The following is a 71,088-nucleotide window of genomic DNA, read 5'->3' on the forward strand; positions in this document are numbered from 1 at the left end:
AACCTGCGTGGGAATCGACGAGAAGCGACTCAATGAATCTTGCTAAATTCCATGGTGCTTATTAGAAATGCAGTTTCTGTTCACCTCAATGTAAAAGGCAGTTTTTGAACATAGTAACTGAAAGCAAAAGCTAATTATCTCACCCCACCCCCACTCCGGGAGAGGTGCTAACTGCACTTGATTGCTTTTTGTTCTCGATGTGAAGAGCTCTCACGCCTGAGTCACCTTCACGCCTCTTGTTGCTGAGTGACTCCAAAAGAAGGAGTTTCACCAGAGCTGCAACTGCCTCACTTTCCCAGTCGCTCTCCCCGTTGACATTTTCCTGCTCATCAGTGATTTAAAGAAAAGCAAAAGGATGCGATGTTATTCTGCAGCCTCTTTGTCGATTCCTCCGTTTAAATTCCAACATGGCTTAGATCTCGGGGCGCACCTTAATACTAGCTTTGAAAGCACAGGTCCAGAGCTTCCTCTGAGAGTGCAATTTCTTTCATTGCTGTTGCTGATTGAATGAGCCGCTAACGTGCGAACTGCTCCAAAACATGATTCAGGACCTCTGGTGCCAATTCTCGCACTTTGAATAACGACAGACAGCTTCCAAATGAGGCCTTTCAGATACGACTTTGGGGTACATTTGGCAGACAGAATAGTTCAGGAATCCGTGGTGCACTGTGACACCAGCGCATCACCTTCTTCCCTGTCTTTGAACCGGGCCGCCTCAGCAAGGAATGCAAATGCAGTATTGCTCTTCGTGGAAGGATCGGTAACTACACTCTCCAACTGAATGGCACATGATCAGAAGCAGTTTGTAGAATATCTTTACAATGCTCTGCACAGTAATCAAATGGAAATGCATTGCATTTCACTACGAGAGCAGATTTGTTCAAGCAAATTCGAAGGCAGGTTTGCAGATGGGAAAGCAAGCAGGAAAGCTCCGTTCTTGTCCATGTAAAAGGCTGCAGATGAAGAACAAAACAGTTTCGACCGCGGGAACCTATCTTGCGGAAGGTGAACGTGCTGATCACTATGCTACAGAAACAAGCCCACAGCCGCCCCTGCTGCAGCTCAGTGGTATCCGACACTGAAAGTTGAAGACATTCTACCTTTCACCTTTCTGTTTCCAAATGCTCGTTGTTTCATGGGAGTTGTTTAATTTTGGCTGTGTGGTATGCATGGACGAGATACACCGAAGTATCTGTTTTCACCCGGTGTAGCCCAATAACGTTGTGTTGCTTACACCAGCTTTAAAAGGATAGCTTTTTAGCCGAGATGGCCGTCGCAGTCTGTGGCACAATCTTTAGTCTGTTCGACTGCTCACTGGAAAGGTAGTATTGTGAAACACTGCAGAAACGAAGGACTTCCTTACTTTTGCTCCGACTGACCATACTCTGTGAAATTTTCCCAGATTCTCAGTTGAGGAGTTTTTGCAGCTGGAAATTATCTCAGAAAGCCTGTTAATTCGTAATGTATTGAACGAATCGCAAAACAGAAAACATTTGACACGCAACACAAACAAAACTGGCAAACCAAATGCATTTTCAGATACAGTGAGCATGAATGCTAAATGTGAGACACTCCGAGGGCATGAGCCATAAAGTAATCTCACAACTAACATCAGGGCAATTCCAAACTACTCTTTCAATGATACTTGAGCCTCAGTGCACCACCATATCACAGACAATGCTGAAAAGAGAGAAAGAAAGAACATAATAAGAATAGGCCACAAAAAGTGAATTTCACCAATCACAGTCTCGATTAGATTACCTTTCCCTTCCGGTGTCTCCGGGACGGAAACGAAGGAAATTGGAGAAATTCAATAACATATGACATCAAAATTCATCGGAACGATTTTCCCATTCGCCAGAAAGCCAAGTAACGATGAATCGACTCACCGCAGGACTTTGTTTCACAACAGCGATGAAATAGCAGTCTCCATTCGGTTCCAGTAAAATCTCAACATGCTTGGAACATAAAGCAACAGTAGAGCGGTTCTGCAATTTTCCACGCGGGAGGCGAACACGATCAAGACAGCATAGACAATTTGGCACTTTTCCACTACACATTTAATTCCCCGGGAAGCAAATCAAATTTTTTTGTGAACAGAAGTACAGCGGGAATGGAAACGGCATTTTAACAAGCTGTGTCGTTGCAACTGAACAGTAGAAATGGCAGTGGGGGATTCGAACCCACGCCCCTGTCGAGACTGGAGCCTTAATCCAGCGCCTTAGACCGCTCGGCCACACTACCAGCTGCGCTCCCGCCCCATTTTCTTGCATTTCCAATTGAGCTCCTGCATGACAACAGATGGAAAGTCACGTGAAATGGGTTCCATGATTCCTCTCCGACTCGCACGGCTGCTTGGATGTGCCGGCTACAATATCAATTTCGCAACAAATAATGATAGCTCATCAATCCGGATAAAAATCAATGGTAAGCTGAGGCTATCTTCTCAGACTCTTTTCAGCTACAAATGTATCTGTGAGTGCGTGAGCAAACATGTTCGCTTATGATTTGGTCAAATAACCATGAACTGCTTGACATTACTGCAATTTCGATTCTTACTTTGCTAAATGATTTCACCCATTGCTCGAAACAGGACAACTTTCACGTTTACACGGAACATGAAACACACCGGACTACAGGGAAAATGCACAAAGCTGAGCAGGCCGTGTTCCACATCATACCGTGCAGCATAGTTTCAGTCACTGTGTCTGTTTTGCAGAATAAGAGTCCCAAAGAATGTTCTCCAGCCTAAAAGCGGAGGTAGCATTACAATCCGAGAACGACAGATCACAGTGTGAGGATGCTCTGACCTCGGGGCCAGTTCGAGATGCCACTTTCCTTGCCTTTTACCTAAACCGTGCAATTGGCTGCAGGGATGTTCACACCTGGACATGAGCCACATCGATACAACTGAGTTGGAAACCTGCGTGGGAATCGACGAGAAGCGACTCAATAAATCTTGCTAAATTCCATGGTGCTTATTAGAAATGCAGTTTCTGTTCACCTCAATTTAAAAGGCAGTTTTTGAACATAGTAACTGAAATCAAAAGCTAATTATCTCACCCCACCCCCCACTCCGGGAGAGGTGCTAACTGCACTTGATTGCTTTTTGTTCTCGATGTGAAGAGCTCTCACGCCTGAGTCACCTTCACGCCTCTTGTTGCTGAGTGACTCCAAAAGAAGGAGTTTCACCAGAGCTGCAACTGCCTCACTTTCCCAGTCGCTCTCCCCGTTGACATTTTCCTGCTCATCAGTGATTTAAAGAAAAGCAAGAGGATGCGATGTTATTCTGCAGCCTCTTTGTCGATTCCTCCGTTTAAATTCCAACATGGCTTAGATCTCGGGGCGCACCTTAATACTAGCTTTGAAAGCACAGGTCCAGAGCTTCCTCTGAGAGTGCAATTTCTTTCATTGCTGTTGCTGATTGAATGAGCCGCTAACGTGCGAACTGCTCCAAAACATGATTCAGGACCTCTGGTGCCAATTCTCGCACTTTGAATAACGACAGACAGCTTCCAAATGAGGCCTTTCAGATACGACTTTGGGGTACATTTGGCAGACAGAATAGTTCAGGAATCCGTGGTGCACTGTGACACCAGCGCATCACCTTCTTCCCTGTCTTTGAACCGGGCCGCATCAGCAAGGAATGCAAATGCAGTATTGCTCTTCGTGGAAGGATCGGTAACTACACTCTCCAACTGAATGGCACATGATCAGAAGCAGTTTGTAGAATATCTTTACAATGCTCTGCACAGTAATCAAATGGAAATGCATTGCATTTCACTACGAGAGCAGATTTGTTCAAGCAAATTCGAAGGCAGGTTTGCAGATGGGAAAGCAAGCAGGAAAGCTCCGTTCTTGTCCATGTAAAAGGCTGCAGATGAAGAACAAAACAGTTTCGACCGCGGGAACCTATCTTGCGGAAGGTGAACGTGCTGATCACTATGCTACAGAAACAAGCCCACAGCCGCCCCTGCTGCAGCTCAGTGGTATCCGACACTGAAAGTTGAAGACATTCTACCTTTCACCTTTCTGTTTCCAAATGCTCGTTGTTTCATGGGAGTTGTTTAATTTTGGCTGTGTGGTATGCATGGACGAGATACACCGAAGTATCTGTTTTCACCCGGTGTAGCCCAATAACGTTGTGTTGCTTACACCAGCTTTAAAAGGATAGCTTTTTAGCCGAGATGGCCGTCGCAGTCTGTGGCACAATCTTTAGTCTGTTCGACTGCTCACTGGAAAGGTAGTATTGTGAAACACTGCAGAAACGAAGGACTTCCTTACTTTTGCTCCGACTGACCATACTCTGTGAAATTTTCCCAGATTCTCAGTTGAGGAGTTTTTGCAGCTGGAAATTATCTCAGAAAGCCTGTTAATTCGTAATGTATTGAACGAATCGCAAAACAGAAAACATTTGACACGCAACACAAACAAAACTGGCAAACCAAATGCATTTTCAGATACAGTGAGCATGAATGCTAAATGTGAGACACTCCGAGGGCATGAGCCATAAAGTAATCTCACAACTAACATCAGGGCAATTCCAAACTACTCTTTCAATGATACTTGAGCCTCAGTGCACCACCATATCACAGACAATGCTGAAAAGAGAGAAAGAAAGAACATAATAAGAATAGGCCACAAAAAGTGAATTTCACCAATCACAGTCTCGATTAGATTACCTTTCCCTTCCGGTGTCTCCGGGACGGAAACGAAGGAAATTGGAGAAATTCAATAACATATGACATCAAAATTCATCGGAACGATTTTCCCATTCGCCAGAAAGCCAAGTAACGATGAATCGACTCACCGCAGGACTTTGTTTCACAACAGCGATGAAATAGCAGTCTCCATTCGGTTCCAGTAAAATCTCAACATGCTTGGAACATAAAGCAACAGTAGAGCGGTTCTGCAATTTTCCACGCGGGAGGCGAACACGATCAAGACAGCATAGACAATTTGGCACTTTCCCACTACACATTTAATTCCCCGGGAAGCAAATCAAATTTTTTTGTGAACAGAAGTACAGCGGGAATGGAAACGGCATTTTAACAAGCTGTGTCGTTGCAACTGAACAGGAGAAATGGCAGTGGGGGGATTCGAACCCACGCCCCTGTCGAGACTGGAGCCTTAATCCAGCGCCTTAGACCGCTCGGCCACACTACCAGCTGCGCTCCTGCCCCATTTTCTTGCATTTCCAATTGAGCTCCTGCATGACAACAGATGGAAAGTCACGTGAAATGGGTTCCATGATTCCTCTCCGACTCGCACGGCTGCTTGGATGTGCCGGCTACAATATCAATTTCGCAACAAATAATGATAGCTCATCAATCCGGATAAAAATCAATGGTAAGCTGAGGCTATCTTCTCAGACTCTTTTCAGCTACAAATGTATCTGTGAGTGCGTGAGCAAACATGTTCGCTTATGATTTGGTCAAATAACCATGAACTGCTTGACATTACTGCAATTTCGATTCTTACTTTGCTAAATGATTTCACCCATTGCTCGAAACAGGACAACTTTCACGTTTACACGGAACATGAAACACACCGGACTACAGGGAAAATGCACAAAGCTGAGCAGGCCGTGTTCCACATCATACCGTGCAGCATAGTTTCAGTCACTGTGTCTGTTTTGCAGAATAAGAGTCCCAAAGAATGTTCTCCAGCCTAAAAGCGGAGGTAGCATTACAATCCGAGAACGACAGATCACAGTGTGAGGATGCTCTGACCTCGGGGCCAGTTCGAGATGCCACTTTCCTTGCCTTTTACCTAAACCGTGCAATTGGCTGCAGGGATGTTCACACCTGGACATGAGCCACATCGATACAACTGAGTTGGAAACCTGCGTGGGAATCGACGAGAAGCGACTCAATAAATCTTGCTAAATTCCATGGTGCTTATTAGAAATGCAGTTTCTGTTCACCTCAATTTAAAAGGCAGTTTTTGAACATAGTAACTGAAATCAAAAGCTAATTATCTCACCCCACCCCCCACTCCGGGAGAGGTGCTAACTGCACTTGATTGCTTTTTGTTCTCGATGTGAAGAGCTCTCACGCCTGAGTCACCTTCACGCCTCTTGTTGCTGAGTGACTCCAAAAGAAGGAGTTTCACCAGAGCTGCAACTGCCTCACTTTCCCAGTCGCTCTCCCCGTTGACATTTTCCTGCTCATCAGTGATTTAAAGAAAAGCAAAAGGATGCGATGTTATTCTGCAGCCTCTTTGTCGATTCCTCCGTTTAAATTCCAACATGGCTTAGATCTCGGGGCGCACCTTAATACTAGCTTTGAAAGCACAGGTCCAGAGCTTCCTCTGAGAGTGCAATTTCTTTCATTGCTGTTGCTGATTGAATGAGCCGCTAACGTGCGAACTGCTCCAAAACATGATTCAGGACCTCTGGTGCCAATTCTCGCACTTTGAATAACGACAGACAGCTTCCAAATGAGGCCTTTCAGATACGACTTTGGGGTACATTTGGCAGACAGAATAGTTCAGGAATCCGTGGTGCACTGTGACACCAGCGCATCACCTTCTTCCCTGTCTTTGAACCGGGCCGCCTCAGCAAGGAATGCAAATGCAGTATTGCTCTTCGTGGAAGGATCGGTAACTACACTCTCCAACTGAATGGCACATGATCAGAAGCAGTTTGTAGAATATCTTTACAATGCTCTGCACAGTAATCAAATGGAAATGCATTGCATTTCACTACGAGAGCAGATTTGTTCAAGCAAATTCGAAGGCAGGTTTGCAGATGGGAAAGCAAGCAGGAAAGCTCCGTTCTTGTCCATGTAAAAGGCTGCAGATGAAGAACAAAACAGTTTCGACCGCGGGAACCTATCTTGCGGAAGGTGAACGTGCTGATCACTATGCTACAGAAACAAGCCCACAGCCGCCCCTGCTGCAGCTCAGTGGTATCCGACACTGAAAGTTGAAGACATTCTACCTTTCACCTTTCTGTTTCCAAATGCTCGTTGTTTCATGGGAGTTGTTTAATTTTGGCTGTGTGGTATGCATGGACGAGATACACCGAAGTATCTGTTTTCACCCGGTGTAGCCCAATAACGTTGTGTTGCTTACACCAGCTTTAAAAGGATAGCTTTTTAGCCGAGATGGCCGTCGCAGTCTGTGGCACAATCTTTAGTCTGTTCGACTGCTCACTGGAAAGGTAGTATTGTGAAACACTGCAGAAACGAAGGACTTCCTTACTTTTGCTCCGACTGACCATACTCTGTGAAATTTTCCCAGATTCTCAGTTGAGGAGTTTTTGCAGCTGGAAATTATCTCAGAAAGCCTGTTAATTCGTAATGTATTGAACGAATCGCAAAACAGAAAACATTTGACACGCAACACAAACAAAACTGGCAAACCAAATGCATTTTCAGATACAGTGAGCATGAATGCTAAATGTGAGACACTCCGAGGGCATGAGCCATAAAGTAATCTCACAACTAACATCAGGGCAATTCCAAACTACTCTTTCAATGATACTTGAGCCTCAGTGCACCACCATATCACAGACAATGCTGAAAAGAGAGAAAGAAAGAACATAATAAGAATAGGCCACAAAAAGTGAATTTCACCAATCACAGTCTCGATTAGATTACCTTTCCCTTCCGGTGTCTCCGGGACGGAAACGAAGGAAATTGGAGAAATTCAATAACATATGACATCAAAATTCATCGGAACGATTTTCCCATTCGCCAGAAAGCCAAGTAACGATGAATCGACTCACCGCAGGACTTTGTTTCACAACAGCGATGAAATAGCAGTCTCCATTCGGTTCCAGTAAAATCTCAACATGCTTGGAACATAAAGCAACAGTAGAGCGGTTCTGCAATTTTCCACGCGGGAGGCGAACACGATCAAGACAGCATAGACAATTTGGCACTTTTCCACTACACATTTAATTCCCCGGGAAGCAAATCAAATTTTTTTGTGAACAGAAGTACAGCGGGAATGGAAACGGCATTTTAACAAGCTGTGTCGTTGCAACTGAACAGTAGAAATGGCAGTGGGGGGATTCGAACCCACGCCCCTGTCGAGACTGGAGCCTTAATCCAGCGCCTTAGACCGCTCGGCCACACTACCAGCTGCGCTCCCGCCCCATTTTCTTGCATTTCCAATTGAGCTCCTGCATGACAACAGATGGAAAGTCACGTGAAATGGGTTCCATGATTCCTCTCCGACTCGCACGGCTGCTTGGATGTGCCGGCTACAATATCAATTTCGCAACAAATAATGATAGCTCATCAATCCGGATAAAAATCAATGGTAAGCTGAGGCTATCTTCTCAGACTCTTTTCAGCTACAAATGTATCTGTGAGTGCGTGAGCAAACATGTTCGCTTATGATTTGGTCAAATAACCATGAACTGCTTGACATTACTGCAATTTCGATTCTTACTTTGCTAAATGATTTCACCCATTGCTCGAAACAGGACAACTTTCACGTTTACACGGAACATGAAACACACCGGACTACAGGGAAAATGCACAAAGCTGAGCAGGCCGTGTTCCACATCATACCGTGCAGCATAGTTTCAGTCACTGTGTCTGTTTTGCAGAATAAGAGTCCCAAAGAATGTTCTCCAGCCTAAAAGCGGAGGTAGCATTACAATCCGAGAACGACAGATCACAGTGTGAGGATGCTCTGACCTCGGGGCCAGTTCGAGATGCCACTTTCCTTGCCTTTTACCTAAACCGTGCAATTGGCTGCAGGGATGTTCACACCTGGACATGAGCCACATCGATACAACTGAGTTGGAAACCTGCGTGGGAATCGACGAGAAGCGACTCAATAAATCTTGCTAAATTCCATGGTGCTTATTAGAAATGCAGTTTCTGTTCACCTCAATTTAAAAGGCAGTTTTTGAACATAGTAACTGAAATCAAAAGCTAATTATCTCACCCCACCCCCCACTCCGGGAGAGGTGCTAACTGCACTTGATTGCTTTTTGTTCTCGATGTGAAGAGCTCTCACGCCTGAGTCACCTTCACGCCTCTTGTTGCTGAGTGACTCCAAAAGAAGGAGTTTCACCAGAGCTGCAACTGCCTCACTTTCCCAGTCGCTCTCCCCGTTGACATTTTCCTGCTCATCAGTGATTTAAAGAAAAGCAAAAGGATGCGATGTTATTCTGCAGCCTCTTTGTCGATTCCTCCGTTTAAATTCCAACATGGCTTAGATCTCGGGGCGCACCTTAATACTAGCTTTGAAAGCACAGGTCCAGAGCTTCCTCTGAGAGTGCAATTTCTTTCATTGCTGTTGCTGATTGAATGAGCCGCTAACGTGCGAACTGCTCCAAAACATGATTCAGGACCTCTGGTGCCAATTCTCGCACTTTGAATAACGACAGACAGCTTCCAAATGAGGCCTTTCAGATACGACTTTGGGGTACATTTGGCAGACAGAATAGTTCAGGAATCCGTGGTGCACTGTGACACCAGCGCATCACCTTCTTCCCTGTCTTTGAACCGGGCCGCCTCAGCAAGGAATGCAAATGCAGTATTGCTCTTCGTGGAAGGATCGGTAACTACACTCTCCAACTGAATGGCACATGATCAGAAGCAGTTTGTAGAATATCTTTACAATGCTCTGCACAGTAATCAAATGGAAATGCATTGCATTTCACTACGAGAGCAGATTTGTTCAAGCAAATTCGAAGGCAGGTTTGCAGATGGGAAAGCAAGCAGGAAAGCTCCGTTCTTGTCCATGTAAAAGGCTGCAGATGAAGAACAAAACAGTTTCGACCGCGGGAACCTATCTTGCGGAAGGTGAACGTGCTGATCACTATGCTACAGAAACAAGCCCACAGCCGCCCCTGCTGCAGCTCAGTGGTATCCGACACTGAAAGTTGAAGACATTCTACCTTTCACCTTTCTGTTTCCAAATGCTCGTTGTTTCATGGGAGTTGTTTAATTTTGGCTGTGTGGTATGCATGGACGAGATACACCGAAGTATCTGTTTTCACCCGGTGTAGCCCAATAACGTTGTGTTGCTTACACCAGCTTTAAAAGGATAGCTTTTTAGCCGAGATGGCCGTCGCAGTCTGTGGCACAATCTTTAGTCTGTTCGACTGCTCACTGGAAAGGTAGTATTGTGAAACACTGCAGAAACGAAGGACTTCCTTACTTTTGCTCCGACTGACCATACTCTGTGAAATTTTCCCAGATTCTCAGTTGAGGAGTTTTTGCAGCTGGAAATTATCTCAGAAAGCCTGTTAATTCGTAATGTATTGAACGAATCGCAAAACAGAAAACATTTGACACGCAACACAAACAAAACTGGCAAACCAAATGCATTTTCAGATACAGTGAGCATGAATGCTAAATGTGAGACACTCCGAGGGCATGAGCCATAAAGTAATCTCACAACTAACATCAGGGCAATTCCAAACTACTCTTTCAATGATACTTGAGCCTCAGTGCACCACCATATCACAGACAATGCTGAAAAGAGAGAAAGAAAGAACATAATAAGAATAGGCCACAAAAAGTGAATTTCACCAATCACAGTCTCGATTAGATTACCTTTCCCTTCCGGTGTCTCCGGGACGGAAACGAAGGAAATTGGAGAAATTCAATAACATATGACATCAAAATTCATCGGAACGATTTTCCCATTCGCCAGAAAGCCAAGTAACGATGAATCGACTCACCGCAGGACTTTGTTTCACAACAGCGATGAAATAGCAGTCTCCATTCGGTTCCAGTAAAATCTCAACATGCTTGGAACATAAAGCAACAGTAGAGCGGTTCTGCAATTTTCCACGCGGGAGGCGAACACGATCAAGACAGCATAGACAATTTGGCACTTTCCACTACACATTTAATTCCCCGGGAAGCAAATCAAATTTTTTTGTGAACAGAAGTACAGCGGGAATGGAAACGGCATTTTAACAAGCTGTGTCGTTGCAACTGAACAGTAGAAATGGCAGTGGGGGGATTCGAACCCACGCCCCTGTCGAGACTGGAGCCTTAATCCAGCGCCTTAGACCGCTCGGCCACACTACCAGCTGCGCTCCCGCCCCATTTTCTTGCATTTCCAATTGAGCTCCTGCATGACAACAGATGGAAAGTCACGTGAAATGGGTTCCATGATTCCTCTCCGACTCGCACGGCTGCTTGGATGTGCCGGCTACAATATCAATTTCGCAACAAATAATGATAGCTCATCAATCCGGATAAAAATCAATGGTAAGCTGAGGCTATCTTCTCAGACTCTTTTCAGCTACAAATGTATCTGTGAGTGCGTGAGCAAACATGTTCGCTTATGATTTGGTCAAATAACCATGAACTGCTTGACATTACTGCAATTTCGATTCTTACTTTGCTAAATGATTTCACCCATTGCTCGAAACAGGACAACTTTCACGTTTACACGGAACATGAAACACACCGGACTACAGGGAAAATGCACAAAGCTGAGCAGGCCGTGTTCCACATCATACCGTGCAGCATAGTTTCAGTCACTGTGTCTGTTTTGCAGAATAAGAGTCCCAAAGAATGTTCTCCAGCCTAAAAGCGGAGGTAGCATTACAATCCGAGAACGACAGATCACAGTGTGAGGATGCTCTGACCTCGGGGCCAGTTCGAGATGCCACTTTCCTTGCCTTTTACCTAAACCGTGCAATTGGCTGCAGGGATGTTCACACCTGGACATGAGCCACATCGATACAACTGAGTTGGAAACCTGCGTGGGAATCGACGAGAAGCGACTCAATAAATCTTGCTAAATTCCATGGTGCTTATTAGAAATGCAGTTTCTGTTCACCTCAATTTAAAAGGCAGTTTTTGAACATAGTAACTGAAATCAAAAGCTAATTATCTCACCCCACCCCCCACTCCGGGAGAGGTGCTAACTGCACTTGATTGCTTTTTGTTCTCGATGTGAAGAGCTCTCACGCCTGAGTCACCTTCACGCCTCTTGTTGCTGAGTGACTCCAAAAGAAGGAGTTTCACCAGAGCTGCAACTGCCTCACTTTCCCAGTCGCTCTCCCCGTTGACATTTTCCTGCTCATCAGTGATTTAAAGAAAAGCAAAAGGATGCGATGTTATTCTGCAGCCTCTTTGTCGATTCCTCCGTTTAAATTCCAACATGGCTTAGATCTCGGGGCGCACCTTAATACTAGCTTTGAAAGCACAGGTCCAGAGCTTCCTCTGAGAGTGCAATTTCTTTCATTGCTGTTGCTGATTGAATGAGCCGCTAACGTGCGAACTGCTCCAAAACATGATTCAGGACCTCTGGTGCCAATTCTCGCACTTTGAATAACGACAGACAGCTTCCAAATGAGGCCTTTCAGATACGACTTTGGGGTACATTTGGCAGACAGAATAGTTCAGGAATCCGTGGTGCACTGTGACACCAGCGCATCACCTTCTTCCCTGTCTTTGAACCGGGCCGCCTCAGCAAGGAATGCAAATGCAGTATTGCTCTTCGTGGAAGGATCGGTAACTACACTCTCCAACTGAATGGCACATGATCAGAAGCAGTTTGTAGAATATCTTTACAATGCTCTGCACAGTAATCAAATGGAAATGCATTGCATTTCACTACGAGAGCAGATTTGTTCAAGCAAATTCGAAGGCAGGTTTGCAGATGGGAAAGCAAGCAGGAAAGCTCCGTTCTTGTCCATGTAAAAGGCTGCAGATGAAGAACAAAACAGTTTCGACCGCGGGAACCTATCTTGCGGAAGGTGAACGTGCTGATCACTATGCTACAGAAACAAGCCCACAGCCGCCCCTGCTGCAGCTCAGTGGTATCCGACACTGAAAGTTGAAGACATTCTACCTTTCACCTTTCTGTTTCCAAATGCTCGTTGTTTCATGGGAGTTGTTTAATTTTGGCTGTGTGGTATGCATGGACGAGATACACCGAAGTATCTGTTTTCACCCGGTGTAGCCCAATAACGTTGTGTTGCTTACACCAGCTTTAAAAGGATAGCTTTTTAGCCGAGATGGCCGTCGCAGTCTGTGGCACAATCTTTAGTCTGTTCGACTGCTCACTGGAAAGGTAGTATTGTGAAACACTGCAGAAACGAAGGACTTCCTTACTTTTGCTCCGACTGACCATACTCTGTGAAATTTTCCCAGATTCTCAGTTGAGGAGTTTTTGCAGCTGGAAATTATCTCAGAAAGCCTGTTAATTCGTAATGTATTGAACGAATCGCAAAACAGAAAACATTTGACACGCAACACAAACAAAACTGGCAAACCAAATGCATTTTCAGATACAGTGAGCATGAATGCTAAATGTGAGACACTCCGAGGGCATGAGCCATAAAGTAATCTCACAACTAACATCAGGGCAATTCCAAACTACTCTTTCAATGATACTTGAGCCTCAGTGCACCACCATATCACAGACAATGCTGAAAAGAGAGAAAGAAAGAACATAATAAGAATAGGCCACAAAAAGTGAATTTCACCAATCACAGTCTCGATTAGATTACCTTTCCCTTCCGGTGTCTCCGGGACGGAAACGAAGGAAATTGGAGAAATTCAATAACATATGACATCAAAATTCATCGGAACGATTTTCCCATTCGCCAGAAAGCCAAGTAACGATGAATCGACTCACCGCAGGACTTTGTTTCACAACAGCGATGAAATAGCAGTCTCCATTCGGTTCCAGTAAAATCTCAACATGCTTGGAACATAAAGCAACAGTAGAGCGGTTCTGCAATTTTCCACGCGGGAGGCGAACACGATCAAGACAGCATAGACAATTTGGCACTTTCCCACTACACATTTAATTCCCCGGGAAGCAAATCAAATTTTTTTGTGAACAGAAGTACAGCGGGAATGGAAACGGCATTTTAACAAGCTGTGTCGTTGCAACTGAACAGTAGAAATGGCAGTGGGGGGATTCGAACCCACGCCCCTGTCGAGACTGGAGCCTTAATCCAGCGCCTTAGACCGCTCGGCCACACTACCAGCTGCGCTCCCGCCCCATTTTCTTGCATTTCCAATTGAGCTCCTGCATGACAACAGATGGAAAGTCACGTGAAATGGGTTCCATGATTCCTCTCCGACTCGCACGGCTGCTTGGATGTGCCGGCTACAATATCAATTTCGCAACAAATAATGATAGCTCATCAATCCGGATAAAAATCAATGGTAAGCTGAGGCTATCTTCTCAGACTCTTTTCAGCTACAAATGTATCTGTGAGTGCGTGAGCAAACATGTTCGCTTATGATTTGGTCAAATAACCATGAACTGCTTGACATTACTGCAATTTCGATTCTTACTTTGCTAAATGATTTCACCCATTGCTCGAAACAGGACAACTTTCACGTTTACACGGAACATGAAACACACCGGACTACAGGGAAAATGCACAAAGCTGAGCAGGCCGTGTTCCACATCATACCGTGCAGCATAGTTTCAGTCACTGTGTCTGTTTTGCAGAATAAGAGTCCCAAAGAATGTTCTCCAGCCTAAAAGCGGAGGTAGCATTACAATCCGAGAACGACAGATCACAGTGTGAGGATGCTCTGACCTCGGGGCCAGTTCGAGATGCCACTTTCCTTGCCTTTTACCTAAACCGTGCAATTGGCTGCAGGGATGTTCACACCTGGACATGAGCCACATCGATACAACTGAGTTGGAAACCTGCGTGGGAATCGACGAGAAGCGACTCAATAAATCTTGCTAAATTCCATGGTGCTTATTAGAAATGCAGTTTCTGTTCACCTCAATTTAAAAGGCAGTTTTTGAACATAGTAACTGAAATCAAAAGCTAATTATCTCACCCCACCCCCCACTCCGGGAGAGGTGCTAACTGCACTTGATTGCTTTTTGTTCTCGATGTGAAGAGCTCTCACGCCTGAGTCACCTTCACGCCTCTTGTTGCTGAGTGACTCCAAAAGAAGGAGTTTCACCAGAGCTGCAACTGCCTCACTTTCCCAGTCGCTCTCCCCGTTGACATTTTCCTGCTCATCAGTGATTTAAAGAAAAGCAAAAGGATGCGATGTTATTCTGCAGCCTCTTTGTCGATTCCTCCGTTTAAATTCCAACATGGCTTAGATCTCGGGGCGCACCTTAATACTAGCTTTGAAAGCACAGGTCCAGAGCTTCCTCTGAGAGTGCAATTTCTTTCATTGCTGTTGCTGATTGAATGAGCCGCTAACGTGCGAACTGCTCCAAAACATGATTCAGGACCTCTGGTGCCAATTCTCGCACTTTGAATAACGACAGACAGCTTCCAAATGAGGCCTTTCAGATACGACTTTGGGGTACATTTGGCAGACAGAATAGTTCAGGAATCCGTGGTGCACTGTGACACCAGCGCATCACCTTCTTCCCTGTCTTTGAACCGGGCCGCCTCAGCAAGGAATGCAAATGCAGTATTGCTCTTCGTGGAAGGATCGGTAACTACACTCTCCAACTGAATGGCACATGATCAGAAGCAGTTTGTAGAATATCTTTACAATGCTCTGCACAGTAATCAAATGGAAATGCATTGCATTTCACTACGAGAGCAGATTTGTTCAAGCAAATTCGAAGGCAGGTTTGCAGATGGGAAAGCAAGCAGGAAAGCTCCGTTCTTGTCCATGTAAAAGGCTGCAGATGAAGAACAAAACAGTTTCGACCGCGGGAACCTATCTTGCGGAAGGTGAACGTGCTGATCACTATGCTACAGAAACAAGCCCACAGCCGCCCCTGCTGCAGCTCAGTGGTATCCGACACTGAAAGTTGAAGACATTCTACCTTTCACCTTTCTGTTTCCAAATGCTCGTTGTTTCATGGGAGTTGTTTAATTTTGGCTGTGTGGTATGCATGGACGAGATACACCGAAGTATCTGTTTTCACCCGGTGTAGCCCAATAACGTTGTGTTGCTTACACCAGCTTTAAAAGGATAGCTTTTTAGCCGAGATGGCCGTCGCAGTCTGTGGCACAATCTTTAGTCTGTTCGACTGCTCACTGGAAAGGTAGTATTGTGAAACACTGCAGAAACGAAGGACTTCCTTACTTTTGCTCCGACTGACCATACTCTGTGAAATTTTCCCAGATTCTCAGTTGAGGAGTTTTTGCAGCTGGAAATTATCTCAGAAAGCCTGTTAATTCGTAATGTATTGAACGAATCGCAAAACAGAAAACATTTGACACGCAACACAAACAAAACTGGCAAACCAAATGCATTTTCAGATACAGTGAGCATGAATGCTAAATGTGAGACACTCCGAGGGCATGAGCCATAAAGTAATCTCACAACTAACATCAGGGCAATTCCAAACTACTCTTTCAATGATACTTGAGCCTCAGTGCACCACCATATCACAGACAATGCTGAAAAGAGAGAAAGAAAGAACATAATAAGAATAGGCCACAAAAAGTGAATTTCACCAATCACAGTCTCGATTAGATTACCTTTCCCTTCCGGTGTCTCCGGGACGGAAACGAAGGAAATTGGAGAAATTCAATAACATATGACATCAAAATTCATCGGAACGATTTTCCCATTCGCCAGAAAGCCAAGTAACGATGAATCGACTCACCGCAGGACTTTGTTTCACAACAGCGATGAAATAGCAGTCTCCATTCGGTTCCAGTAAAATCTCAACATGCTTGGAACATAAAGCAACAGTAGAGCGGTTCTGCAATTTTCCACGCGGGAGGCGAACACGATCAAGACAGCATAGACAATTTGGCACTTTCCCACTACACATTTAATTCCCCGGGAAGCAAATCAAATTTTTTTGTGAACAGAAGTACAGCGGGAATGGAAACGGCATTTTAACAAGCTGTGTCGTTGCAACTGAACAGTAGAAATGGCAGTGGTGGGATTCGAACCCACGCCCCTGTCGAGACTGGAGCCTTAATCCAGCGCCTTAGACCGCTCGGCCACACTACCAGCTGCGCTCCTGCCCCATTTTCTTGCATTTCCAATTGAGCTCCTGCATGACAACAGATGGAAAGTCACGTGAAATGGGTTCCATGATTCCTCTCCGACTCGCACGGCTGCTTGGATGTGCCGGCTACAATATCAATTTCGCAACAAATAATGATAGCTCATCAATCCGGATAAAAATCAATGGTAAGCTGAGGCTATCTTCTCAGACTCTTTTCAGCTACAAATGTATCTGTGAGTGCGTGAGCAAACATGTTCGCTTATGATTTGGTCAAATAACCATGAACTGCTTGACATTACTGCAATTTCGATTCTTACTTTGCTAAATGATTTCACCCATTGCTCGAAACAGGACAACTTTCACGTTTACACGGAACATGAAACACACCGGACTACAGGGAAAATGCACAAAGCTGAGCAGGCCGTGTTCCACATCATACCGTGCAGCATAGTTTCAGTCACTGTGTCTGTTTTGCAGAATAAGAGTCCCAAAGAATGTTCTCCAGCCTAAAAGCGGAGGTAGCATTACAATCCGAGAACGACAGATCACAGTGTGAGGATGCTCTGACCTCGGGGCCAGTTCGAGATGCCACTTTCCTTGCCTTTTACCTAAACCGTGCAATTGGCTGCAGGGATGTTCACACCTGGACATGAGCCACATCGATACAACTGAGTTGGAAACCTGCGTGGGAATCGACGAGAAGCGACTCAATAAATCTTGCTAAATTCCATGGTGCTTATTAGAAATGCAGTTTCTGTTCACCTCAATTTAAAAGGCAGTTTTTGAACATAGTAACTGAAATCAAAAGCTAATTATCTCACCCCACCCCCCACTCCGGGAGAGGTGCTAACTGCACTTGATTGCTTTTTGTTCTCGATGTGAAGAGCTCTCACGCCTGAGTCACCTTCACGCCTCTTGTTGCTGAGTGACTCCAAAAGAAGGAGTTTCACCAGAGCTGCAACTGCCTCACTTTCCCAGTCGCTCTCCCCGTTGACATTTTCCTGCTCATCAGTGATTTAAAGAAAAGCAAAAGGATGCGATGTTATTCTGCAGCCTCTTTGTCGATTCCTCCGTTTAAATTCCAACATGGCTTAGATCTCGGGGCGCACCTTAATACTAGCTTTGAAAGCACAGGTCCAGAGCTTCCTCTGAGAGTGCAATTTCTTTCATTGCTGTTGCTGATTGAATGAGCCGCTAACGTGCGAACTGCTCCAAAACATGATTCAGGACCTCTGGTGCCAATTCTCGCACTTTGAATAACGACAGACAGCTTCCAAATGAGGCCTTTCAGATACGACTTTGGGGTACATTTGGCAGACAGAATAGTTCAGGAATCCGTGGTGCACTGTGACACCAGCGCATCACCTTCTTCCCTGTCTTTGAACCGGGCCGCCTCAGCAAGGAATGCAAATGCAGTATTGCTCTTCGTGGAAGGATCGGTAACTACACTCTCCAACTGAATGGCACATGATCAGAAGCAGTTTGTAGAATATCTTTACAATGCTCTGCACAGTAATCAAATGGAAATGCATTGCATTTCACTACGAGAGCAGATTTGTTCAAGCAAATTCGAAGGCAGGTTTGCAGATGGGAAAGCAAGCAGGAAAGCTCCGTTCTTGTCCATGTAAAAGGCTGCAGATGAAGAACAAAACAGTTTCGACCGCGGGAACCTATCTTGCGGAAGGTGAACGTGCTGATCACTATGCTACAGAAACAAGCCCACAGCCGCCCCTGCTGCAGCTCAGTGGTATCCGACACTGAAAGTTGAAGACATTCTACCTTTCACCTTTCTGTTTCCAAATGCTCGTTGTTTCATGGGAGTTGTTTAATTTTGGCTGTGTGGTATGCATGGACGAGATACACCGAAGTATCTGTTTTCACCCGGTGTAGCCCAATAACGTTGTGTTGCTTACACCAGCTTTAAAAGGATAGCTTTTTAGCCGAGATGGCCGTCGCAGTCTGTGGCACAATCTTTAGTCTGTTCGACTGCTCACTGGAAAGGTAGTATTGTGAAACACTGCAGAAACGAAGGACTTCCTTACTTTTGCTCCGACTGACCATACTCTGTGAAATTTTCCCAGATTCTCAGTTGAGGAGTTTTTGCAGCTGGAAATTATCTCAGAAAGCCTGTTAATTCGTAATGTATTGAACGAATCGCAAAACAGAAAACATTTGACACGCAACACAAACAAAACTGGCAAACCAAATGCATTTTCAGATACAGTGAGCATGAATGCTAAATGTGAGACACTCCGAGGGCATGAGCCATAAAGTAATCTCACAACTAACATCAGGGCAATTCCAAACTACTCTTTCAATGATACTTGAGCCTCAGTGCACCACCATATCACAGACAATGCTGAAAAGAGAGAAAGAAAGAACATAATAAGAATAGGCCACAAAAAGTGAATTTCACCAATCACAGTCTCGATTAGATTACCTTTCCCTTCCGGTGTCTCCGGGACGGAAACGAAGGAAATTGGAGAAATTCAATAACATATGACATCAAAATTCATCGGAACGATTTTCCCATTCGCCAGAAAGCCAAGTAACGATGAATCGACTCACCGCAGGACTTTGTTTCACAACAGCGATGAAATAGCAGTCTCCATTCGGTTCCAGTAAAATCTCAACATGCTTGGAACATAAAGCAACAGTAGAGCGGTTCTGCAATTTTCCACGCGGGAGGCGAACACGATCAAGACAGCATAGACAATTTGGCACTTTCCCACTACACATTTAATTCCCCGGGAAGCAAATCAAATTTTTTTGTGAACAGAAGTACAGCGGGAATGGAAACGGCATTTTAACAAGCTGTGTCGTTGCAACTGAACAGTAGAAATGGCAGTGGTGGGATTCGAACCCACGCCCCTGTCGAGACTGGAGCCTTATTCCAGCGCCTTAGACCGCTCGGCCACACTACCAGCTGCGCTCCTGCCCCATTTTCTTGCATTTCCAATTGAGCTCCTGCATGACAACAGATGGAAAGTCACGTGAAATGGGTTCCATGATTCCTCTCCGACTCGCACGGCTGCTTGGATGTGCCGGCTACAATATCAATTTCGCAACAAATAATGATAGCTCATCAATCCGGATAAAAATCAATGGTAAGCTGAGGCTATCTTCTCAGACTCTTTTCAGCTACAAATGTATCTGTGAGTGCGTGAGCAAACATGTTCGCTTATGATTTGGTCAAATAACCATGAACTGCTTGACATTACTGCAATTTCGATTCTTACTTTGCTAAATGATTTCACCCATTGCTCGAAACAGGACAACTTTCACGTTTACACGGAACATGAAACACACCGGACTACAGGGAAAATGCACAAAGCTGAGCAGGCCGTGTTCCACATCATACCGTGCAGCATAGTTTCAGTCACTGTGTCTGTTTTGCAGAATAAGAGTCCCAAAGAATGTTCTCCAGCCTAAAAGCGGAGGTAGCATTACAATCCGAGAACGACAGATCACAGTGTGAGGATGCTCTGACCTCGGGGCCAGTTCGAGATGCCACTTTCCTTGCCTTTTACCTAAACCGTGCAATTGGCTGCAGGGATGTTCACACCTGGACATGAGCCACATCGATACAACTGAGTTGGAAACCTGCGTGGGAATCGACGAGAAGCGACTCAATAAATCTTGCTAAATTCCATGGTGCTTATTAGAAATGCAGTTTCTGTTCACCTCAATTTAAAAGGCAGTTTTTGAACATAGTAACTGAAATCAAAAGCTAATTATCTCACCCCACCCCCCACTCCGGGAGAGGTGCTAACTGCACTTGATTGCTTTTTGTTCTCGATGTGAAGAGCTCTCACGCCTGAGTCACCTTCACGCCTCTTGTTGCTGAGTGACTCCAAAAGAAGGAGTTTCACCAGAGCTGCAACTGCCTCACTTTCCCAGTCGCTCTCCCCGTTGACATTTTCCTGCTCATCAGTGATTTAAAGAAAAGCAAAAGGATGCGATGTTATTCTGCAGCCTCTTTGTCGATTCCTCCGTTTAAATTCCAACATGGCTTAGATCTCGGGGCGCACCTTAATACTAGCTTTGAAAGCACAGGTCCAGAGCTTCCTCTGAGAGTGCAATTTCTTTCATTGCTGTTGCTGATTGAATGAGCCGCTAACGTGCGAACTGCTCCAAAACATGATTCAGGACCTCTGGTGCCAATTCTCGCACTTTGAATAACGACAGACAGCTTCCAAATGAGGCCTTTCAGATACGACTTTGGGGTACATTTGGCAGACAGAATAGTTCAGGAATCCGTGGTGCACTGTGACACCAGCGCATCACCTTCTTCCCTGTCTTTGAACCGGGCCGCCTCAGCAAGGAATGCAAATGCAGTATTGCTCTTCGTGGAAGGATCGGTAACTACACTCTCCAACTGAATGGCACATGATCAGAAGCAGTTTGTAGAATATCTTTACAATGCTCTGCACAGTAATCAAATGGAAATGCATTGCATTTCACTACGAGAGCAGATTTGTTCAAGCAAATTCGAAGGCAGGTTTGCAGATGGGAAAGCAAGCAGGAAAGCTCCGTTCTTGTCCATGTAAAAGGCTGCAGATGAAGAACAAAACAGTTTCGACCGCGGGAACCTATCTTGCGGAAGGTGAACGTGCTGATCACTATGCTACAGAAACAAGCCCACAGCCGCCCCTGCTGCAGCTCAGTGGTATCCGACACTGAAAGTTGAAGACATTCTACCTTTCACCTTTCTGTTTCCAAATGCTCGTTGTTTCATGGGAGTTGTTTAATTTTGGCTGTGTGGTATGCATGGACGAGATACACCGAAGTATCTGTTTTCACCCGGTGTAGCCCAATAACGTTGTGTTGCTTACACCAGCTTTAAAAGGATAGCTTTTTAGCCGAGATGGCCGTCGCAGTCTGTGGCACAATCTTTAGTCTGTTCGACTGCTCACTGGAAAGGTAGTATTGTGAAACACTGCAGAAACGAAGGACTTCCTTACTTTTGCTCCGACTGACCATACTCTGTGAAATTTTCCCAGATTCTCAGTTGAGGAGTTTTTGCAGCTGGAAATTATCTCAGAAAGCCTGTTAATTCGTAATGTATTGAACGAATCGCAAAACAGAAAACATTTGACACGCAACACAAACAAAACTGGCAAACCAAATGCATTTTCAGATACAGTGAGCATGAATGCTAAATGTGAGACACTCCGAGGGCATGAGCCATAAAGTAATCTCACAACTAACATCAGGGCAATTCCAAACTACTCTTTCAATGATACTTGAGCCTCAGTGCACCACCATATCACAGACAATGCTGAAAAGAGAGAAAGAAAGAACATAATAAGAATAGGCCACAAAAAGTGAATTTCACCAATCACAGTCTCGATTAGATTACCTTTCCCTTCCGGTGTCTCCGGGACGGAAACGAAGGAAATTGGAGAAATTCAATAACATATGACATCAAAATTCATCGGAACGATTTTCCCATTCGCCAGAAAGCCAAGTAACGATGAATCGACTCACCGCAGGACTTTGTTTCACAACAGCGATGAAATAGCAGTCTCCATTCGGTTCCAGTAAAATCTCAACATGCTTGGAACATAAAGCAACAGTAGAGCTGTTCTGCAATTTTCCACGCGGGAGGCGAACACGATCAAGACAGCATAGACAATTTGGCACTTTCCCACTACACATTTAATTCCCCGGGAAGCAAATCAAATTTTTTTGTGAACAGAAGTACAGCGGGAATGGAAACGGCATTTTAACAAGCTGTGTCGTTGCAACTGAACAGTAGAAATGGCAGTGGTGGGATTCGAACCCACGCCCCTGTCGAGACTGGAGACTTAATCCAGCGCCTTAGACCGCTCGGCCACACTACCAGCTGCGCTGCAGCCCCATTTTCTTGCATTTCCAATTGAGCTCCTGCATGACAACAGATGGAAAGTCACGTGAAATGGGTTCCATGATTCCTCTCCGACTCGCACGGCTGCTTGGATGTGCCGGCTACAATATCAATTTCGCAACAAATAATGATAGCTCATCAATCCGGATAAAAATCAATGGTAAGCTGAGGCTATCTTCTCAGACTCTTTTCAGCTACAAATGTATCTGTGAGTGCGTGAGCAAACATGTTCGCTTATGATTTGGTCAAATAACCATGAACTGCTTGACATTACTGCAATTTCGATTCTTACTTTGCTAAATGATTTCACCCATTGCTCGAAACAGGACAACTTTCACGTTTACACGGAACATGAAACACACCGGACTACAGGGAAAATGCACAAAGCTGAGCAGGCCGTGTTCCACATCATACCGTGCAGCATAGTTTCAGTCACTGTGTCTGTTTTGCAGAATAAGAGTCCCAAAGAATGTTCTCCAGCCTAAAAGCGGAGGTAGCATTACAATCCGAGAACGACAGATCACAGTGTGTGGATGCTCTGACCTCGGGGCCAGTTCGAGATGCCACTTTCCTTGCCTTTTACCTAAACCGTGCAATTGGCTGCAGGGATGTTCACACCTGGACATGAGCCACATCGATACAACTGAGTTGGAAACCTGCGTGGGAATCGACGAGAAGCGACTCAATAAATCTTGCTAAATTCCATGGTGCTTATTAGAAATGCAGTTTCTGTTCACCTCAATTTAAAAGGCAGTTTTTGAACATAGTAACTGAAATCAAAAGCTAATTATCTCACCCCACCCCCCACTCCGGGAGAGGTGCTAACTGCACTTGATTGCTTTTTGTTCTCGATGTGAAGAGCTCTCACGCCTGAGTCACCTTCACGCCTCTTGTTGCTGAGTGACTCCAAAAGAAGGAGTTTCACCAGAGCTGCAACTGCCTCACTTTCCCAGTCGCTCTCCCCGTTGACATTTTCCTGCTCATCAGTGATTTAAAGAAAAGCAAAAGGATGCGATGTTATTCTGCAGCCTCTTTGTCGATTCCTCCGTTTAAATTCCAACATGGCTTAGATCTCGGGGCGCACCTTAATACTAGCTTTGAAAGCACAGGTCCAGAGCTTCCTCTGAGAGTGCAATTTCTTTCATTGCTGTTGCTGATTGAATGAGCCGCTAACGTGCGAACTGCTCCAAAACATGATTCAGGACCTCTGGTGCCAATTCTCGCACTTTGAATAACGACAGACAGCTTCCAAATGAGGCCTTTCAGATACGACTTTGGGGTACATTTGGCAGACAGAATAGTTCAGGAATCCGTGGTGCACTGTGACACCAGCGCATCACCTGTCTTTGAACCGGGCCGCCTCAGCAAGGAATGCAAATGCAGTATTGCTCTTCGTGGAAGGATCGGTAACTACACTCTCCAACTGAATGGCACATGATCAGAAGCAGTTTGTAGAATATCTTTACAATGCTCTGCACAGTAATCAAATGGAAATGCATTGCATTTCACTACGAGAGCAGATTTGTTCAAGCAAATTCGAAGGCAGGTTTGCAGATGGGAAAGCAAGCAGGAAAGCTCCGTTCTTGTCCATGTAAAAGGCTGCAGATGAAGAACAAAACAGTTTCGACCGCGGGAACCTATCTTGCGGAAGGTGAACGTGCTGATCACTATGCTACAGAAACAAGCCCACAGCCGCCCCGCTGCAGCTCAGTGGTATCCGACACTGAAAGTTGAAGACATTCTACCTTTCACCTTTCTGTTTCCAAATGCTCGTTGTTTCATGGGAGTTGTTTAATTTTGGCTGTGTGGTATGCATGGACGAGATACACCGAAGTATCTGTTTTCACCCGGTGTAGCCCAATAACGTTGTGTTGCTTACACCAGCTTTAAAAGGATAGCTTTTTAGCCGAGATGGCCGTCGCAGTCTGTGGCACAATCTTTAGTCTGTTCGACTGCTCACTGGAAAGGTAGTATTGTGAAACACTGCAGAAACGAAGGACTTCCTTACTTTTGCTCCGACTGACCATACTCTGTGAAATTTTCCCAGATTCTCAGTTGAGGAGTTTTTGCAGCTGGAAATTATCTCAGAAAGCCTGTTAATTCGTAATGTATTGAACGAATCGCAAAACAGAAAACATTTGACACGCAACACAAACAAAACTGGCAAACCAAATGCATTTTCAGATACAGTGAGCATGAATGCTAAATGTGAGACACTCCGAGGGCATGAGCCATAAAGTAATCTCACAACTAACATCAGGGCAATTCCAAACTACTCTTTCAATGATACTTGAGCCTCAGTGCACCACCATATCACAGACAATGCCGAAAAGAGAGAAAGAAAGAACATAATAAGAATAGGCCACAAAAAGTGAATTTCACCAATCACAGTCTCGATTAGATTACCTTTCCCTTCCGGTGTCTCCGGGACGGAAACGAAGGAAATTGGAGAAATTCAATAACATATGACATCAAAATTCATCGGAACGATTTTCCCATTCGCCAGAAAGCCAAGTAACGATGAATCGACTCACCGCAGGACTTTGTTTCACAACAGCGATGAAATAGCAGTCTCCATTCGGTTCCAGTAAAATCTCAACATGCTTGGAACATAAAGCAACAGTAGAGCTGTTCTGCAATTTTCCACGCGGGAGGCGAACACGATCAAGACAGCATAGACAATTTGGCACTTTCCCACTACACATTTAATTCCCCGGGAAGCAAATCAAATTTTTTTGTGAACAGAAGTACAGCGGGAATGGAAACGGCATTTTAACAAGCTGTGTCGTTGCAACTGAACAGTAGAAATGGCAGTGGTGGGATTCGAACCCACGCCCCTGTCGAGACTGGAGCCTTAATCCAGCGCCTTAGACCGCTCGGCCACACTACCAGCTGCGCTGCAGCCCCATTTTCTTGCATTTCCAATTGAGCTCCTGCATGACAACAGATGGAAAGTCACGTGAAATGGGTTCCATGATTCCTCTCCGACTCGCACGGCTGCTTGGATGTGCCGGCTACAATATCAATTTCGCAACAAATAATGATAGCTCATCAATCCGGATAAAAATCAATGGTAAGCTGAGGCTATCTTCTCAGACTCTTTTCAGCTACAAATGTATCTGTGAGTGCGTGAGCAAACATGTTCGCTTATGATTTGGTCAAATAACCATGAACTGCTTGACATTACTGCAATTTCGATTCTTACTTTGCTAAATGATTTCACCCATTGCTCGAAACAGGACAACTTTCACGTTTACACGGAACATGAAACACACCGGACTACAGGGAAAATGCACAAAGCTGAGCAGGCCGTGTTCCACATCATACCGTGCAGCATAGTTTCAGTCACTGTGTCTGTTTTGCAGAATAAGAGTCCCAAAGAATGTTCTCCAGCCTAAAAGCGGAGGTAGCATTACAATCCGAGAACGACAGATCACAGTGTGTGGATGCTCTGACCTCGGGGCCAGTTCGAGATGCCACTTTCCTTGCCTTTTACCTAAACCGTGCAATTGGCTGCAGGGATGTTCACACCTGGACATGAGCCACATCGATACAACTGAGTTGGAAACCTGCGTGGGAATCGACGAGAAGCGACTCAATAAATCTTGCTAAATTCCATGGTGCTTATTAGAAATGCAGTTTCTGTTCACCTCAATGTAAAAGGCAGTTTTTGAACATAGTAACTGAAAGCAAAAGCTAATTATCTCACCCCACCCCCCACTCCGGGAGAGGTGCTAACTGCACTTGATTGCTTTTTGTTCTCGATGTGAAGAGCTCTCACGCCTGAGTCACCTTCACGCCTCTTGTTGCTGAGTGACTCCAAAAGAAGGAGTTTCACCAGAGCTGCAACTGCCTCACTTTCCCAGTCGCTCTCCCCGTTGACATTTTCCTGCTCATCAGTGATTTAAAGAAAAGCAAAAGGATGCGATGTTATTCTGCAGCCTCTTTGTCGATTCCTCCGTTTAAATTCCAACATGGCTTAGATCTCGGGGCGCACCTTAATACTAGCTTTGAAAGCACAGGTCCAGAGCTTCCTCTGAGAGTGCAATTTCTTTCATTGCTGTTGCTGATTGAATGAGCCGCTAACGTGCGAACTGCTCCAAAACATGATTCAGGACCTCTGGTGCCAATTCTCGCACTTTGAATAACGACAGACAGCTTCCAAATGAGGCCTTTCAGATACGACTTTGGGGTACATTTGGCAGACAGAATAGTTCAGGAATCCGTGGTGCACTGTGACACCAGCGCATCACCTGTCTTTGAACCGGGCCGCCTCAGCAAGGAATGCAAATGCAGTATTGCTCTTCGTGGAAGGATCGGTAACTACACTCTCCAACTGAATGGCACATGATCAGAAGCAGTTTGTAGAATATCTTTACAATGCTCTGCACAGTAATCAAATGGAAATGCATTGCATTTCACTACGAGAGCAGATTTGTTCAAGCAAATTCGAAGGCAGGTTTGCAGATGGGAAAGCAAGCAGGAAAGCTCCGTTCTTGTCCATGTAAAAGGCTGCAGATGAAGAACAAAACAGTTTCGACCGCGGGAACCTATCTTGCGGAAGGTGAACGTGCTGATCACTATGCTACAGAAACAAGCCCACAGCCGCCCCGCTGCAGCTCAGTGGTATCCGACACTGAAAGTTGAAGACATTCTACCTTTCACCTTTCTGTTTCCAAATGCTCGTTGTTTCATGGGAGTTGTTTAATTTTGGCTGTGTGGTATGCATGGACGAGATACACCGAAGTATCTGTTTTCACCCGGTGTAGCCCAATAACGTTGTGTTGCTTACACCAGCTTTAAAAGGATAGCTTTTTAGCCGAGATGGCCGTCGATACTGTGGCACAATCTTTAGTCTGTTCGACTGCTCACTGGAAAGGTAGTATTGTGAAACACTGCAGAAACGAAGGACTTCCTTACTTTTGCTCCGACTGACCATACTCTGTGAAATTTTCCCAGATTCTCAGTTGAGGAGTTTTTGCAGCTGGAAATTATCTCAGAAAGCCTGTTAATTCGTAATGTATTGAACGAATCGCAAAACAGAAAACATTTGACACGCAACACAAACAAAACTGGCAAACCAAATGCATTTTCAGATACAGTGAGCATGAATGCTAAATGTGAGACACTCCGAGGGCATGAGCCATAAAGTAATCTCACAACTAACATCAGGGCAATTCCAAACTACTCTTTCAATGATACTTGAGCCTCAGTGCACCACCATATCACAGACAATGCCGAAAAGAGAGAAAGAAAGAACATAATAAGAATAGGCCACAAAAAGTGAATTTCACCAATCACAGTCTCGATTAGATTACCTTTCCCTTCCGGTGTCTCCGGGACGGAAACGAAGGAAATTGGAGAAATTCAATAACATATGACATCAAAATTCATCGGAACGATTTTCCCATTCGCCAGAAAGCCAAGTAACGATGAATCGACTCACCGCAGGACTTTGTTTCACAACAGCGATGAAATAGCAGTCTCCATTCGGTTCCAGTAAAATCTCAACATGCTTGGAACATAAAGCAACAGTAGAGCTGTTCTGCAATTTTCCACGCGGGAGGCGAACACGATCAAGACAGCATAGACAATTTGGCACTTTCCCACTACACATTTAATTCCCCGGGAAGCAAATCAAATTTTTTTGTGAACAGAAGTACAGCGGGAATGGAAACGGCATTTTAACAAGCTGTGTCGTTGCAACTGAACAGTAGAAATGGCAGTGGTGGGATTCGAACCCACGCACCTGTCGAGACTGGAGCCTTAATCCAGCGCCTTAGACCGCTCAGCCACACTACCAGCTGCGCTGCAGCCCCATTTTCTTGCATTTCCAATTGAGCTCCTGCATGACAACAGATGGAAAGTCACGTGAAATGGGTTCCATGATTCCTCTCCGACTCGCACGGCTGCTTGGATGTGCCGGCTACAATATCAATTTCGCAACAAATAATGATAGCTCATCAATCTATTCTGCGATGTTATTCTGCAGCCTCTTTGTCGATTCCTCCGTTTAAATTCCAACATGGCTTAGATCTCGGCGCGCACCTTAATACTAGCTTTGAAAGCACAGGTCCAGAGCTTCCTCTGAGAGTGCAATTTCTTTCATTGCTGTTGCTGATTGAATGAGTCGCTAACGTGCGAACTGCTCCAAAACATGATTCAGGACCTCTGGTGCCAATTCTCGCACTTTGAATAACGACAGACAGCTTCCAAATGAGGCCTTTCAGATACGACTTTGGGGTACATTTGGCAGACAGAATAGTTCAGGAATCCGTGGTGCACTGTGACACCAGCGCATCACCTTCTTCCCTGTCTTTGAACCGGGCCGCCTCAGCAAGGAATGCAAATGCAGTATTGCTCTTCGTGGAAGGATCGGTAACTACACTCTCCAACTGAATGGCACATGATCAGAAGCAGTTTGTAGAATATCTTTACAATGCTCTGCACAGTAATCAAATGGAAATGCATTGCATTTCACTACGAGAGCAGATTTGTTCAAGCAAATTCGAAGGCAGGTTTGCAGATGGGAAAGCAAGCAGGAAAGCTCCGTTCTTGTCCATGTAAAAGGCTGCAGATGAAGAACAAAACAGTTTCGACCGCGGGAACCTATCTTGCGGAAGGTGAACGTGCTGATCACTATGCTACAGAAACAAGCCCACAGCCGCCCCTGCTGCAGCTCAGTGGTATCCGACACTGAAAGTTGAAGACATTCTACCTTTCACCTTTCTGTTTCCAAATGCTCGTTGTTTCATGGGAGTTGTTTAATTTTGGCTGTGTGGTATGCATGGACGAGATACACCGAAGTATCTGTTTTCACCCGGTGTAGCCCAATAACGTTGTGTTGCTTACACCAGCTTTAAAAGGATAGCTTTTTAGCCGAGATGGCCGTCGCAGTCTGTGGCACAATCTTTAGTCTGTTCGACTGCTCACTGGAAAGGTAGTATTGTGAAACACTGCAGAAACGAAGGACTTCCTTACTTTTGCTCCGACTGACCATACTCTGTGAAATTTTCCCAGATTCTCAGTTGAGGAGTTTTTGCAGCTGGAAATTATCTCAGAAAGCCTGTTAATTCGTAATGTATTGAACGAATCGCAAAACAGAAAACATTTGACACGCAACACAAACAAAACTGGCAAACCAAATGCATTTTCAGATACAGTGAGCATGAATGCTAAATGTGAGACACTCCGAGGGCATGAGCCATAAAGTAATCTCACAACTAACATCAGGGCAATTCCAAACTACTCTTTCAATGATACTTGAGCCTCAGTGCACCACCATATCACAGACAATGCTGAAAAGAGAGAAAGAAAGAACATAATAAGAATAGGCCACAAAAAGTGAATTTCACCAATCACAGTCTCGATTAGATTACCTTTCCCTTCTGGTGTCTCCGGGACGGAAACGAAGGAAATTGGAGAAATTCAATAACATATGACATCAAAATTCATCGGAACGATTTTCCCATTCGCCAGAAAGCCAAGTAACGATGAATCGACTCACCGCAGGACTTTGTTTCACAACAGCGATGAAATAGCAGTCTCCATTCGGTTCCAGTAAAATCTCAACATGCTTGGAACATAAAGCAACAGTAGAGCTGTTCTGCAATTTTCCACGCGGGAGGCGAACACGATCAAGACAGCATAGACAATTTGGCACTTTCCCACTACACATTTAATTCCCCGGGAAGCAAATCAAATTTTTTTGTGAACAGAAGTACAGCGGGAATGGAAACGGCATTTTGACAATCCTCCATTTTCTTTCACTTCCAATTGAGCTCTTGCATAACAACAGATGGAAAGTCAAGTGAAATGGGTTCCATGATCCCTCTCGGACTCGCACTGCTGCGTGGATGTCCCCGGCTACAATATCAATTTCGCAGCAGATAATGATAGCCCATCAATCCGGATAAAAATCAATGGTAAGCTGAGGCTATCTTCTCAGACTCTTTTCAGCTACAAATGCATCTGTGAGTGCGTGAGCATACATGTTCGCTTATGATTTGGTCAAATAACCATGAACTGCTTGACATTACTGCAATTTCGTTTCTTACTTTGCTAAATGATTTCACCCATTGCTCGAAACAGGACAAGTTTCATGTTTACACAGAACATGAAACACACCGGACTACAGGGAAAATGCACAAAGCTGAGCAGGCCACGTTCCACATCATACCGTGCAGCATAGTTTCAGTCACTGTGTCTGTTTTGCAGAATAAGAGTCCCAAAGAATGTTCTCCACCCTAACACCGGAGGTAGCATTACAATCCGAGAACGACCGATCATATTGTGAGGATGCTCTGACCTCGGGGCCAGTTCGAGATGCCACTTTCCTTGCCTTTTATGCAATTGGCTGCAGGGATGTTCACACCTGGACATGAGCCACATCGACACCAACTGAGTTGGAAACCTGCGTGGGAATCGACGAGAAGCGACTCACAAAATCTTGCTAAATTCCATGGTGCTTATTAGAAATGCAGTTTCTGTTCACCTCAATTTAAAAGGCAGTTTCTGAACAGAGGAACTGAAGTCAAAAGGTAATTATCTCACCCAACCCCCACTCCGGGAGAGGTGCTAACTGCACTTGATTGCTTTTTGTTCTCGATGTGAAGAGCTCTCACGCCTGAGTCACCTTCACGCCTCTTGTTGCTGAGTGACTCACAAAGAAGGAGTTTCACTAGAGCTGCAACTGCCTCACTTTCCCACTCACTTATCTTTCACCTTTCTGTTTCCAACAGCTCATTGTTGTCCAGGGTAATTGACATCTTGAAAAAGTTAAAACAAATGACAGTTGAAATTGGTGACAAAATAGAGCCAAGGATGTCGTCAATGTTTGGTCTATAGGGTGAGGTGGAACAGGCTGGACATCTTTCCCGAGAGCGTAACGGCTGCGACATAATTTTATGGAAGGGTTGTAAACTGAGTATTTTCCTGTTTTACCCAAGCTGGGGTGAGTTGAAAACTCGAGAGCATAGGTTTACGGTGAGTGGTCTGAAATTGACAAAGGACCTGAGGCACATTTCCCACACACAAGGTTGTGCGTGTATGAAATGAGCTACCAGCGGGAGTGGAGTAGGCTATTGCACTTAAAAAAATTGCAATGGTAATCGAATGAGTTTCTGGATAGGATGGGTTTAGAGGGATTGAGGCCAAATGCTGGGGAACGGGACTTGTTTAATTTTGGTTATATGGCGAGCATGGATGAGATACACTGAAGTATCTGTTTCCACGCGGTGTTCCCCAATAACATTGTGTTGCTTACACCGGTTTTAAAGAATTACCATCATAGCAGCAGGGACACTTGGCAATGTTGGTTGGTTTTGTGATTGAAAGTCTTTGTCCAGCGGGTGTGCCACAGGGATCTGTGCATTATGGGCATTAATTGCTCGGATGTGAATGCAGAAGGTATCATTATTGGTTTGCAAATGACAGGAAAGGTGAGGGTGTTGTCCACAGTGTGAGGATGGTCTCAGGCTACAGTCTGAAGGTTGAGTCTGAGACAGAATTTCAAGAGAGTAATTTCAATTAATAAGCAGGCAAGAGCACAGCAGGCATTAAGGGAAAACTATCAATTAAACTGCATTACCTCAATGTAAAAGACTTGAAAAGTAAGGCAGATGAACACTCGGTTGGATGGGATCATGGGAATGGTAAATCACAGGAGTTACAGAAACACAACTGAGTGAGGGCCTCGACAGGTAGCTCAAAGTTCCACGGCACAGATGCTATAGGAAGGATAGAATGGGAAGCAAGAGAGGAGGGGAATTGGTGATTTTGATCAGTGAAAACATCACTGCAACACTTAGAGAGCATATTCCTCGAGAACTGCCAGCGAAGCTTTATTCATGCAACTGAGAAATATGGCTGGATGATCAGTTTGATATGACGGTAGTACAGGTCCGCAGTAGTCAGCGGGAAATTGAACAGCAAATACGTCGGAGATCTCAGATATCTGTAAGAATGATAGGGTGGTAATGGTCGGGGATTTTAACTTTCTCAACCTCGACTTCCTGCAGCAAGGTAGGGTTGCGCACCTCGATATTTGCTGTGGGGAAAAAGGGGAATCCAGGAGAAAACAGTACAAGGAGCGCACTGTCACAGCAATGCCCCACCCACCCCCTTTCCACGGTCACCTTCTGCCCCAAGTGTAACAGAGTCTGTGGAAGGTCCAATTGGTCTGTACACCCACCAACAGATTCCCCTGAGAATGGGAGAGAATCAGCCTTGTCTGTGACCCATTACCAATGAGATGGTGAGATAGGAAGATTGAATCCATTCACTATTATCCCAGTGCATTTGTTACAAATTCCAATAATTCCCTGTTAATGCAGTGTCTAAAACTGGAATGCTTATAAGGGGCCCTGAACACCTGTCCGTCCAGTCCTATGTTCTGATCCTTATTACCCAGAATTTGGTCTCCGACTGTTTGATAATCTGAAGCCACATATTGTCTTAGCCATCTATTGCAATCTCTAATGGTGAGAGTTCCCCGTTCTGCTTTCCATTCTGCCTGACCTTCCACAATGTTGTGTCCTGTGAATATTAATACCTCACCTTTTTGTTCACCTTGTGACCATGTCTCCGTGATGGTAATTAGATAGAAATCACAAGTCACACGAGCAAATCCCTTATTGCAAATGCTTCATGCACTCAAATTAAGAAGCATTAATTTACTTTAAAAATCACAATTTCCTGTTACAAACTTATCTGTTGATGTACAATTTTACTTAAACTCAGTGTCTTCCTGTTTCTTTCTGTTTCTCCTCAGTCACATCCCCAAGTTTCAATATTTCAACATTTCTCTATGGAATTGGGAATTTCCTTTCAGCTGAGCCCTGTCCCTCCTTTTCTGTGTCAGTTTAAAGCACTCTACATAATCCCGGTCATATGATTGACCAGGTCCCAGCGCTGTACCATCCCTGTAAAATAGCTGACTCCGCTCTGAGTACTGGTAGCAGTGCTCACTGCAGCAGAACCACTTCTTTTGACACCATGGTTTCATCCTGATACCTTCCTGCGCTCTAATGATATCACTCATTAACTCTCCATGTGGTATGCCTCAATGTCTAACTGCTGCCTCTGTCAATGCCTCTCGCTTTTACAACTGGTCTAAGATCCTGAGATAACAGAATTCTTCACTCCAGAGAGAGGAGGCAGCAGAAGTCTGGGACGGAGACTGGCTTTCTCTAGATCTCTGTTGGACTCAGTGCTCCTCTACATGAGTAATCCTCACTGCATCATTCTAATTACCCATTCTGTCTGTTTCTCTGTCTCCTGCAGATACTCAGGATATTCCAACTCCTGTCTCATCCATCACCACATTGAAGATGGTTGGTCAGCCAGAGAGAGATCGAGAGGCAGGTCTAAAGCCTTTAGTAAATTCTGCAAGCAGTAAGGTCACTCACAGTAAACAGCACAGGGAGAAGTTAGTGGCCTCTAACTTTCGACCCGGAAGACAACACTCAGATATAATGCTGGTCACTACAAATCTTTCTACCTTTCACATCCTCCCCTTATGACTACAATAGTCATTTCCATTACCTTCATGTGCTGCCCTAATTCTGTCTGTGACTCTCACCATGTCCCACCCCTACAGCCCACCATTTTTCTGAATATCCTCCTTCAAACGCTCCCTATCTATGTCACCTGTTCCAGCCTCGACAATTCTCCTTATCATTGGAAAAAACCTTCCATTCAAAGCTGATCAAATATCCTCTAACTCTCCTGATCGATCTAACTACTTTTAGTTGTGAAACTCTCATTTTCTCTGCAAAATAGTATCCAACAGGATTTAAAGCCCTCCCTGCCGTTGCATGGTCCTCCCATCCATACAACAGTCCCTGTCTTTGTAACATTGTCCTGCATCTTTCAACCTCCTGTTTGCTGAATCCTCTTCAGCCACTGCAATTTCTCTATTTCTGTCACTTTCCCCTCCTCTTCGAAACCGCCATCTATCTAATACCATGCAGTCTCTGCAGCCCTCCCTATTTCTAATCACCAACTGCCTCTACAACTCTCCCTACATCCTTTCCCACTTCCAGCCCCTTCAGCACCTTATATAAATGCAAGCACCCCATTTGCCAAGGCTACTCCAGGTTCGACAATATCTGTCAGAATCTGAAGTCCACACTCACTCTAACCTGCAATTCTCTCTCTATTCCATTAACATCTGCAGCCACCACTGCTGTGTGTACTTTTCTTCAGTCCTGCAGTCCTATTAATCTTCACAAGCTTGCATTAACTAAAGCCTGTGTATCTTAGTAATGTCCTAAAAACTTTCATGTCTCTGTAAACTGCTCCAAATTGTCCACTATCTCCATAAACATCTACAGTTCATAGAGCTGTCCCCTTCTGTATAACCTCTTCCAGTCCTGTCAACATCCCCAATCTATGGAGCCCATTTAATGTTCCCTTGTTGTGTAATCACTTTAAGACCCTGACGAATTCCTGATCTTATCACCAACTGCAATCTTTGTGACTGTCCAGTTCCAATAAGACTCACTTTCAGTGCCAACTCATCCAGTCTCTACATCCATCTATAATCTCCTTATCCTTCTCCAATTCTTTGATCTTAATTAAATTAAATTTCACCATCTTTCCCTCCACCCTCCCGACCACAGGAAACTCTTTCAGCTTGTGCAACCCTCCCCATCTGTGTAACTGTCTCCAACCCAGCAACCTGGCATTCTCCATTGCCTTTCTATCTATGTAGTCTCCAGGACCTAGAGGCCCTCTTGTATCTGTAAGCATCTTCAGTCATTACAACCTTCCATATCTCTGTTAGTATACACGGTTCTCTTCTCCCTGAAACACCCCCTGTCTCTACCTCTCAGTCTGCCTGCCTCTCCCTACATCCATACCTATCCCTATCTCCAGAATGTAATCCAACTCCCTCTATCACTGTAAATTCCTCCAATCCCCAAACATTTTTGTCCCACTGACATTCTTGACCAGATGTAACTCTGTTTAACTCTAACATCCTCGAGCCCTGTAAGCCTCCCTATCTCTGTAACCTCTACCCATCTGTTCAACCCCCCACTACTGAGGAATGACTCTCTGCATTCGCCATTAGGCAGATGGAATGACAGTGAACAGATATGATGGAACCGTCATTCCAGAAATGTTGCTGCAGAATGACCATTGCTGGGAAGGAATATTGAAGGGTTGTTGGGATCTCGGCAGTCTAGACAAAAAGCCAGCACGTTGTGAAGAAAGGATGAGAATAGTGCATTAATGAGACAGTCACGTGGATCTGAAGATCAAATGTTGGAATCTATTTGGGTGGAGCTGAGAATAAACAAGCAGCAGCAGTCCTTAGCAGGAATTCATTTGTAGGCACCAGGCACTGATGGTAATGTCAATATGGTTACGGTCAGGACTCTGAATATACTTGTAGCAAGGGCAGTACAGTAACTGTGTGTGACAGTGGTCTCCATCCCGACTGGATATCAGGGCTGTAACGGATAGAATCCTGGATTACATATGAGATGGTTTTCTATAACATCATATCAAGAAGCCATCAACAAAATTGTCTATTGTACATTAAATGCAGTGTAATTATAAATATCTCATAATCTCATTATAAAGGAGTTTTGTGAGCAGTGACCTACAATGTTATAATGTAGATATGGTGTTTGAGTTAAGACCATGAGATGTAGGAGTGTGGGCGGTCCTCTCAGCAGAAATGTGTGTGAAGTATTGAAGTGGCATTTACATAGAAACATGAACAGGCAGATAATAGAGGGATATGGATCATGTGCAGGCAGGTGGTATATGTCGAGAACTGCACCATGGAGAAGCACAGCCATGGTGGGCCGAAGGGTCTATTGCTGTGGTGTACTGTTCTATTTTCTAACTTCCCAACATCTACCATGTCAACGCCCTTCAGAATCTTGGAAGTTACATTCCATTTCTCTCTCATTTTTTTGAACATCAATGGGTTAAACTTCAATCTCCTCACCTCTTCCCATTTGAAAATTCATCCATTCCCAGAATTTGCCGAGTTACCCTTCTGTGGCCTGCCTCCGTTGCAAGAATATCTTTCCTTCGGGCACTCATGCTGTTCACAATATTGTAGTTGTGGTCTGACTCGTATCTTGTATACTTTTTGCAAGACACCATTCCCTTTTTAATAAGTGGCAGCATTGGATTTGCCTTCTCTAATACCTGCTGAGCCTGGAATCTACCTTTTTCAGATTGACAAACAAGAACTCCCTCACCCCCTTCTGCTGTCAGTCTGAAACCAAATAATGTTAGCCTGACAGCATGCTGATATACGTTAGAAAGGATATGTTTGGACCCTTAGAAAAACATTTTGTAAAATAAAATGTGTTTTTGAACCAGTTGGACTTTATTTGTTGGTGTAAATATAAATGGCAGAATAGATAAGGGTGTAGGTGGGGCGTGTTGCTATGGGGGATACGTTCTGTGTGAATTTTCAGAAGCCTTTATGTAAGTTTCAGTAAGGGCTGAGGGGTGACTTGATCGAGGATAATGCCCATTAAATATAAATAAGGTCGTCTATGTGTAGAAACAGAGGAGATGGATGTGATATTAACCAAAAAAAATATTGTGGAGAAAGACATGAAAGCTCGGGAACTTTGGGAAATACTAGTGATGCCTTGGAAAGAATCCTCATCAGAGAAAATAAAGTGCTGGAATCTTAAAACAAATAAAGGTAGATCCATCCTCAGTAGCTCATTAGGTCGAACCTAGATTTTTTTGTGGGGAGCGAGTGAAGAGATTGCAGTGTCCCTAACAGAGATATTTATATTATCAAGAGACACAGTGAAGTGTTGGAAGACTGCACGGCGGCTAATGCTATTCCATCACTTAAGTGTTGCAGGGAAAAGCCAGGAAATTACAGCGCCGTGAGCCCTGAGATAGGGAAGTTGTTGGAGGAGATTCTGAGAGAAAGGAGCGACGCATATTTAGAAGGCAAGGGTTGATTCAAGATGGTCAGCATGGCTTTGTGAATGGGAACCGTGCTTAACAAATTGGAGTGACTCTTTGAGGAGGTGGCCAAAGACAGATGAAGGCAGAGCAGTGAACATTGTCCAAATGGTCTTTAGTGAAGCATTTAACAATGTTCGAAGAGATGTAGACCAGCTTGTCAAGAGGAACAAGGAAGTTTACTTAAGTTTAAGGAAGCAAGGACAGACAGGGCTTTGTCGAGTTACATGGAGGAACATGGTGGCACATAGGACCAGGGACCTGATTTTGATTCCAGCCTCAGGTGAGTGTCTTTCTGGAGTTTGCACATTCACCCCATGTCTGTGTGGATTTCCTCCAGGTGCTCCGGTTTCCACCCACAGTCCAAAGATGTGCAGGTTGGGTGACTCAGCCATGCTAAATTACCCATAGTGTTCACGAATGTGTAGGTTTGGTGCATTAGTCAGTACAAATGGGTAGTAATGGGGTGGGGGAATGGTTCTGAGTGGGATATGCTTTAGAGTAAGCGTGCAGAATTGTTGGGCCAAATGGTCTGTTTCCACACTGTAGGGATTCTTTGAAGGTAGCTAGAAAGGAACTAAGAATTGACTTAGGACAGCTACAAGGTGGCATGACAAAATATTAAGAAGGATTAAGGAAAACACGAAGGCATTCTCCACTTATGTGAGGAATAAGAGGATGGCCAGATTGAGTGTAGGGCCGGTCAGGGATAGCGGAGGGAACTTGCGTCTGGAGGCAGAGGAGATAGGGGAGGTCCTTAATGAATACTATGCCTCAGTATTCACAACTGTGAGGGACCTTGTCGTTTGTGAGAACAGCGTGAAAAGAACTAATGTATGTCAACAGGTTTATGTTAATAATGCGTATTTGCTGAGAATTATGTAAAACATAAGGATAGATAAATCCCCTGGGCCAGACGGGATGTTTCCAAAGTTACTGCAGGAAGCAAGTGAAGAGATTTTTGTGCCTTTGGTGAGTACCATTACACTCACTGTCCACTGGTGTCGTAACAGAAGATTGGAGGATGGCAACTCTTATTACCTTTTTCGAGACAGGCAATAGGATTAATCCTGGGAATTACCGACTATTTAGTCTTATGTCTGTGGTATGCAGATTATTGGAGATGACTCTGAGAGAAAGGATTTATAATTCCTTGGAAAACCATAGAGATAGTCAGTATGGTTGTGTAAGGGGCAGGTCATGCCTTACAAATCTTATTGAATCCTTTGAGAACGTGACAAAACACGTTTATGGCTCATTCAGAAAGTACGGAAGCATGGGTTACTGGGAAACCTGCCAGCCTGGACACTGAATTCCTGGCCCATAGAAGACAGAGGGTGATGACAGATGGAAATCACTCAGATGCAGGTCAGTAACCAGTGGTGTTGTTCAGGGATCAGTTCCAGGACCTCTGCTTTTTGTGATTTTTTAAGAAAATGACTTGGAAGTGGTGTGGAAGAGTGGGTTAGTAAGTTTGCCAATGTCAAGGATGTTGGTGGAGTGGTGTACAGTGTTAGTGTTGTAGGCTGCAACGGGACATTGACAGGATGCAGAGCTGGCCTGAGAAGTGGCAGATGGAGTTCAAACTCGAAAAATGTGAAGTGATTCATTTTGGAAGGTCGAAAACGAATGCAGAATACAGGATTAAGGCAGGACATTTGGCAATGTGGAGGAACAGATAGACCTTGGGGGAGACGTCCAGAGATCCCACGAAAGTTGCCACACAAGTTAATAGGGTTGTTAAGAAGGAATATGTTGTGTTGGCTTTCATTAGCTCAGTTTTAAAGCCGTGAGGTTATGCTGCACCTCTGTGTAGCCTTGGTTAGACCCCACTTGGAATATTGTGTTCAGTGCTGATCCCCTCATAACAGGAAGGATGTGGAAGCTTTATAGATGGTAAAGAGGAAATTTACCAGGATGCTGCCTGGACTGGAGTGCATGTCTTATGAAGAAAGGTTGAGGGAACGAAGGCTTTTCTCATTGGAGTGAAGAAGGGTGAGGGGTCTTGGAGGAGGTGAACAATTCGATGAGAGGTACAGAGAGAGTGAATAGTGAGATATTATTTTTCCCCGTGGCAGAAAGTAGCTATCACAAGGGGGTAGAATTTTAAGCGAATTAAGGGTGGTTAAGGGAATATTTCAGAGGTAGGTTCTTTGCACAGAGGGAGTTTGATGGGTGGAATGCACTGCCAGTGTGGTAGTAAAATCGAAAATTATATGCATTCGGGACATTTAATAGACTCTTGGATAGGCACATGGATGGTATTAAAATCATCAGTTTGCAGGTTAGTTTGATCTTGCAGTCGGATTAAAAGTTGACATGACATCACGGCCGAAGGGTCATGTACTGTACTCTTCTGTGTTCTACGTTCCATATGGTAAACTGGGTAATAAGATCAGATCAGTGTAAAAGGATATGGCATTCAAGAAGAGGTAGTGAACTGGATAAAAAAATTGGCTTGATGGTAGGAGACAGGAGGTGGTGGGAAACATATTGTTTTTCTGACTGGAAGCATGTGACTTGCAATGTCGTGGCTGCAGAGTTGTTTGTCATTTGGATACATGGTTTGGATAGGAGTATTGGTTCCTGGTAAGGAAGGCTTTTTGGGTGATACTGAAATTGGTGACACAGTGAAGAAGGTTATCTATGATACAACAGGATGAACAGTACTGCTGGGATAGTGGGCTGAAGAATGGCAGATGTAGTTTAATTAGGTAAATGTGATTTGTTCCATTTTGATGAAACAAACCAGGGTGGGACTTGTACAGTTAATGTTCGGGCCCTGGGTAGTGTTGTCAATCAGAAACCCAGGTAGACAGTTCTTTGAAAGTGGTGTCACAGGTAGACAGGTTGGTGAAGCAGTTGTTTGGGATGGTTACCTTCATTGATCAGAGCATTGAGGTTAGGAGTTGGGACGTCATGTTGTATCTGTACAAGACATTGGTGAAGCCACCATGAAAGCGTTGTTGATTATCAGGAAGATCTCATCTGGTTCACTGACCTCTTTTTAATGTAGAACATCTGATATTCTCACTTGGTCTGGCCAACATGTGACTCCAGATCCACAGCAATATGGCTGACTCTGAGCTGCCATCTGGATAAATCGTGGTGAGGCAAAGATTGCTGGCCCAATCAGTGACATCCACATTCTATGAATGAATAAATGCAAGTACATACCTTCCCTCCCTCCCACTGCAAACCCCTCCAGCTGCAGCAATCCGTACTGGCTTTGTAGCCACTCTCTCTAACACTCTCACCCCCTCCAGCACCTTCACCTCTCCCTATTCCAATTGTGACATTGAAACCTGACAACGAATTCCCTTCCAACTGTCCTGCTTCTGCTCGCTCACTCTTTGCAGTCCCTTTTACATTTTCTCCTAAAATACTCTCTCACTTCAGGATTTTAATTACTTTTTGGGGATCTTCGCAGCCTCATAATCTAATATTGTCCATTTTGTCCTGAGTAAGGGACGGATTGGAATTTCTTGCTAAGGTTTGTCTGTTTCAGTGGAATGTCCTTTTGTTGAGTGTTTTACACTGTTCCTTAAAATGTTTTCCACTGTTCATTTACAGATACATGTTTCAGCCTGTTCAGTCTGTTCACCTTGGTCAGTTCTTCTCTCAAACTCATTTCATTGGCGAGGTTTTGTTTTCAGTTGTAGCTTGTCTTTTTTATGCATAACTCTAAAACTTTATATTTCTTTAAACTACACTTTATCAAAATTTCCAAGAGGATCTCTCCAGTGACATTAGTCATTCACTAAGTTTCATCACACAACGGTCAATCCGAGATAGTTACATCCCTAGCCAGTTGCATAATGTGTTATTCAAAGAAACGCTGAAACAAAATCTCCAAACTCCCCTTTCAATATCACTTTTGTCAGTGTGATTGACCCAAATTATGCAAATATTGAAGTTTTCCAAAATTATCACAATGTGTTGAATTTAAAAATTTCAATGAGTTCCAGTTTAGTGCAATGATGAGCAATGAAATGCTGTTCGGGTGTCTAAAAATGTTCTGCTGCGTGTGTCCTTGGCAAGTCATAGCCAGAATTTACATTCAGACTGACTCTACTTCATGATCTGAGGCCAAATGCTTTCTCTGTAATGCCTTTGTTATCCATTATTGTTAGTGTTACCCATTTTGCCTGAGTTTGCACAAGTTTGTGAACCAATGCCTCATCTTTTCTCTTTGGATTTGGAAAGCACCTTTCACCTGAACCTTATCCCTGCATCCTCTCTCTGTTTAATCCCTGTCCATAAACCTACCGACATGACTGGCCAGAACACTGGTCCCAGCACGGTTCCAGTGGGACCATCCTAATGGATTATTAGTTTAATATTTTTGTTCACCCTGTAACCACATCTCTCTCGTGTCTAAATCTCTTATATTTCTGTGTCAAAAATCCATCTACGATATTGATGAGACTTAGTCCATTCCAAAAAAAATTACTTTTTCCCACAAGTTACTGTCACTAACCAATTCACTGTTGTGCTACTTTAGTTAAATTCTGTCCCTTCCTGTTCCTTCAGCCACATCCCCATGCTGCTCCAATGCCTCATCTTTTCTCTTTGGATTTGGAAAGCACCTTTCACCTGAACCTTATCCCTGCATCCTCTCTCTGTTTAATTCTTGTCCATAAACTTACCGACATGACTGGCCAAAACACTGGTCCCAGCACGGTTCCAGTGGGACCAGCCTAATGGATTATTAGTTTAAAATCATGTATGGGATGTAGGTACCTCTGGCTAACCAGTCTTTCTTACCAAGCCCTAGCTGCCATTGAGCTGAGTAACTTGCTTGGCCATTTCAGAGGGTAGTTTAGAGGCAAACACTTTGCAGTGGGTATGTCGTGCAGATCACGTGAGGATGGGCAGCTGTCCTTCTTGAAAGGACAAATGTTTGGGTTTTTTGTACATGAGCAATGGTTTCATACGTATTAATGGATTGTTAATTACCATTTTTAAAAATTATTGATTTCAAATTGCACCATTTTTGAAAGTGGGATTCAAACCTGCTTCCCCTGAACATTAGCTGAGGTTTGGTAGACATGCTCTAGTAAGAGTAATACTAAGCCATCACTTCGCCTGCTCACTGGTTGCTCATCCCTGAGCACTGACACCACGCATCATGAGTCATCATCTCTGGGTTGTTGCCGGTGCCACGTGACAGTGACGCAAGGAATAGGGAGAGAGTGCAGTTGAACACGTGGCTTCAAGGATGGTGTAGGAGGGAGGGCTTCAGGTATTTGGACAATTGGACTGCATTCTGGGGAAGGTGGGACCTGTACAAACAGGACAGGTTGCACCTGAACCAGAAGGGCACCAATATCCTTGGGGGTAAGTTTGCTAGCACTCTTCGGGGGGGTTTAAACTAATATGGCAGGGGGATGGGATCCGGACTTGTAGTCCAGCAAGTAAGTTAGCTGTGTTTCAGGATGTCCAAGAATGTAGGGAGGCTGTGGAGAAGGTAGCACTGACAGGGAATACTTGCGAACACAGAGATGTGCTCAAGTGAGTATACTTCAACGCAAGAACTATCAGAAATAAGGTGTGTGAACGTAAGTCATGGATCGGTACCTGGGACTACGATGTTGTGGCCATCACGGAAACGTGGATAGATGAGGGACAGGAATGGTTGTTGGAGGTTCCTGGTTACAGATGTTTCAGTAAGATTAGGGAGGGTGGTAAAAAAGGAGGGGGGTGGCATTGCTAATTAGAAATGGTATAACGGCTGCAGAAAGGAAGTTTGAGGGGTATCTGCCTTTGGAGGTAGTATGGGCTGAAGTCAGAAATAGGAAAGTGCAGTCACCGTGTTGGGTGTTTACTATAGGCCCCCCAATAGCAGCAGAGATGTGGAGGAACAGATTGGGAAACAGATTTTGGAAAGTTGCAGAAGTCACAGGGTCGTAGTCATGGGCGACTTCAACTTCCCAAATATTGATTGGAAGCTCTTTAGATCAAGTAGATTGAATGGGGCGGTGTTTGTGCAGTGTGTCCAGGAAGCTTTTCTAACTCAGTATGTAGATTGTCCAACCAGAGGGGAGGCCATATTGGATTTGGTACTCGGTAATGAACCGGAACAAGTGATGGGCTTGTTAGTGGGTGAACATTTTGGTGATGGTGACCACAATTCTGTGACTTTCACCTTAGTTATGGAGAGAAACAGGTGCGCACAACAGGGTAGATTTTACAATTGGGGGAAGGGAAATTACGATGCTGTAAGACAGGATTTGAGGAACATAAGTTGGGAGCATAGGCTGTCAGGGAAGGATGTGGTGGAAATGTGGAACTTTTTCAAGGAGCAGATACGACGCGTCCTTGATATGTATGTACCTATCAGGCAGGAAAGAAATGGTCGTGTGAGGGAGCCTTGGTTGACGAGGTAGGTTGAATGTCTAATAAAGAGGAAGAAGGAGGCTTACATAAGGTTGAGGAAACAGGGTTCAGACAGAGCAGTGGAGGGATACAGGATAGCCAGAAGGGACCTGAAGAAAGGGATCAGGAGAGCAAAGAGAGTGCATGAAAAATCCTTGGCGGATAGGATCAAGGATAACCCCAAGGCATTTTATGCGTATGTGAGAAACATGAGAATAACGAGAACGTGGGTAGGTCCGATCAAGGACAGTAGTGGGAGGTTGTGTGTTGAGTCGGAAGAGATAGGAGAGGTCTTGAACAAGTACTTTTCTTCAGTATTTACGAACGAGAGGGACCGTATTTTTGAAGAGGAGAGTGTGAAACGGACTGGTAAGCTAGAAGAGATACTTGTTATGAAGGAAGATGTGTTGGACATTTTGAACAACTTGAGGATAGACAAGTCCCCCGGGCCTGACGGGATATATCCTAGGATTATGTGGGAAGCAAGAGAGGAAATTGCAGTACCGTTGGCAATGATCTTTTCGTCTTCACTGTCAACGGGGGTGGTACCAGGGGACTGGAGAGTAGCGAATGTTGTGCCCCTGTTCAAAAAAGGGAATAGGGATAAACCCGGGAATTACAGGCCAGTTAGTCTTACATCTGTGGTAGGCAAAGTAATGGAAAGGGTACTGAGGGATAGGATTTATGAGTATCTGGAAAGACACTGCTTGATTAGGGACAACCAGCACGGATTTGTGAAGGGTAGGTCTTGCCTTGCAAGTCTTATTGAATTCTTTGAGGAGGTGACCAAGCATGTGGATGAGGGTAGAGCAGTGGATGTAGTGTACATGGATTTTAGTAAGGCATTTGATAAGGTTCCCCATGGTAGGCTTATGCAGAAAGTCAGGAGGCATGGGATAGAGGGAAACCTGGCCAATTGGATTGAAAACTGGCTAACCGGTCGAAGTCAGAGAGTGGTGGTAGATGGTAAATGTTCAGCCTGGAGCCCAGTTACAAGTGGAGTTCCGCAGGGATCAGTTCTGGGTCCTCTGCTGTTTGTAATTTTTATTAATGACTTGGATGAGGGAGTCGAAGATGGGTCAGTAAATTTGCAGATGATACGAAGATTGGTGGAGTTGTGGACAGTGAGGAGGGCTGTTGTCGTTTGCAAAGGGACTTAGATATGATGCAGAGCTGGGCTGAGGAGTGGCAGATGGAGTTCAACCCTGCCAAGTGTGAGGTTGTCCATTTTGAAAGAACAATTAAGAATGCGGAATACAGGGTTAATGGTAGAGTTCTTAGTCAGGTGGAGGAACAGAGGGATATTGGGGTCTACGTACATAGATCTTTGAAAATTGCCACTCAGGTGGATAGAGTTTGTAAGAAGACCTATGGTGTATTAGCGTTCATTAGCAGAGGGATTGAATTCAAGAGTCGTGAAGTGATGTTGCAGCTGTACAGGACTTTGGTTAGGCCACATTTGGAGTACTGTGTGCAGTTCTGGTCGCCTCACTTTAGGAAAGATGTGGAAGCTTTGGAGAGGGTGCAGAGAAGATTTACCAGGATGTTGCCTGGAATGGAGAATAGGTCGTATGAGGACAGGTTGAGAGTTCTCGGCCTTTTCTCGTTCGAACAGCGAAGGATGAGGAGTGACTTGATAGAGGTTTATAAGATGATCAGAGGAATAGATAGAGTAGACAGTCAGAAACTTTTTCCCTGGGTACAACAGAGTATTACAAGGGGACATAAAATTAAGGTGAATGATGGAAGGTATAGGGGAGATGTCAGGGGCGGGTTCTTTACCCAGAGAGTGGTGGGGGCATGGAATGCGCTGCCCGTGGGAGTGGTAGAGTCAGAATCATTGACGACCTTTAAGCGGCAATTGGATAGGTACATGAATGGGTGCTTAATCTAGGATAGATGTTCGGCACAACATCGTGGGCCGAAGGGCCTGTTCTGTGCTGTATTGTTCTATGTTCTATGAAGCGAAACCTGTTCTTTCTACACACTTGTTTGATCCTGAAATCAGCCTGAACTCTGGTGATATCACTCAGTCTCTCGCCATGTGGTATCCCTCACTGTGTGGGTCTTATTGCTGCCTATGTCCGTGTCTCTCACTCTGGCAGCTACTCCAAATCCAGAGCTAACAGAATTCTCCACTGCCGAGAAACGCAGCAACACAGGCCAGAGAAGGAGAGTGGCATTTTCAAGATTTCTGTGCCACTCAGTGCCATGCTCCATGTGTAACCTTCACTGCATCAGTATAATTTCCCATTCTGTCTGTTTCTCTGTCTCCTGCAGGTACTCAGGAAGGTCCTGACTCAATAGAATTCCCATCTGCTGGGTGTCTCATCCATAATCTCATTGAAGGTGGTCGGTCAGTCAGAGACAAAAGGGCAGGGAGATCTGGAGCCTTCAATAAAACCTGCAGTGAGGTAAGATCACTCACAGTGCACAGAGCAGGGAGGGCTCCAAACATTGGCCAACAAGACATGACCCAGACAGTGCTGGACGGCGGGCACACTACAGACACAACCAAAGAACAATCACCGCCTCTACTTTAGCTTACGTTGTACTGAGACAGCATCAGGAGTTCCCAGTTATCAATCCAGGCCTGTGCTGTCTTAGTGAGCATCGGTGCAACAGAGGGGAACGCAGGCCTCCAGAGAGAGTGGGAATGCTGCCTGGGATCTTTCTGTTCCGTGTTCTCTCTCTCCAACACTGTATCTATGGAAGTCTCATGTGCCAGTGTCTTCAAAAATGTGTAATTCCTATAACAGTTCCTGTCCCTGTAACCTCCTCCCTTCCCAAAAATCCCTCCACATATTTGAAACGTGCTGCATTCCAGATTTCCATCCCTATCGCTTTAACTTGCTTCAGTGTCTACAACTGTCTTATCTCAGTTGTCTCTTCTTCTTCAACTGGAGACAGAGTTATGCAGCACGGAAACAGAACTTCGGTCAGAGGAGTTCATGCTGACCACGTTTCCCAAACAGATTGAATCGCTTTTGACTGTGATTGACCCATATCCCTTCAAACCCTCTCCTCTCCATGTATCTGCCCAAATGTCTTTTCCATTTTGTTCTTGTTCTTGTTTCTCCCATATGACCCTGGCAGTTCATTCCGTCTTTGCACTGTCCTCTGTGGATAATGATGCCCCTCAGCTCCCTCTTTAAATCGTTGCTCATTCACTTCACTTTCTTAGGCCCTGCATGGTTTTATAAAACTTGATAAGGTCACCCTGTAGCATCTTCTGCTCAAGTGAAATATTTAAGACATTGTTGCAAATATCTCCAATTCATATCAAAGCTCTGGACAATGAAGGAAAGTGTGCCAATTGACGCTTTCCCAACCCTGTCCAACTGTGATTCCACTTCCAAAAAACAATGTAACTGTACCCCTTGGTCTCTCTCTGTTCAACAAAACTGCCCCGGGCCCTACCATTAACTGTGTTAGTCTTCCCTGGTTTGTCTTAACAAAACCCAACGCCATAATTCAACTCCATCTTTCATTCCTTGGTCCACTGGCCCAGTTGGTCAAGACCCCCTTTAATAATTGTATTCTCTACCCACTACACCATTAATATGATCACCAACAAACTTAATAACAATGACTCCTATATTCACAACCACATCTTTTATGTAGATGATGGACATCAGTGGACCCAGACCCCATGCTGATGGCATACCTCTGTTGACAGGCTTCCAGTCTGAACAACAAGCCTCTCCCACCACCCTCTGTCTCCTATTGTCAAGCTAATTTTGTATCCAGTTGGTGAGCTCTACCTCATCACGTGATCTAACCTTATGAGGCAGTATATCATGCTAAATCCTGTCAAAGGCCCTGTTGACATTAGTGTAGAAAATGTATGGTCAACACATCAGCAAAAGCAATCAAGTTGTTAGACCTGACTATGTACACACAAAGCCGTGCTGACTATCTTTCATCAATCCTTGCCATTCCAAATGAATGTAATTCCTGTCTGGCAGAATCACTTCCACAATTGACTCACCATTGACATTGGGCTAATTGGTCTTTACTTCCCTGACTTTTCATCAAAGCCTTTCTTAAATGATGGAACAGAACTATATGCATGTCATAGTTAATTAGATTAGATAGCATTACAGTGTGGAAACAGGCCCTTCAGCCCAACAAGTCCACACCGACCCGCAACCCACCCATACCCCTAACAATTCAACTGACATGCACATCCTTGGACTGTGGGAGGAAACCCACTCTGACACGGGGAGAACGTGCAAACTCCACACGGTCACTCGCCTGCGGCGAGAATTGAACCCGGGTCTCTGGCGCTGTAAAGCAGCAGTGCCAGCCACTTAGAAGGACACTTAGAAGCTTGGAAACTGACCCTTCTGTTGGTACCAACCGTAACCTCAAACTAAACTCTTCCCAGCTGCCTGTTGCTGGCCTATGTCCCTCTAAGTCCTCCCTATTTCCGTATTTATCAAAATATCTTTTAAACATTGTAATTGTACTGACATCCACCTCTTCCTCAGGAGGTTTATTCTACACTCAAACCACCCTCTGTATAACAATTTGCTCCTCATATCTTCTTTTCCAAGATCCCTCTCCTCCAACCTTTAACATGTGGCCCCTCCTCTTGAGACTCCTCCCCCCTCCACTTCCATCCTCCTGGGAAAAAGGCAACTTACATTAACTCTATCTATAACCATCATTTTTTTCATAAACTTCTATAAGGACATCTCTCAATCTCCAGGCTTCAGTGAAAAAAGAATCAGCCTATCCAGCCATTTTTCAGAACTCAAGCTTTCCACACCCCACAACATCCTGGTGAATGTCTTCTGAACCCCCTGCAGCTTAATAATATTCTTCTGATAACTGGGCGACCAGAACTGGACAGAGTATTATAGAAGAGGCCTCACAAATGTCTATACAATCTCCACATGACGTCTCAAATCCTACACTCAATGGACTGAGCAATAGTCAAACATGCCAAGCACTGCCTTATCCATCCTGTGATGCAAACTTTAAGAATTATGCACCTGAACCTGGAGGTCCCTCTGCTCTAAAACACTAACCGCGGCCCGAGCATTAATTGTCTAAGCTCAAACCTTGTTTGTTGTATCAAATGCATTACCTCACATTTATTGAGATTGAATTTTATCTACGGTTTTTCAGCCCATTCAACGATATCATCAAGATTCCTTTGTAATCTGAGCAAAACTCCTTCACCCTGCACTCTCCAGCCTTCCGGCAGATCACATATGGCCGTCAATGGTACAAATACGGTTGCTCGGGGCTCCACAATGTCTTCCCTCACATCTCACTATGTCCTGTGGTACACTTAATGAGGTCCTTGGGCTTTCCAGATCTTTGTGGTTTAAAACTTCCAGAACCACCTCTTCTATAAAATACACTCTTTTCAATTCAGAGATAGACAGCATGAAAACAGACCCTTTGATCCAATTCATCCATACTGACCAGTAGATCGAAATAAATCCATCCCATTTACCAGCATTTGGCCCATGTACGTCTAAACCCTTATTATTCATATTCCCATCCTGATATCTTTAAAATGTTGTCATAGTATCAGTCTCCGTTACTTTCTCACTGTGTGCATGAAAGACCTGTTCCTTTGGACCTTTTTAAACCTTTTCCCTTTAACCTTAAAACTATGGCCTCCAGTTATGGACTCCCCAACCCCTGGGAAAATACCTTGAATATTAACTCTATCCATGCTCCTCATGTTTATATAAACCTGTATAGGGTCACCCCTCCGTCTCCGATTATCCAGAGAAAATAATCCGAGCTTATTCAGCAACAACCCTGGAAACTTTTTGGAAATCTTTTCTGAGCCCTTTCAAGTTTCACAACATCCTTCCTATAGCAGAGAGACTGGAATTGCAGAGAACGCCAATTGTGGTCTAATGTATTACTCTTGTTCGCTGAGTTGCCCAGTCTTTGTCCACAGTAAGGACTGAAAAATATGTTTAGGATCTTAGCCATATCTTGCAGTTACACATATCGATGGCCTCATTGATCTTTAAGGACCCCTATTTTGTCTCGAGTTACTTGTTTACTCTTAATATATTTGCACAATCATATTTGGATTCTCCTTATCCTTCTCTGCTGAAGCTATTTCATGTACCCTTTCTGCATTCCTGATTTCTAACCGCAGTGTATTCCTACAGCCCCCGTGATCCTCGTGGATTCCCTTGATCCAGCTGTCTTTACTTGAAATGTGCCCCCTTTTCCTTTACCAGTCTCTAATAGACAGCCAGTGTTTCCGAATGCACTCAGCATTGAGCTGCACAGTAACAGGAACATGCTGGTGCTGAACACTCAATTTATATCACTATATTCTCACCTGCCAGACTTCCCTTTCCCTGTAAATAGACTCCACAATCACCTTTCGAATGTTCCTGGGCTGGCCCCATTTCGTAACTTGAACTTGTGGACCGGGCCTGTCCTTTTCCATAGCCATTTTCAATCTAATAGAACTGTACTCACTTTGGCAAAATGCTTTCCCACTGACACCTCAATCCCTTTCCCTACCTTGTTTGCCAAGAGGAGGTCAGGTTTTGCCCATTTCTCTTTGCAGCCCATTTAAATATTGATTGGAAATTTTCTGGAACGCAATTACCAAATTCCTCCCTTGCAAACACTGAACACTGGCAGCCCCAGTCTACATTTGGAAAGTTTAAAACCTCAACCGTAACAAACTAATGATTTTGATTGATATCTGAGATCTCCGAACGTATTTGTTTCTTAGTCTGCGATGGATTATTCGGGGTCAGTAGGGCAATCGTATCAAAGTTATGACCCATTCTTATTTCTCAGATCCACTAACATAACTTCACTGGGTGATCCCACAGGAATATCCTCTCTCAGTACTGCTGTGATGATTCATGTACTCAAAACACATCAACACGTTTCCTCTCTTGCTGCCCCTTCGATGCTTCCTGGAGCATCTCCATGTTGAAACAACCTGCAAGCCCTCTCCCTCCCTCAGCTGTATTTCTCTAATAACTATAATCTCCCAGTCTCATCTTCCAATCCATACCCTGAGTTCATTATCCTTAGCTGTCTGGCCCCTTGCATTGAAATAAATGCAGTTTAATAGCCCGTTTTCACCCAATTCTCTGCTTCTTTTTTCCTGCTTTGTCTATTGAATTTGCTCTCTTTAACTTCTGTACCAACCTCAATCTTTCTGGCAGATTGTGTTTATATCCTCTCAAGCAGTCTCTAACAATTCGCCACACCAGAATATGCATTCCTCTCCTGCTCCAAGTTCAGGTGCCTTCCCCACCCTGGCAATCTCTGCTGACACCCTCAGGGATCTATGAAGTTGTCCATGAATGTCCCTGTGTTCCTCAGTACTACACAAGGACCAACCTTTCATTTTGTCCATCCTTCACTTATCATACCTCCCCCAAGTTATTACCTCACATTGATCAGAACTAAAAACTGCCAAGATTATCATCTATTGACAACAGACTGTAGCCTGAGACCACCCCCCTCACTGTGGACAACACTCTCACGTTTCATGTCATCGGCAAACCTAATAATGATACCTTCTGATTTCACATCCAACTCATTAATGTACATATTAACCAGCAATGGTTCCTGCACAGATCCCTGTGGTACACCCACTGTTGAAAGAATTTCAAACACGAAGAAGTCTATCCACTAATTTTGTATCCAATTTGCCAACTTGCCTTGGAACCCAATGGTTCATTCCTTTTGGACCAGCCTTCCATGAGGGACCTTGTCAAAGGCCTTATTCAAGTCCATGTAAACCATATCATCTGCCCTGTCCTCATCGACACTTTTATACATCATTTCAAAAATCTTCACTGAATTCCTCAGACAGTATCTTCCTTTACCAAATCCGTGATCACTCAGCTGGCTTGGTCCTTGCATGTGCAAGTGTTGATTCATGCTCACGATAGTTCTGAATAATTTCCCTCCCCCTGCTGTCAAACTATCTGCCATGTAATTACCTGGCCTATTCCTGCTGCCCTCATTGAAAAAATGGACCACATTTGCTATCCTCCAGGCATTCAGCACTTCACCTGTGGCCAGCAAAATATTAAGTATATCCACCAGGGCCCCAGAAATCTGCTCCCTTCCCTCCCATTGCAGCCTTGGATACATTTAATTGGGCACTGGGGATTTATGCACGTTAATGCATGTGAAAAACAGCTAATTCCTCCAACTCATTGATCTTACCATGTTCCAGAACCTCACCATCACGACTGAAATCCCTGGCTACAATGCCTTTCCCCTATGTGAATACAGATGGGAAGTATTCATTGAAAACCTCACCTACTTCCACTGGCTCCATGCACAGATTGTCCCTTTGGTTTCTGACAGGCCTTGCTCTTTAGCTGGGAATCCTCTTCATCTAACTATACTGATAAAATACCTTGTGAACTTTCCTTAATAGTATCTGTCAAGGATATTTCATGCCAGTTCTTTGCCCCTCATTTTTAACGAATCCCTTGCACTCTCTGTACGTTTGTAGGGCTTCTTCTGTTTTCATTGCAATGTACTTCCTTGACCCTGCTCACGATATCACTTGACCAGTATTCGCTGGAGTTACTGCCTTTGTCATTCACTCATTGGGGAACACACTGTACCTGAATTCTCACTGTATCACTTTAACATACTTCCTCTTTCCGAATATGAACCCAACTGCAAATAGTTCCTCCCAGTCTTTGTTTGCCAGATCCTGTCTCGTGATAGTGATAATGCCCAGTGACAGCGATATTCAAACAATTAGGGGGCTTCTCCAAATTTGGCTTCTTCACTATTCTTAATCCAAAATGACTTTGAAACCTAGTGTTATGACCACTATCGACAAATCGCTACAAAAATCCTGCCTGTCATCGTGTCGAGCACCTGCAGCCCAACCTGAAGCCACTGAACCCTCCCAAGATCTGTAACGTTGCCCTCTCTCGACAATCGTCGATGTCTCTGTGACTTGCTCCTATCACTACATTGTTCCTTACTTCTGAGCACCTCCAGTCAGTACTAAAATTCCTTGCTCTCGAACACCCTGCAGCCACTAAAACCATCCATGTGCCTAAACCGTCCTCTTAATAGTTGTAACAACCTTCATTCCCACAACTGCCTCTGTCCATAACCTCAGCCAGTCCATAGAATCCTTGCTGACTCGGTAACCTTACCCAGTGTGTACAACTCTGAGCATGACTACCTTCGTACAGTCTCCCCAACCGTCCCTACCTCCGTAATACTCTAGAGAATCCACAGCTCTCCCTATTGCTGTAACCTCCTCCAAACTCTCTCATGGACACCATCTATGTAACCTTCTCCCATTCCTGACTATATTCTCCTTCTGATCCAATAACTACTTGTGAACTTCGTGACCTGGTCCAAACTCTGACGTGCTCTGTCTCATCAGATACAGGGGTGGCACGGTGGATCAGTGCCGAGCACTGCAGCTTCATGCTGACTGTCTGTGTGGACTTGACATGTTATCCTCCCCTAACTGTGTGGATTTCTTCCAGGTTCTCTGGTTTCCACCCACAGTCCAAAATTTGCACGATCTGTAGTATTGAATGTAGTATTCAGGAATATGTGGTTTAGGTGAGTTAATCATGAGAAATGCAGGGTTTAATGGATTTGTAGAGGGGTGGGTCTGGGTACAATACTGTTCAGAGGGTTGGTATGGACTTGTTGGGCCAAATGATCTGTCTCCACATTGTGGAGATTCTATTCAGATCTTCGTCCAGCCCTGTCAACCATCCCTTCCTCACGAACCTTGCCTCATCCCCAATACTGTCCTTATCTCTGTAATCTCCGACAGTATCTAAAACGCTCCTTGTTTACGTAAGCTTCTCCAGTCGTTCCAAAGGTTGATATGACTGTTACCTCTTCCTGCTCTTTGAACCCTCCCTATAGCTAATGCCATTCGTTACAGCATGCCCAATCACTGTTACTTCTGAAACTCCCATAAACATGTATATTTTCGTAAACTCATCTAGACTGCCTCAATTCCCTTTGACAGTTATGTGCAGAGACCTGCCCCACATCAAATAAGTCATTAAGTCTTGGTAAAACTCATTATTATCACCTCCCTCCCTCAAGCCTTACCGCACTGAGGATCTGTAGAAGCTCTTTTCAACCCCACAGACATCTCTGTGTCTGTAATCTCCTCCACTCCCCATAATACATTCTCTTTGAGCTCCTCTGCAGTCCATTAAACACCACCTAACACTATATGTATACGTGTAACTGTCTCCAAAAACACAACTTTCCCTGTCTGTGTAAATCCCTACACCAGTCCCTATCCCTCTAAGCTCTGTCTAACAATACAACCCTCCATGTCTGTGTATTCACCTTCAGTCCCTACATCCCTCTTTATCTGTGTAACCTTCTCCGCGCAGTTTTGATTCAGTGTCTTCAACTATCCCTATCAGAGTAATCTCTTTCTGACCTGAAAACTCTCCCTCTCTTTAATTTACTCCGGTTACACAACCCTCACTATCTGTAATCTTCTCCTGTGTGATAAACTTCCCTCTGTAAAATGCTCCAACTCTTCAACTCTCCATAATCTCCTGTAGATCATACAGCCCTCCCTATTTACATAATCTCTCAGTCCCTAAAATAACTTCAGTCTGTGAGACCCTACCACCATCCCTATCTGATTAGACCATGGGTTTCTTTTTTCCGTAAAACCATAATATTGTTCAATCTTTAATTGATTTTGAAACTGATTTCGTGAAGTCCATGAGATGTGCAGCTGGAATTCGGCCATTTGGCCCATCGAATGTGTTCCACCACTCAGTGAGACCATGGCTGATTAATATTCCTCAACTCTACATTCTTGCCTTTTCTACGTGACGCTTTGTTTCTCTGATTGATTAAACTCTGACCATCTCAGCTGCAAATACAATCGATGACCCAGCCTCGACAGCCCTCCAGTAAGGAACAGCAGAAGGAGGAGATCTCTGAATACTTGGAAGTGCGTGGTAAAATAGGGCAGCATTGTTTCAACAAGGGGAGGTCAGACCTGACAAATCTGTTCGAATTCTTTGAGAGGTTATTGGGCAAATTAGACCAAGGAAAACAATGAGTGTTATCTATCTGGACTTCCAGAAGGCCTTTGACAAGGTGCCTCACAGGAAACTGCTGAGTAAGATAAGAGCCCATGGTGTCAGAGGCCAGGTCCTAGCACGATTAGAAAGTCGGCTGTCTGGCAGCAGGCAGAGGGTAGAGATAAAAGAGTCCTTTTCAGGGTGGAAGCTTTTGACCAGTGGTGGTTCACAAGGGTCAGTGTTGATACAACAGCGTTTCACCTTAGACATAAATGATCTGGATGAAGTAATATGGCAACGTTTGCAAAGATAAATGGAGGGGCAGGTAGTACTAAGGAAGTAGGAAGGCTGCAGAAACATTAGACAGATTAGGACAGTGTGCAAAGATGTAGCAGATGGAATATAGTATGGGAATGTGTGAGGTCATGCATTTTGGTCAGATAAATAGAGGCATGAGTTATTTTCCAAATGGGGAGGAAATTCAGAAATCTGAAGTGCAAAGGGAGTCCAGTCCAGGATTCCCTTAAGACAAACTAGCAGATTGAATTGGTAATTAGGCACGCCAATGCAATGTTCTGATTCATCTCGAGAAGACTAGAACATTAAGGCAGGGATGTATTTCTGAGACTTTAAACAGAAGTGTGAGGACTCTGTGTCTATAAGGGTGGAGTTTAGAAGGATGAGGAGGAATGCACTTGAATCTTACAGAATATTGCACGACCTGGAAAGAGGGAATGGAATTGAATGGAATGGAATGTCACGTTTACTGAGGCACAGTGTCTTGCGATCAATACAGGCAGGTCACAGTGTTAAGTAACATAGAAAAGTAAACAATAGGTAAACAGCGGCAAAAACAAAAAAAAGGTACAGGCAAATGTTCAGCGTTTGTGAGTCCATTCGATATCCTAACAGCAAAACAGAAACTGTTGTGAAAGCAGATGGGTGCGTGTGTTTAAGCTTCTGTACCGTCTCCCCGATGGTAAAGGTTGTGGTAAACCATTGCCAGGGTGGGATGGATCTTTGAGAATACTGGCGGCCTTTCCTTGACAGCGTCATGGTAGATGGATTATAAGATGGGAGGTTGGCCTTTGTGATTATCTGGGCCGAGTTCACCACTCTCAGTAACAGTCTCTGATCTTGAATGGTACAGGTAGTGATAGATCCAGACAGAATGCTCTCGTTGGCACACTTAAAAAGTTGGCAAGTGTATTCACCGTCATGCCAAATTTCCTCAGCAGCCTGAGGAAGAAGAGATGCTGTTGTGCCTTTGTAACCCGACCAGCCACATGAAGAGTCCAAGAAAGTTTGTTGTATATTAACACTCCCAGGAGCTTGACACTCTCCATTCGTTTCATCTCTGTGCTGTTAATGTGTAGGGGGACACGAGTTACATCCCGCCGAAAGTCAGTAATGAGATCCTTGGTTTTGCAGGCATTGAGAGCTAGGTTATTCTCAGTGCACCATTTTTCCAGGTCTTCCACCTTCTGTCTGTCGTCTGGATTGTCACCATCTGAGATTTGACCGACTATGGTGGTGTCATCAACAAACTTGTACATGGCATTAGTCTGGTATTTGGCGACGCAGTCATGGATATACAGTGAGTACATTACAGGGCTGAGTAAGGACTCCTGGGTGGCTCTCATATTGAGTGTTAGTGAGGATGAAATATTGTCCCCAACCTTCACTGATTGTGGACTGTGGTCAGGAATCTGAGGATCCAGTTGCAGAGTGGGGTTTGGTCTGAAATCACTTAGTAATCAGTCGCAAGGGGATAATAGTGTTGAAGGCTGATCAACGATTCAGATTCTTATGTTGCTGTTCTTGGTGTCGAGATGTTCTGGGGAGGAGTGAAGGGCCAGTGATATGGCATCTGACGTGGATCTGTTGGTCCGTTCGGCAAACTGGAGTATGTCAAGAGTTCTGGGGAGGCTGGAGTTGATAAATGCCATGACCAGCCTTTGAAAGCACTTCATGATAACCGAGGTTAGGGCCACTGGGCGGTAGACATTGAGACATGCTGCATGGACCTTCTAAGGCACAGGGATGATTTTGGCCCTCTTGAAACAGGCACAGTCAGTGGCCTGCTGCAGAGAGAGGCTGAAGATATCCGAGAAGACCCCTGCCAATTCATCTGCGCATGCTCTGAGTGCAAGGTCTGGTATTCCGTCTGGTCCTTACACTTACCTTGGATTCACATGAAGGAAAACAAGTCTGAACTCTGATGCAGTGACTGTTGGAATAGGTTCGTCAGGTCTTGTCAGAATAGATGCTACCTCTCTGCCAAATGTTTGGTCAATGCGAGTGTAGAAAGTCTTCAGACGATCTGGGAGGGATATGTCATCATCTGCTATATTTTGCTGTTTCATTTTACAACCTGTGATGCTGCTCAGTCCTTGCCATAGTCGCCGGGTGTCTGTCTGGGGCTCTAGTTTGGATCGGTGTTGGCTCTTGGCTCACTTAATGGCTCTGCGAAGGCCATACTTGGGGTCCTTATATTCAAGTGGGTCTCTTGATCAGGAGGCCTCACGCCTTGTTTTTATCAGGTTATGTATATCCTGATTCATCCAGGGTTTCCTGTTGGGGAACACCCGGGTTGACTGCCTCGGTGTGCAGTCCTCCACACACTTGCTGATAAAGTCTTTGACAGTGGTAGCATACTCGTTCAAAGTGCCTGCGGACTGTTTGAACATGATCCAATCAGCCGATTCCAGACAGCCCCAGAGTTGATCCTCTGCCTCCTCCAACCAGCACTGGACCGGTATCCGCGAGGAGGTCTCCTGCTTGAGCTTATGCCTGTAAGCTGGGAGAAGAAACACGGCATTGTGGTCCGAGTTCTTGAAATTAGCGTGGGGGGTGGAGTGGTCAGTATCTTTCACAGTGGTGCAGCAGTGGTCTAAAAAGTGCGGGCCCCTGATGGGCAGATAATGTCCTGGTGGTACTTGGGCAACACCTTCCTCAGATTGGCTTGATTGAAGTCACCAATTACAATACACAGGGACTTGGTGTGTTCTGTTTTCAGCCCATCCAGAGCTTCCTCACCCTCTGCTTGTGGTGGTATGTACACAGCAGTTAGTGTAGCAGCAGTAAAATCCCGTGGTAGAGAGAACATTGGAAGATGATTTCACTGGCAGGAGAGATTAAGATCCGAAAAGCACCAGAGTTGAGCAATTGGAAGCCTGTTTAGAAATGAGACAAGGAGAAACCTCTTCACCCAGAGAGTGGTTTCTTGAACAAAGGAACCACATTAGCGATCCTCCAGTCAGTCAGCAATTCGCCGGTGTTCAGCAAAGTATTCAATATAGACACCAGGGCCCCAGCAGTCTCCTCCTTTACCTCGCATAGCAGCCTTGGATACATTTCATTGGGCACCGGGGATTTCTCCACCTTTATGCCTGTGAAAACATTTAATACCTCATCTTTATTGATCTTGCCATGTTCTAGAACCTGATCATCCCGACTGAAATCCGCAGCTACAATGTCTTTCCCCTTTGTGAGTACAGGTGGGAAGTATTCATTGAAGACCTCACATACTTCCTCTGCTCCATGCACAGAATGTCCCTTTATGTCTCTAACAGGCCGTACCCTTTAGCTGGGAACATTTTTACTGCAACAAAACTAATAACATACCTTGTGGCTTTTCCTTACTAGTATCTGCCAAGGATATTTCATGCCCATTGATTGCCCCTCTTATTTTAAGAACCCCCTTGCACTCTCTCTACATTTGAACGGCTTCACCTGTGTTTGTTTTTCATTGTACTGTATTTTCTTTATCAAACTCACGATATTGCTTAATCAGTATTCGTCGGACCTGCTGCCTTTTCCATTCACTGTTCCCGGGACACACTGGCCCGGAATTCTCACTATATCCTTTAAAAATACTCCCACTTTTCGATTGTATCCTCAACTGCATATAATTGCTCCCAGTGTTTGGTTGTCTGATCCTGTCTAATGATAGCGATTAAGTTGAATGATAGTGATAATCAAATGACAAGTGGCCTTTCCCAAATTTAGACACTTAACTTCTGCACAATCCTTACCTCTTTACACAATAACATTGAAACTTAGAGTTATGGTCACTATCCCCAAAAATCTATCTAATCCATATCTCTGTCATCATGTCCAGTACCGACAGCCAATCCTGTCTCTGTGACATCCCTCAGACGTTACCAACCTTCCCATCTGTGTACCTTATCCACGCTCCACAGCACATGATATCACTGTAACTTTCTCCAGTCATCAGAGGACTCCTCCATCCTGTCCTATCCACCTCATTGCCTCTCACCTTTTACCATCCCTCTCAACCTTCTCATCTGTATAAAGTCCTCCAGTCCAGACAGCCTTTCCTACCAATCCTCCCTTTGTGTAACATTATCAAACCACCTGACCCTTCTCCACATCTGTAACCTCACTCAATCTTTACAATCTTGTTGAAGTTGGAGACAAAATTACCTTGGACAAAGAAGTCAGCAGTCTTTGGAAGAATGTACTTCTGATTGGAGGTCTGTTTCAAATGGGGTATTGCAAGGGTCAGTGCTGCACCCCTCGTTGTAATTCAGATGAAAATGTCAATGGTGCGATTAGTAATTTTGCAGATGATCCCAATTTTGGTGGAGTTGTTAAGAACGAGTAAGGATATCAAATGATACACCAATCAATACATCAGCTGGAAAAAGAATGGGCAGAGAAATGATAAATTGAACTAATTGAATAAACTCTTGAATGGGTACATGGATGATAGTAAAATGAGTTAAGTGTAGGTTAGTTTGATTTTAGAGGAGGATAAAAGGTCAGCATGACAACAAGGGCTGAAGGGTCCTGTACTGATCTGCGTTCTACGTTCCTTGAGGTAGACTGGGTAATAACATCAGGTCAATGTAAAAGGATGCGATATCCATTAGGTGTAGAATTGTCTTGATAGTAGGAGAGTGAGTGTGGTAGGAGACGTTTTGATTTTCTAACTGGAGGCATGTGACCAGCGGTGTAGTGGGTCCATTGTTGTTTGTCATGTGGATAAATGGTTTGGATGGGAATATTGCTTTCCTGGTATTTAAGTTTGTGGGTGACGCTAACATTGGTGATATAGTAGGCCGTGAAGAAGGTTATCTGTGATACAACAGGATTAACAGTACTGCTGAAGAATAGCAGATGGAGTTTAATTAGATAAATGCGAAGTGTTCCACTTTGGTAAAATAAACCAGGGTGGGACTTATACAGTTAATGTTCAAGCCCGGGGTAGTGTTGTCAGTCAGTGACCCAGGGATGCAGGTACACAGTTCTTTGAAAGAGGTGTCATAGGTAGACAGGCTGGTGAAGCAAGCATTTGAGATGGTTACCTTCATTGGGCAGAGCATTGAGAGTAGGAGTTGGGATGTCATGTTGAATCTGTACAAGACATTGGTGAGGTCACCATAAAAGCATTGTCAATCAGTAGGAAGAGCTCATCAGGTTCACTTACCTCCTTAAGGGAAGGACATCTGACACTCTTACCTGTTCTAGCCTACACGTGACTCCAGACCACAGCAATATGACTGACTCTGAGCTAACCTCTGGGTAATTAGCAATGGGGAAAAGAATGCTGGTCCTATCAGTGACAACCACATCCAATGAATAAATAAAAATACATATGTCCCTCCCATCTCTGCAAACCCCTCCAGCTGCAGCAATCCATACTGACTTTGTAACACCATTCAGGCCCTGATCACTCTCTGTAACACTCTCACCACCACCAGTACCTTCACATCTCCCTGTTCCTATCGTATCATTAAACACTGACAACAATTCCCCTTGCCAGTGCCCTCCTCCTGCTAGCAGACCCATCGCAATCACCCTTTAACACTTACTGCTTAAACCCTCGCTCTCACCACAGAATTTTAAGTACTTTTTTGTGATCTTCTCAGCCTGATAATCTAATATGATCCATTTTGTTTTGAGTGAGTGACGGGTATGAGTTTCTTGCTGAGGCTTTGTCTGTTGAATGTTTTACACTATTCCTTCAAATGTTTTCCACTGTTTGTTTACAGACACACATTTCATGCTGTTTAGTCTATTTCCCTTGATCAGTTCTTCTCTCAAACTCATGTCATTGGCTACTTTTGTTTCTAGCTGAAAATGTGTTGCTGGAAAAGCGCAGCAGGTCAGGCAGCATCCAAGCAGCAGGAGAGTCGACGTTTCGGGCATGAGCCGTTCTTCAGGAATTCCTGAAGAAGGTCTCATGCCCGAAACGTCGAGTCTTCTGCTCCATGGATGCTGCCTGACCTGCTGCGCTTTTCCAGCAACACATTTTCAGCTCTGATCTCAAGCATCTGCAGTCCTCACTTTCTCCTATTTTTGTTTCTAGTTGTGGCATGCCCTTTCCGTGAGTCACTGAAAATTTTTATATCCCTTTAAACTGTAATTTATTACAATTACCCGGAGGACCTCTCAGTGTGACATTACTCATTCCCTCAACTTCATGACGCAGTGGTCAATTTAAGATTGTTACATCCCGAGCCAGTTGCCCAATGTATTAATCAAAGAAACAGTGACAGAACCATTCTCTGAACTCTTTTTCTCATATCACTTTTGTTGGTGTGATTGTCACAGATTATTACAATATTGAAGTTTCCAAAAATTATCACTATGCGTCTATTAAAATTTACAATAAAATTTGTGTTTAATGCAGTGATGAGCAATGAAATGCTGTTCGGTGGCTAAAACTGTTCTGCTACTTGTGTCCTTGGCAAGTCGTAGCCAGAATTTACATTCAGACTGAATCTACTTCATGATCTGAGGCCAAAAGCATTCTCTGTAATGCCTTTGTTGCCCATTACTGTCAGCGTTACCCAACCCTCCTTTCCCATTCTGCTTAAGACCCCGCACGACTAAACCATCGACTATATACATTCCACCTCTTATTCGTCCGGTAACCACGACTCCCTCGTGTCTAAATCTCATTTATCTGTCTATCAAAAATCCATCCAACTGATTGTGGAGACTTTGTCCATTCTAAAGAAAAACATAATTTCCTCTTTCCCACAACCTCCTGTCACATCCATATTCACTGATGTACAGTTTTAGTTAAACTTTGTCCAATTCTGTTCCTTTCTGAATGTCTTCAGCCACATTCCCATGCTGTTCCAATGCTTCTCTTTGGATTTGGAAAGCTACTTTCACCTGAACCCTGTCCCTGCATCCTCTCTGTCAGTTTAAAGCCCTGTCCATAAACCTACCGACATGATTGGCCAGGACACTGGTCTCAGTGCAGTTCCAGTAGGAGCATCCTAATGGATTGTCTTTTAAGTCAGGTATGGGATGTCAGTGTCTCTGCCTGACCAGCCTTTCTTATCCAGCCCTCGCTGCCCTTGAGCTGAGTAACTTGCTTGGCCGTTTAGAGGGTCATTTAGAGGCAAACACTTTGCTGTGGGGATGTCGTGCAGATCACATGAGGATAGGCAGATGTCCTTCTCTAAATGACAAGGGTTTGGGTTTTGGTACATCAGCAATGGTTTCATATTCCTTTATGGATTGTTAATTATTATTTTTTAAATTATTGAATTGAAATTCCTTCATTTCTGATGGTGGGATTCAAACCTGTCTGTCCTGAACATTAGTTGAGGTTTTCGATACTTGCTCAAGCAATAATAACATGAGGCCATCACTTCGTCTGCTCACAGGTTGCTCATCCTTGAGCGCTGATACCAGTGCACCACAAAGCAGAACCCGTTCTTCCTACACAATTGTTTGCTTCTGACACCTTCCTGCACTCTGGTGATATCACTCAGTATCTCTCCATGTGGTATCCTTCACTGTGTGGGTCTAATTGCTGCCTCTGTCAGCGAGTCTCGCTCTTGCAGTTACTCCAGATCCTGAGGCAACAGAATGGTCCACTCCACAGAGACGCAACAGCACAGGTCAGGGATGGAGACTGGGATTTTCCATATATCTATGGGACACTGTGCCATTCTCCATATGTAACTCTCATTGTATCAGCCTAATTTCCCATTATCTCTCTCTCTCTCTGTCTCCTGTAGGTTCTCAGAAAGTTCCTGACTCAATTGACTTCCCAAATGCTGGGTATCTCGTACATCACCACATTGAAGATGGTTGGTCAGCCAGAGAGACAAAGGGCAGGGAGATCTGGAGCCTTCAATAAATCCTGCAGAGAGGTAAGATCACTCACAGTGCACAGAGCAGGGAGCAATGAGAGGGCTCCTAACATCGCTAACAAGACATGACACAGATACCGTGCTGGAGGGGGAGCACAGTACAGAGACACACCTGAGGCTCAATCACTGTCCCCACTGTAAGTTTTGTTGTTTTGAGACAGCATATGGAGTTCACAATTATCCATCCATGTCTGTGCTGTCTTAGTGAGCATCAGTACAACAGAGGGAAAAGCAGGCCTCCCACAAGAGGGAGGGAATGCTGTCTGGAATCTTTCTTATCTGTATTCCCTCTCCAACACTGTATCTACAGCATGTCAGTGTCTTCAATAATTTTAACTCCTATAATAGCTCCTGTCCCTGTAACCTCCTCCTTTCCCCTACATTCCCTCCACATATTTGAAATATGCTGCACTCCGGACTACCATCCCTATTGCTGTAACTTGGTTCAGTCTCTGCAACATGCCTTATGTCGATACTCTCCCCCTCCAATGATAAAGTCATGCAGCATGAAAACAGAACCTTCAATGCAACTAGTCCATGTTGACCATGGTTCCTGAACGAGTGACATTTCCCTGCATTTGATCCATATCCCTTCAAACCTTCTCCTCTCCATGTTCCTACCCAAATGTATTTTCCATGTTGTAATTGCACTTTTCTCTCCCATTTCTCTGACAGCTCATTCAATGCGTGCACCATCCTCTGTGTGGGAAATGTTCTCCTCCGGTCCATTTTAAGTATTTCCTCTCTCACCTCATATTTATGCCCTCTAGTATGGGATCCCCTACCCGGGGACAGAGACCTTCACTATTCACCCTACGTATACACCCTGTGGTTTTATAATCCTTTATAAGCTCACCCCTCAGCCACCTACACCCAAGGGAAATATGAAGGACGACACAAATATCTCTGCCACTGTCTCTGCTGCAACTTTGTCACACTGTTCTGGGATACACTTGTTCAAGACCTGGGGCTTTCTCTACCTTTGTGTTCTAAGATCTCCAGCACCACCTCTTCTGTAATGGGGACTCTTTATAAGGCATCACTGTTTATTTCCCTTTGTTTCCAAGTCTTTGTCCATAGTACGTTCTGACATGAAATGTTCATTTAGGCTCTCGCCCACCTCCTGTGGTTCCACACATGGATGGCCTCGTTGATCTGTTGTCTCTCCAGTTGCTCTTTTGTACGTGTATGCTGTAGGATCTCTTTGCATACTCTTAACCTTATCTGTCAAATATTTCTCATCCCAACGTTTTGTTTTTCAACTTATCCAGCCTCTCCTTTCTAGTCAAACCCTCCAGGATCAGTAACATCTTTGTCAATCTTTCCCCCATTTTCAGTTTGAGAATATGCTTCCCAAAGCAGGAGGATCAGAATTCTACACAGTACTCCATCTGGAGGCCCAGCAATGTCTGAAACTGCCATATCATGATGTATCAACTCATGTACTCAATGCTCTGTTCCATGAGGGGAAATGTGTCACATGCTGCTTTCCCTGGCCTGTCCACCTGCGATGCCACTTCCAAGGAACAATGTAACTGAAGCTCTTGGACTTTCTCTCTCTCTCTCTCTCTCTCTCTCTCTCTCTCTCTGTTCGACAACACGGCCCAGAGCTATTCCATTGATTGTTTTAGTTGTCTCTGGTTTGTTATAACAAAATCCAGCTCCTGAATTCAACTCCACCTTTCATTTCTTGACCAACTGGCTCAGTGGGTTAAGATTACCTTTGATAACTGTATTCACTGCCCACTATAACACTTATTTTACTATCCACAAACTTACTAAAATTAATTCCTATATTCTCGCTTATGTCAATAATGCACATGCGTGGCCCCAGCACCAATCCTTATGGCACAACCCTGGTCAGAGGCCCCCAGTCTGCACAACAACCCTCTGCCACCATCCTCTGTCTCCTACTATCAAGCCCATTTTGTGTCTGTTTGTCTCGGTCTCCCTGATCCCATGTGATCTAACCTTACTAACCAGTGCACCATGATAAACCCTGTCAAAGGCCTTGCTGAAGTTAGGATAGACAACGTCTACTGCTCTGCCTTCATCCACCTCCTTGGTCACCTCTTAAACAACCTCTATCAGGTTTGAGAGACACTCCTTTATACGCACAAAGCTATGCTGACTATCTCTAATCAATCATTGCCTTTCCAAATGCATGTTACGCCTGTCCCACAGAATCACTTCCAACATCACTCACACCACTGACATCAAGCTAATTTGTGTTTATGTCCCTTGCTTTGCCTCACAGCCTTTCCTAAATGCTGGCACAACATTAGCCATAATCCAGGCTCCCAACTCACTCCCCGTGGCTGTCAGTGATAGAAATGTCTTGGTGTTTGTTTCCTAATTTACCCCAATGTCCTGGGATGTACTTGACTAGTTCCCAAGGAGTTGTATAATTTTACTGCATTTTAAAACCTTTAGCATCTCCTGTGTACATCACTGTTTATTTCCCGGCTTCTCCAGTGTTTTTTCCACAGTCAGTTCTGACATGAATTTTTTGTTTCTGATCTCGCCATTTTCTGTTGTTCCAGACATGGATGGCTTCACTGAACTTTAAGGAGTCACATTATGTCTCGATGTAATCTTTTGTTGTTATTATACTTGTACAATCTCTCTGGATTTTTCTGAACCTTCTCTGCCAAAGCTCTGTCAGGTCCCCTTTGGGCCCTCATGGTTTCCCCCTTAAGAGTATTACTACACCCACAATGTTCTTCAAGGGATTGAGTTAATCCAGTTGGCTGTATATGACATGTATCCCCTTTGTCTTGACCAGAGCCTCAATATCCCCAGTCATCCAGTATTTCCCACTTATGTCTGCATTGTCCTTCACACTAAAAGGAATATGCTGGCCCTGAAATCTTAATTTATCTCTCTTTTGAAAGAATCCCACTTTACTTGCAAATAGCCTCCACGAATCAACTTTTGGACGGTCTTGTCTAATACCTTCTGGATTGGGGCAAGGTTAGTTTTGACCTTTGACTTGTGGACCAGGCTGTCCTTTTCCATCTCTATTTTCAAACTAATGGAATTATGGTGACTTTGCAAATGTGCTTCCCCACAAACACTTCAGCCCCTTTCACTACCTTGTCTCCCAAAGGGAGGTCAGATTTTATCCCGATCTCCAGTCGGACCAGTTCCATAGATAGAGACAGTTTCTTGAACACACTGAACAAATTTCTTCAATGCAAGCTCTGAACACTCTTGCAGTCCGAGTCTAGCTTTGGAAAGTTAAAATCCCCGACCATTACAACCCTATCATTCTTACAGATATCTGAGATCTCCGACATATTTGCTGCTCAATTTCCCACTGACTACTGCGGGCCTGTCTTACAGTCATATCAAACTGATTATTCATTCTTATTTCTCAGTTCCACTAACATAGCTTCACTGGGCGATCCCCATGAATATCCTCTCTCAGTGCTGCAGTGATGTTTTCACTGAGCAAAAACTCCATTCCCCATTCTCTTGCCTCCCCTTCTATCCCTCCTGTTGAAACTGTCCCCTGGAACAGTGATCTGCGAGTCCTGTCCCTCCCTCAGCTGTGTTTCTGTAACTCCTGTGATTTCCCAGCCCCAGATTCCCATCCATGCCTTGCTTTAATCAGCCTTACCTGTCAGGCATTTTACATCAAAGTAAAAGCAGTTTAATTGATCAGTTTTCCCTCATTGCCTGCTGTGCTCTTGCCTGGTTATCAATTGAAATTGCTCTGTTGAAATTCCGTCCAAGCCTCAACCTTCAGACTGTAGCCTGTGACCATCCTCCTCACTGTGGACAACACCCTCACCTTTCAAGTCTTTGCAAAACTACTAATGATTCCTTCTGCTTTCATATCCAAGTGATTAATGCCCATAAGTAGCAGCAATGACTCCTGCACAGGCCCCTGTGGTATACCCGCCGGGCAAAGGCTTTCAAACAAAAAGATAACCCTCCACCAATTGTGGATCCAATTTGCCAACTTGCTTTGGATCCCATGGGCTCTTCCCTTTTGGACCAGCCTCCCATGTGGAACCTTGTTAAAGACCTTAATGAACTCCATGGAACCCACATCATTTGCACTGCACTCATCAATATTTTCAGACACCAATTAAAAAAACTGAACTGATTTATTCAGACAAGATTTTTCAGTTCTTAGGTCAATGGGATCTCTTCTGGGGTAGAGGTGACCTGTACCAGGGGGATAGTTTGCACTCGAAGCAGGGGGACCAGTATCCCTGAGTGGAGATTTGCTCGTGTTACTGGGCAGGAATTAAACGAGTCTGGCAGGGAGTTGAGACTCTGAATAAGAGAGGGGCCATCAACTCGTCAGGAGGAAATACATCAGCCATCGAGAGCTAGTTTCCTATTCAGGGTATCCAGGACACAGTAAAGGGAGGGAAGAGACTTCTGGTTTAAAGGGTATTTATTACAACGCACGAGGCCTGACTGGTAAGGCAGACGAGCTCAGAGCATGGATTGACTCTGGGAACTGGGATATTATAGCCATAACAGAAACATGGCTGAGAGAAAGGCAGGACTGGCAGACCAGTGTTTCAGGATGCAGAAGCTACAGGCTGGACAGAAGGACAAGTAAGTGAGTAGGGGAAGTTGTCCCTTTCATTAGGGAGGACATAACAACAGTGATTAGAGACAATATTGTTAAATGGTATTTGAATGAGGCCATATTTTTAAAGTTAGAAACAAAAAGGGGATGGTCAGTCTGCTGGGATGGTGTTCTAGATCCCCACATAGCCAGAGGATACGAGAGGAGCAATTGCATTGTGAGATTGCAGGTACCTATAAAAATAATAGAGTAGTATTGGATGGAGATTTTAACTTCCCCTGGATTGACTGGGTCACCCAGAGTGTAAAAGGTCCATACGAGGTGGAATTTGACAAATATGTCTGAGAAAGTTTCCTAAACCAAGATGTAGAGTGCTCTACGCTACTCAGGCGGATGCAACACGAGACGTCCCCTCAGAAACCGAGGTCGGCCAAGTGACTGAAGTGCCATTCGGAGAGCACATTGCGTCCAGTGACCACAACTGTCTTGGTTTTAACATCGCCAGGGGAAAATGATCAGTCAGGTCCACAGATTAAGGTCTTAAACTGGAAGAGGGCCAATGTTGGGGCCATTCAGAAGGATCGAGCAGGGGTTGATTGGGTGCAGTTAAAAATCACACAACACCAGGATATCATCCAGCTGGTTTACACAGGAACCTCGATTATCTGAATGAAATGGGCGGGCAAAAGTTCATTCAGATAATTGATTATTTAATTAATCAATTCAATGCCTTTCCTCTGGAGCTCGGAATGTTTGGTAATGGCTAGACCCCATTGAGGTGACTCGGCAGTAGCAAACCATGTGTGAGCCCCCACACCCGCCAGTCCCCAAAACCCATCCAACACCGACCCACACCCGCCCCGCCAACAATACCGTCCAACACCACCCTCCACTGACCACCTGCCACTGCCGCCAAACCCATCCAACACCACCCTCCACCCGCCTCCAACCCCGTCAAACACTACACCCACCGGGTCCAAAACCCATCCAACACTCCCCCCCAGCATTCGCGCCCATACTCCCAGCTGCCCTGCCATCTGTGCGTCCCTGCCCCCATCATCTCCTCCCCCTCCTGGGCAGCCGGAGTGGACACCAACAGTAAGAGAGCTGCTGCCTTTGGTGGTTAAGTCTCCAAATAGCGTACACGCACACGCACATGTACACATACATGCGCACACAGCCACACGTACACACGTACACACTTTATACTGCAACATTTCGAAAAGTTCCACCTGTGCACTGCACAGGAAAATGTTCGAGAGAATATCTGGGGAAGGGGGGTTTAGGATTTACCCCTATGTAGAACTTCAGACTAAGTGTGGGGAAAGGGTGGGAAGTCAGTCAATTGGAGATGGTATCTGAGCTCGATGTCCAGGACTATTCATGGCAACGGTTCAGTCAGCTGAGATCGGTTTTAATCAGTGTGAACAAAAAAAAAACACAATCAGGGTTGAAACATGTTGTTGATATAATGTTTCTCTCAGGACCTCGAGATCTCCTTTGGATAATCAGATATTTGGATAATTGGTATTTGGATAATCGAGGACCCTCTGTGTTTGGAAGTGCTAGATTTAGAAGCGCTGGGGATCATTCTAAAAGATGAAAGACTAAATCAAAACTTGTTTAATATTTCACTCCATGACACTGCCATCCTGTTGCTATAAATTCTGTGACTGTGCTCCACAACCACCTGATGAAGATGCAGCACTTGGAAAGCTAGTGCGTTCAAATGAACCTAGTGCACCTATAAGCTGGTGTTGTCATTTTTAACTTTGCCCATCCCAGTCCAACACTGGCACGTCCAAATCATGGGTCAATCTGTTTGAAGGAAAAGGAATAACTAGCAACTGGGAGACTTTTAAAAGTGTGACCTCAAGAATCCAGTATGTCCCTGTTAGTCTGAAGGGAAAATCCCATACAACCCTTCCCACTTTGACCATTCTGGAGGAGGTTACTAATGCTCCCTTATCTGAAAAACTGTCTCCAACCAAAATTACTGCCGTTCTGGAAAATCTGTCAGACTCTACCCTTCATATCTAAATAATCTGCAGAGTCTAAACCTTCCTGTATCTATAAACATATTCAGCCATGACTACCCTCCATATCTCTGTCCAGTCAATACAACCCACTTTATTGCTGTAATCTGCTCGATTCGCCTAAAACATTCCTGCCTGTGTAAACCGCTCCATCCAACCAATATCCTTATCCCTGTCAACTGGCCCATCTCTCCCAAACTCCCCATCTCCATGAACTCCTGCAGGCCATACAGCTCTCCGCATCTCTGTTCCCTCCTGTGGCTCTTTGGTCCTCCCTCCCTGTGAAAACACCTCCAATCCCCACACCCATCCCAGGCTGTGTCATCTGCTTCAGATCAGGTTTTCTGTTATCTCTGCCACTCCGAGCAAACCTTCCTAATTATGTCTATTCATTCAGATCTCATCCTCTCCAGCCTCCTGAAACCTCCTTCCTGCCATTGTAATCCTCCTTGTTTGGAACACAGAACAGTAGAGCACAGTTTCTCCTGTAACCACATCTTACTAGTGACCAAATCTTTTCGATATTTTGACAATTCCAAAAAAACCTGTAATTGACGTTTTCCCAGAATTTCCTGTCAGAGCCTAATTCACTGTCCATTCCTGTTCCTTTCTGCTTGTTTTCAGTCACATTCCCATGCTGTTCTGATGTGACACCTTTTCTCTTTGGATTTGGAAAGCTCCTTTCACCTAAACCCTGTCCCTGCATCCACTCTGTCAGTTTTAATCCCTGTCCATAAACCTAACGACATGATTGGCCAGGACATGCTCCCAGCAGTGTTGTTTTTAATTCACTCGTTGCATATTGCTGTCTCTAGCTGGCCAGCATTTCATGCCCACCCCCGAGCTGCCATGAGCTGATTGGCTTGCCAGATCATTTCAGGGGACAGTTGAGGGTCAACCTCCTGGTTCTGGGTCTGGATTCATATGTACGCCAGACCGGCAGCCTATAAAAGATTTCCTTACTTAAAGGTATTAAGCAGTCAGATGGGTATCCCTGCTACCGGCATTAAATTCTGGATGAACAGTCGAGAGTGAGATTTTACACAGATCATTGCCTGGCCACTTGATTGCTCCCTCACCCCTGAGTTCTGCTCCAATGCACTTCTTCATGACTGGTGGTTTGATTGTGGTACCTTCCTGCACACTGGTGATATCACGCGGTATCTCTCCATGTGGTATCCCTCACTGGGAGGGTCTAATTGCTGCCGGTGACTGCACCTTTTGCAGCTACTCCAGATCCTGAGCCAACAGAGTTCTCCACTCCTGGGAGATGGGCAGCACA

General features: G+C 44.6%; 9 non-coding genes across 9 annotated transcripts; all 9 read right to left on the minus strand.

The window, feature by feature from the left end:
• Positions 1-5,084: 5,084 nt before the first annotated feature.
• Positions 5,085-5,166, minus strand: trnal-aag (transfer RNA leucine (anticodon AAG)). The gene has a single exon. It is a non-coding gene; the product is annotated as a tRNA-Leu (tRNA).
• A 2,840-nt stretch (positions 5,167-8,006) lies between these two features.
• Positions 8,007-8,088, minus strand: trnal-aag (transfer RNA leucine (anticodon AAG)). Its single transcript has one exon. It is a non-coding gene; the product is annotated as a tRNA-Leu (tRNA).
• A 2,839-nt stretch (positions 8,089-10,927) lies between these two features.
• Positions 10,928-11,009, minus strand: trnal-aag (transfer RNA leucine (anticodon AAG)). The gene has a single exon. It is a non-coding gene; the product is annotated as a tRNA-Leu (tRNA).
• Positions 11,010-13,849: 2,840 nt separating this feature from the next.
• On the minus strand, positions 13,850-13,931 carry trnal-aag (transfer RNA leucine (anticodon AAG)). Its single transcript has one exon. It is a non-coding gene; the product is annotated as a tRNA-Leu (tRNA).
• Positions 13,932-16,771: 2,840 nt separating this feature from the next.
• trnal-aag (transfer RNA leucine (anticodon AAG)) lies at positions 16,772-16,853 on the minus strand. The gene has a single exon. It is a non-coding gene; the product is annotated as a tRNA-Leu (tRNA).
• Positions 16,854-19,693: 2,840 nt separating this feature from the next.
• Positions 19,694-19,775, minus strand: trnal-aag (transfer RNA leucine (anticodon AAG)). Its single transcript has one exon. It is a non-coding gene; the product is annotated as a tRNA-Leu (tRNA).
• A 2,840-nt stretch (positions 19,776-22,615) lies between these two features.
• On the minus strand, positions 22,616-22,697 carry trnal-aag (transfer RNA leucine (anticodon AAG)). The gene has a single exon. It is a non-coding gene; the product is annotated as a tRNA-Leu (tRNA).
• Positions 22,698-25,528: 2,831 nt separating this feature from the next.
• Positions 25,529-25,610, minus strand: trnal-aag (transfer RNA leucine (anticodon AAG)). Its single transcript has one exon. It is a non-coding gene; the product is annotated as a tRNA-Leu (tRNA).
• A 2,830-nt stretch (positions 25,611-28,440) lies between these two features.
• Positions 28,441-28,522, minus strand: trnal-aag (transfer RNA leucine (anticodon AAG)). The gene has a single exon. It is a non-coding gene; the product is annotated as a tRNA-Leu (tRNA).
• Positions 28,523-71,088: the final 42,566 nt, after the last annotated feature.

The sequence above is a fragment of the Hemiscyllium ocellatum genome, unplaced genomic scaffold, assembly GCF_020745735.1.
Source record: "Hemiscyllium ocellatum isolate sHemOce1 unplaced genomic scaffold, sHemOce1.pat.X.cur. scaffold_1578_pat_ctg1, whole genome shotgun sequence".
Taxonomy (NCBI): domain Eukaryota; kingdom Metazoa; phylum Chordata; class Chondrichthyes; order Orectolobiformes; family Hemiscylliidae; genus Hemiscyllium; species Hemiscyllium ocellatum.